Source organism: Muscardinus avellanarius (assembly GCF_963383645.1).
Source record: "Muscardinus avellanarius genome assembly, chromosome: 16".
Taxonomy (NCBI): domain Eukaryota; kingdom Metazoa; phylum Chordata; class Mammalia; order Rodentia; family Gliridae; genus Muscardinus; species Muscardinus avellanarius.
Window position 1 is genome coordinate 25,183,506 of NC_137802.1, and position 71,832 is coordinate 25,255,337.

The 71,832-nt window shown below is 43.1% G+C and overlaps 2 protein-coding genes across 3 annotated transcripts; one reads left to right on the forward strand and one right to left on the reverse strand.

Moving 5' to 3' along the window:
- Window positions 1-10,775: 10,775 nt before the first annotated feature.
- NUFIP2 (nuclear FMR1 interacting protein 2) lies at window positions 10,776-35,519 on the forward strand (the record flags this gene model as incomplete). The annotated part of the gene is made up of 4 exons (XM_080712807.1): window positions 10,776-11,106; window positions 17,666-19,390; window positions 30,872-30,904; window positions 35,467-35,519. The coding sequence occupies exons 1-4, from the start codon at window positions 10,818-10,820 to the stop codon at window positions 35,517-35,519; spliced, it is 2,100 nt and encodes a 699-aa protein (XP_080568933.1). The 5' UTR covers window positions 10,776-10,817.
- Window positions 35,520-47,067: 11,548 nt separating this feature from the next.
- Window positions 47,068-55,627, reverse strand: CRYBA1 (crystallin beta A1; the record flags this gene model as incomplete). Of its 2 annotated transcripts, XM_080712134.1 has the most annotated exons (6): window positions 47,068-47,215; window positions 47,674-47,816; window positions 48,086-48,227; window positions 50,401-50,519; window positions 52,044-52,108; window positions 55,597-55,627. In XM_080712134.1, 6 exons carry the CDS (start codon window positions 55,625-55,627, stop codon window positions 47,068-47,070), a joined length of 648 nt encoding a protein of 215 aa, XP_080568260.1. The 2 variants fall into 2 exon arrangements, with proteins under 2 accessions (XP_080568260.1, XP_080568261.1); XM_080712135.1 differs by lacking the exons at window positions 47,068-47,215; window positions 48,086-48,227 and having other exon boundaries at window positions 47,690-47,816.
- Window positions 55,628-71,832: the final 16,205 nt, after the last annotated feature.

Here is a 71,832-nt window from a genome sequence, read left to right on the forward strand (position 1 = left end):
AAGAGCCTCACTAAGTAGCTGAGGCTGCCCTTGAACCAGGATCCTCCCATCTCATTTCAGGCTCCCAAATGCTGGGATTACAAGTGTGTACCTCCATGCCTGGCTCTCAGCAACTTAGTGAGGCCCTCCACAAGTGAGCAAGACCTTGCTTCAAAATTAAAATTAAAATCGGGCTAGGCACGTAGCTCAGAGGTAGACTGCCCTGTGTTCCATCTGCAGTACCACCAAAACCAAAACCAACCAAACAAAAAATTCCAAACTACACAAAGAAATCTCTAGATTTTTTTATTTTCCTTCAGATCTGGGAATTGAACCCAGGAGCATTCTACCTCCAAGCTACACCCCCAGCCCAATTTTTTATTCTTTATTTTTGAAACAGGGTCAGACCAAGTTGTAGAGGGCCTCATTAAGTAGCTGAGGCTGGACATGAACCTGAATCCTCCTGTCTCAGCCTCCCAAGTACTGGGATCACAAGCATGCACCACCAAGCCTGGTTTTTTCTCATCTGGAAACAGGCCCAGCTAGAAATCTCCAGATTTAAGGCAATCTCTGTCAAAATTCTAATGTCCCTAGGTGGGCGTGGTGGCGCATGCTTGTAATCCCAGAGTTTGGGAGGCTGACAGGAGGATTGCACAGGTTCGAAGCCAGCCTCAGCTACTAGGTGAGGCTCTCCCAACTTAGTGAGACCTTGTTTCCAAATTAAGTATAAAATAGGTCTGGGAGTACAGCCCGGAAGTAGAAAAGCCCATGGGTTCCACCCCCAGTACCACACGCACACACACAAATTCTAATGCCCCTGAATTCAATCCAACCATAACATACAATATTTAAAATTTAGTATCATGCCCGGCGTGGTGGTGCACCCTTGTAATCCCCACGCTTTGGAGGTGAAGACAGGAGGATCACACTGGTTCGAAGCCAGTCTTGCTGGCTTAAGAGTTCCTGTTTCCAAATTAAAAAAAAAATGTATAAAATAGGTCTGGGAGTATAGCCCGGATGTAGAAGGGTTTCCAGAAAGCCCAGTACCACCAAAAAAAAAAAAAAATTAGTATTACTAGTCGGGTGTAGTGGCATGCACTTGTAATCCCAGTACTTGGGAGGCTGAGACAGGATCACAGGTTCAAAACCAGCCTCAGCAATTCAGTGAGACTGTTGACAACCGAGAGAGATCCTGTTTTAAAATATAAAAATTAGCCAGGTGTGGTGGTGCATGCTTGTAATCCCTGCGCTTGGAGGCTGAGACAGGAGGATCCCACAGGTTCAAAGCCAGCCTCAGCTACTTAGTGAGGCTCTCTGCAGCTTAGTGAGACCCTGTTTCCAAATAAAATATAAAATAGGTCTGGGAGTATAGCCCGGAGGTAGAAGCCTCTGGGTTCCACACCCAGTACAATAAAAAAAAAAATTTTTTTTTGAGCAGGACATGGTGGTGCATGCTTGTAATCCTAGTACTTGTGAGTCTGAAACAGGAGGATCACAGGTTCACAGCCAGCCTCAGTTACTTAGTGAGACCTTGTTTCAAAAAAAAAAAAAAAAAAAAGAATAAGCCGGGTATGTTGGCGCAAGCTTGTAATCCCAGCATTCAGGAGGCTGAAACCGGAGGATGGTGGTTCATGGACAGCCTCAGCTACTTAGTGAGGTTCTCTGCAACTTAGTGAGGCCCTGTTTCAAAATAAAGAATAAAAAATAGGGCCGGGGGCGTAGCTCGGAGGTCAAATGCCTCTGGGTTCCATCCCCAGACCCGCAAAAATAAATAAATAAATAAATAAATAAATAAATAACAAATAAATAAAGATATAAAATCAGACTGGGGTGTAGCTCTAAGGTAAAATGTCTCTGGGTTCAATCCCCAGGACAGCAACCTTGTTTCAAAATAAAGAATAAAAAATAGAACTGGGGGTGTACCTCAGAGGTAGAATGCCCCTGGGTTCAATCCCCAGTACTGCAAAAAATAAAAAATAAAATATCGGCCAGGTAGCCAGGCGTAGCGGTGGCACACGCTTAAAATCTCAGCATTCGGGAGGGTGAGACAGGAGGATCGCAGTTTGTGGACAGTCTTAGATATTACTGAGTGAGGCCCTCTGCAACTTAGTGAGACCCTGTTTCAAAATAAAGAATAAAGAAAAAAAATAGGGCTGGGAATGTAGCTCAAAGTTAGAAGCTCCTGGGTTCCATCTCCAGTACCGCAAAAGAAAAAAAAAAAAAAATTGGCCAGGTGTGGTGGTGCACACTTGTAATCTCAGTACCTGGGAGGCTGAGACAGGAGGATAGCAGGTTCTTGGCCAGCCTCAGCTACTTAAGTGAGGCTCTCCACAACTTAGTGAGATCCTGTTTCAAAATAAGGAATATGAGCTGGGCGTGGTGGGCACACTTGTAATCCCCGCGCTTGGGAGGCGGAGACAGGAGGATCGCGCAGGTGAAGCCAGCCGCTTGCTCTGGCTTAAGAGACCCTGTTTCCAAATAAAAATATAAAAATAGGTCTGGGAGTGTAGCCCGGAGGTAGAAGGGCTTCCAGGAACCCCAATACCACCAATAAAAATATAAATAAAAAAATAAGGAATATGGGAAATACACACAATGGAATTCTACTCAGCAATAAAGAAGACAAAATCATGTCATTCAGAAGAAGATGGAAAGACCTGGAGAACATTGTGTTAAGTGAGATCAGCCAAGCACAGAAAGAGCAGGGACATATGTTTTCTCTAATATGAACAAAGTAGGGAGTATTAGGGATACCAGAGGGACTCCAGATAATGGAGGGAAAACTCAGCAAAGCTAGAAAGGAAGGGTAGGAGAGGAAGAAGGCTGAGGTTGATTAATGGAGGAGCTACATCCGAATATGTGTGAATGTAGCATGGTCAACCTGGACACTCATGGTTGGGGGAGGAAGCGGGAGGGGCACCAAGCACTGTGTGAAGGTATGCTATTGTCAATATGATCCACATTATGATGTGAAACTATAGTGTACCAATAAAAAAAAAAATATATATATATATATATATATATATATATATATATATATATATGCCAGGCGTGGTGGCGCACGCTTGTAATCCCCACGCTTGGGAGGTGGAGACAGGAGGATCACGCAGGTTCGAAGCCGGCCTCAGCTACTTAGTGAGGCTCTCAGCAACTTAGTGAGACCCTGTTTGCAAATAAAATATAAAATAGGTCTGGGAGTATAGCCCGGAGGTAGAAAGCCTCTGGGTTCCACCTCCAGTACCACCAAGAAAATAAAACAAACAAACAAACAAACAAAAAATATATATATAATAAAAATAAGGAATAAAAAATAGGGCTGGGGGTGCAGCTTGGAGGTAGAATGCCCCTGGGTTCAATCTCTGATACCACACACACACACATACAAAAAAAAAACCTGTGTGTGTGTGTGTGTGTGTGTGTGTGTGTAGCACTGGCAATTGAACCCAGAGGCATCCTATCTCTGAGCTACATCCCTAGCTCTTTTTTAAAATTTATTTGTTTATTTTTAGTACTAAGGATTGAACCTAGAGGCATTCTAACTTCAAGCTATACCCTAGCTTGATTTTATTATTTATTTATTTATTTATTTATTTATTTGTTTTTGTGGTACTAGGGATTGAACTCAGGGGTATTATACCTCCAAATTACACCTCCAGCCCTATTTTATTTTTATCTTGAAACAGGGTCTTGCTAGGTTGATGAGAGCCTCACTACTTGCTGAGGCTGGCCTGGAACCTGGGATCCTCCTGTGTTAGCCTCCATGTACTGGGATTACAGGCGTGCACTACCACTTCTGGCTGACTTTTTTCATAAAAGTAAATGTCATTTCTTCTTTTTTGCACTATCAAGGATTGAACTTAGGGTCATTCCACCCCCAGCCTTTTTTTTTTTTTTTTTTTTTTTTTGCAGGTCTGGGGATGGAACACAGAGGCATTTGACCTCCGAGCTACACCCCCTGCCCTATTTTTTTATTCTTTATTTTGAAACCGGGTCTCACTGAGTTGGGGAGGGCCTCACTAAGTAGCCGAGGTTGTCCGCGAACAGCGATCTTCCAGGTCTCAGCCTCCCGAATGCTGGGATTACAAGCTTGCGCCAACACGCCCTGCCTGCCTTTCTTTCTTTCTTTCTTTCTTTCTTTTTTTCTTTCTTTTCTTTCTTTCTTTCTTTCTTTCTTTATTTTTGGTGGTACTGGGGTTCCTGGAAGCCCTTCTACCTCCGGGCTACACTCCCAGACATATTTTTACATTTTTATTTGGAAACAGGGTCTCCTAAGCCAGCGCGTGCGGCTGGCTTCGAACCTGCGTGATCCTCCTGTCTCTGCCTCCCAAGCGCGGGGATTACAAGCGTGCGCCACCACGCCCGGCTTATTCTTTATTTTGAAACAGGGTCTTACTAAGTTGTGGAGGGCTTCACTTAAGTAGCTGAGGCTGGCCATAAACCTGTGATCCTCCTGTCTCAGCCTCCCTAGTACTGGGATTATAAGCATGCACCACTATGCCCGGCTAGCAAATGTCATTTTTAAAAATTTTCATTTTCAGAAAAGTCGCCATATTCTAGTTATTAAAAGACTAGCCTAATTTATCCTTACCTCTGTACAATTCCTTTGAAAGTTTTTTGAAATTAGTATCTCCAGATAAAAATTTTTAAGAAAGATCTAAAAGAAATATACATGAATAAAATCTTTTCCTCTTGAAATAAAACAGTGGATGTTGCTGATGATTTGCCTCATTTTGAAATGGAACTATCATCAGAAAGCTGATTTCCATTTATATAAAACTACATAATACTGTTTCTGATTAAAATTTCTGTAAAGTTACAGTCAATTGTTATAGTTGAAAAACCCGAATTTTTCAGATAAATTTCCTGCTGTTCATAGTTTCATTATAATGGAAAAAGGGGTGATCTAAGGAGAAAGAGCAGAGAAAATGGTCATAGAATGTTAAATAAAGTAGGAAGAAATTTAGAGGCTACCAAGCTCATCATATTTTAGAGATGAGAAAACCGAGAGTTAAAGGCCAGAGAATTAAAAGGTTTCTGTGCCTTAAATTGTCGTAGTATCCAATGCTTAAAATGAAAGGTGTGTGATCTGGGCACAGTAGTGCGCGCCTGTAATCCAGTACTTGGGAGGCTGAGACAGGAAGATTGCAGGTTGGAGGCCGGCCTCCGCAATTTAACATGACAGTTTCAAAACAAAAAAGATCCAGATGTAGCCGGGTGTGGTGATGCACACTTGTAATCCCAGCACTTGGGAGGCTGAGACAGGAGGATTGCACGGGTTCAAAGCCAGCCTCAGCTACTTAGTGAGGCTCGCAGCAACTTAGTGAGACCCTGTTTCCAAATAAAATATAAAAAAAGGTCTGGGAGTATAGCCCGGAGGTAGAAAACCTCTGGGTTCCACCCCCAGTACCACCAAAAAAAAAAAACAACAACAAAAAAAAAACTTGTGATCCTCCTGTCTCAGCCTCCCAAGTTCTGGGATTACAGGCATGGATCACCATGCTTGGCTTATTTTTTATTTTTGGAACAGGGTCGTGCTAAGTTACAGAGGACCTCACTAAGTAGCTCAGGCTGGCTGTGAACCTGTGACTCTCCTGTCTCAGCCTCCCAAGTACTAGGATTACAAGTATGTGTCACCATGCCGGGCTGTGATTTTCATTTGATAATTGAGACAGTATTGCAAACATATTTAAAGTTTCCAAAACTGTAAATAAGAAAAAGAACCTAAAAAGATCTAAATTAACACAATACCTAGTACCTAAGAAGTGCTCAATAAGCCAGGCATGGCCAGGTGTGATGGCGTATATTTGTAATCCCAGCATTCAGGAGGCCAAGACAGGAGGATCGTGGTTCACGGACAGCCTTGGCTACTTAGTGAGGCCCTTTGCAACTCAGTGAGACCCTGTCTCAAAATAAAGAATAAAAAATAGGGCTGGGGATGTTGCTTGGAGGTAGAATGCCCCTGGGATCCATTCCCAGCACCAAAAAAAAAAAAAAAAAAAAAAAAAAAGGCAGACATGGTGGCGCAGGCCTGTAATTTCAGGTATTCTGAAGGCTGAGGAAGAAGGACCCCAAGTTTGATGCCAGCCTGGGCAACTTTGTGAGATCTTGTCTCAAAATTAAAAATAAAAAGGGAAGGTGACCTCGGTTAGAAGGAGAGTACACCTGGGTTCAATCCCTAATACTAAAAAAAAAAAAGTTCTCAGTAAGTGTTTGTAAATGAACAAATGAATAAAAAGATTTTATTGCCTTCACCTTTAAAGTTCCCTCATAGTTCTTTAATTCCTATTTTATCTACAGTCATACTTTATACATATAATTTGTAGCTTTGCTTTTTGCATTTGAGTTATAGTGTCAATATTTTTCTGTGTTGTTATAAAATATGATTATAACCTTTTTTTGGTGTGTGCATTGAACTGGGGGTTGAACCTAGAGGCATCTTACCTTTGAATTTCACCCCAGCCCTTTTTTAATTTTTTGTTTTGAAACAGTGTTTCCGTAGGTTGCTAAGAGTCTTTCTAAAGTTCTGAGGCTGGTTTCAAACCTGCAATCCTCTCCCATCTCAGCTTCCCAAATACTGGGATTACAGGACTGCACCACCATGCCAGGTTGATTATAACTCGTGTGTGTGTGTGTGTTTCTGGGGATTGAACCCAGAGATATTCTACCTTTATACTACAACCCCAGTCCTATTTATTTATTTATTTATTTATTTATTTATTTATTTAGCGGGTCTGGGGATGGAACTCAGGGGCATTCGACCTCCCAGCTACACCCCCTGCCCTATTTCTTTATTCTTTATTTCGAAACAGGGTCTCACTGAATTGCAGAGGGCCTAAGTAGCTGAGGCTGTTCAGGAACCGCAATCCTCTGGTGTCAGCCTCCGGAATGCTGGGATTACTAGCCCGTGCCACCACACCTGGCTCTTACCTATTTTTTTTAACCTTAAGTTAGAGTCTCACTAAGTTGCCCAGCCTGGCCTTGAACTTGTTCTCCTCTTGCCTCAGCCTCTCAGGTAGCTAGAATTACAGGAGAGTGCCAGCAGAGTTATTTTTAATGGGTACCAAGTTTCATTTTCATATGATAGAAAAGTTCTAGAGATAGAATGTGGTAATAGATTCTCCACAATGTGAACATACTTAATGGTCCTGAACTGTACACTTATTTACTTATTTCTTTTCTTCTCTTTTTTTTTTTTTTTTCCAGAACTGGGGATTGAACCTAGGAGCATTCTACCTCTCAGCTATACCCTCTGCCCTATTTTTATTCTTTATTTTGAAACACTGTCTCACTGAGTTGCAGAGGGCCTCACTAAGTAGCTGAGGCTGGCTGCGTACCTGTGACCCTCCTGTGTCAGCCTCCCAAGTATTGGGGTTATAAGCATGTGCCACCACTCCTGGCTATTTTTTATTAATGCATTGTAATCGTACATTATGATGAAGTTCAGAGTAATCGAGGCATACATGCACACAGCACGTGTGAGCTCTCCTTCAGTCCCCACCCCCTTGTACTTGCCCTCCCTACGTGTGACATTGTGACTGACATTGATAAATGTGTATGTACATTCTGCCCGCTTAAGTTTCCCTCATCTCTAAACTGTACACTAAAAATGGTTAAGATGCTGAGTGTGGTGGCGGACACCTGTAATCCCAGTACTTGAGAAGCTGAGACAGGAGAATCACAGATTTATGGCCAGCCTCAGCTACTTTAGTGAAGCCCTCCATTTTGCAACTTAATGAGACCTTGTTTCAAAATAAAAAAATAAAATAGGCCTGAGGGTGTAGCTCAGAGATAGAATGCCCCTGGATTCAATCCCCAGTACCACAAACAACAAAAATAAAATAGGGTTGGGTTACAGCTTAGAGGTAAAATGCCCCTGGGTTTAATCCCCAAACCACTAAATAATAACAATAACAATAACAATAATGCAAATGTATTTGTAATCACCATCTACCTCAAGAAATAATATTAGAAGGTACCCCTCCTCATCACTTCTTCCTGCACTAGCTCTACCAAGACATTTGCATTTACTTATTTGATTATTTTGTGGTAATGGAGATTGAACCCAAGGACATTCTACCGCTGAACTACACCCCCAGGCCTATTTTATTTATTTATTTATTTTTTGGTACTGGAGATTGAACCCAGGGGCATTCTATCTCTGAGCTACACTTCCAGCCCTATTCCCCCCCCCCCCCCCACTGGAGATGGAACTCAGGGGCATTCTACCTCCAAACTATACCCCCAGTCCTATTTTTATTTTTTATTCTTTATTTTGAAACAGGGTCTCACTGAGTTGAAGAGGTCCTCACTGAGTAGAAGCTGAGGCTGTCTGAGAACTGTGATCCTCCTGTCTCAGCCTCCCAAATGCTGGGATTACAAGCGTGGGCTACCACGCCTGGCTTTTTATTCTTTATTTTGAAATAGGAACTCACTGAATGGCAAAGGGCCTCACAAGTTGCTGAGGCTGGTCAGGAACCTGCAACCCTCCCAAGTACTGGGATTACAAGAGTATGCCTCGATGCCTGGCTTTACTTTTTTATTTTATTTATTTATTTATTTATTTATTTACTTATTTTGTGTGGGTTTGGAGATGGAACCCATGGGCATTCGACCTCCAAGCTACACCCCCTGCCCTATTTTTTATTCTTTATTTTGAAACAGGGTCTCACTAAGTTGCAGAGGGCCTCACTGAATAGCTGAGGCTGTCTCTGAACCGAGATTCTCTGGTCTCAGCCTCCTGAATGCTGGGATTACAAGCGTGCACCACCATGTTCGGCTTTTATTTTTATTTTATTTTTTGCGGGTCTGGAAATGGAACCCAGGGGCATTCAAACTCTGAGCTATACCCCCTGTCCTATTTTTTATTCTTTATTTTGAAACAGGGTTTCATTAAATTGTGAAGGGCCTCACATGTTGCTGATGCTAGCCAACAACCTGTGATCTTCCTGTCTCAGTTTCCCAAGTATGGGGATTACAAGCATGCACCATCATGCCTGGCTAAACATTTGCTCTAAAAAAAAAAAAAAAAAATCACACCGTGTAATTCCAGTACTTGTGAGCTTGGGAAAGGAGGATCACAAGTTTAAGGCTAGCCTCAGCAACTGAGTTAGGCCCTCAGCAATTTAGTGATTTATTTTCTTTTTTCTTTTTTTTTTGGTGGTACTAGGTTTCCTGGAAGCCCTTCTACCTCTGGATACACTCCCACAGGCTACACTCCCAGACCTATTTTTATACTTTTTTACTTTTTTTTTTTTTAATGTGGAAACAGGGTCTCTTAAGCCAGAGTGGCTGGCTTCGAACCTGCGCGATCCTCCTGTCTCTGCCTCCCAAGCGCGGGGATTACAAGCGTGCGCCACCACGCCAGGCATTAGTGATACCTTTTCAAAATAAGAAATAAGAGCCGGGCGTGGTAGTGCACGCTTGTAATCTCCGGGCTTGGGAGGCTGAGACAGGAGGATTGCACGGGTACGGAGCCAGCCTCAGCTACTTAGTGAGGCTTTCAGTAACTTAGTGAGACCCTGTTTCCAAATAAAATATAAAATAGGTCTGGGAGTATAGCCCGGAGGTAGAAAGCCTCTGGGTACCACCACCACCACCACCACAAAATAAATAAATAAATAAATAAATCATGGCTGGGAGTATAACCCACAGGTAGAATGCTCGCGGGTTCATTCCCCAGTACACACACTCACATACAGAAAAAATCAGACTGTAAAGCCAGGCACAGTGGTGTACACCTGCAATTCCGGTACTCAGGAGGCCGAGGAAAGAGGATCAGGTAGGTTCAAGGAAGAAAATAAAAAGGGCTGTGGGTATAATTCACTGGTTCGATCCCCAGTAAACCCCCTCCCCCACAAATATGATGTGGTAATGCAGGATAAATTAAATCAACAGTACAAAACGGAAGAGAGCAATTCCTTAAATGCTATTTTCTGTAAATGCCCCCCCCCAAAAATTAATAAAACTTTTAAAGTGCTCTTTCTCCTTACTCTTGAAACTCTTCACATTATAAGACCTATTTTGGTTCCACAGTTGACCTCACCTGCAGAGTTTAATTAAAAGAAAAAAATCAGTGTAGATTTTCATTTCTCCCTCTCTCCCCTGCCTCTAACTACAAAGAAACAATGATTTAAACCCTTTGTGCCCTTTTAGAAAATTACACAGATACCCCATTGTGGAATCCTATAATCCCTTCGTGGAAAGGAAGAGATTAGCATATGAATACAAAGCAAAATGAATCCGGAATACAAAATGATCTACTGGATTGTGAAGCTCTTGTACCCTTAAAAATGTATTTATTTCCTTTTTTTGTACTGCCCCTTTAGTGATCTCAGGGCTAAGGCAATGGAGATTCCCCTACGGTTACCCGGAAAAGGAAAAAAAAAAAAAAAAGCCAACAGATTCTAGGAGGTGCAAAACCAACAGATGGCTTCCAGCGCCCGTGGAATCTGCTGCTACACTCGACAAGAGCTTTCTTGCCGGCGAGCGTGTAGAAAGTGCTGTTCTCAAACTGCGTGGTGAAGGGGAGAAGGCGACAGCGGAGAGAGCCATAGTGCTGACGTTGAAGGCCCGGCCCTGTGAGGTTGCATAGGGTAAGTGGCGTTGGCTGGGAGGCAGCGGCCAAGGGGAAGGAAAGAAGATTTGGGCTAGGGGCGGGGCCTGCGGCGCTCCGTGCCTCCTGATTGCTGGAGCGCCGCTGCCAATCTCGCAGAATCGCTCGGTTAACCAGTGCGCTGGCGAGACGCGCTCAGATATACTCAACGAGCCCGGAGGAGCAGCCTCAGATCCCGACCGTGCAGCAGCCCGCAGCCTCTGCGAGGGAGCCCAAGGCGCTTTCAATGGAGGAGAAGCCCGGCCAGCCACAGCCTCAGCACCATCACAGCCACCACCATCCGCACCATCACCCGCAGCAGCAGCAGCCGCAGCCGCAGCCGCAGCCGCACCACCACCACCATTATTATTTCTACAACCATAGCCACAACCACCACCACCACCACCACCACCAGCAGCCTCACCAATACCTGCAGCATGGAGCCGAGGGCAGCCCCAAGGCCCAGCCAAAGCCGCTGAAACATGAGCAGAAGCACACCCTCCAGCAGCTCCAGGAAACGCCGAAGAAGAAAACAGGTCCGGGAGGGCGGCCGGGTGGGGGAAGGGGCCGGGTGGGGGCCGGCAGCCGGGGGTGGGGCCTGGTCGGCGGCGGCGGCGTGCGGCGCCCTCGGCTCCCGCGCGGGCAGAGGCCCGGCCGGCCGCGGCGGCGTGACCTTCCCGGCCCGGCCCGGCCCGGCCCGGCCGCGCCACCCCTCCCGAGGCCCGCCGGCCCGCGCGCTCCCCGCGGGGTCCGAAGGGCGAGCCGGCGCCCGGCCCCGCGGCCCACCTGTGGCCCGGCCTCGCCCCGGGCGGCGCCCTCGCGCCCGGCGCCCCGGCGCGCGCCCCGGGGCCGGCGGCTGGAATGTTCTCTCCGCCTCGCGGGGCCGCTTCCTGTCCGCCATGTTGGAAGCCGATTCCTGTCACCGCCGCCGGCCCGCGGCGCGGCGCGGCGCGGAGGGTGCGGGGCCCGGAGGGCGGCGGGCGGCCGCGGCCCCTCCCCGCGGTTGTGTAACCGGCCGCGCGCCCCGGGCGGGTCCGGCCGCGGGCGGGGGCGGTTGGGTGGGGGAGGGCCGCGGCCACGAGGGGAGCGGCCTGCGCGCCTTCCCGCTCCCGGGGGCGGCGGGGCGGCGGCGGCCGCGCGTCCCGCGGGGCGGCGGGGGCTCGTTTCGGGGGCGGCGTGCTCGGGGCCGGGCGGGGAACCCAGCGGGAACCGAGCTCCCCGGTCACGAGTTTCTCTGCCACAGGAACCTCGTCCGCTGCCAGGTTCGCTCACGACTCCGCCTCTGAGGCTTTCGCTTGGGCCTCCTCTTTCTAGCGGCTCGATTTTTTTTTTTTTTTTTTTACAAAAAGGGGGGGGGACCCCAAACCTTATTCATCCGTGTCCGCCACCTCAACACTCACCCTTCTAGCACTGGGTAGTATCCTTAAGGGGAGGGATTAAATCGGTGTTTGACTGGATGCAGAAGACGGGGAGTTTTTCTGACCCCTCTTTCTTGTTCTTAAGGGTGGACTGAAGTGGCTCATCCATGAGGTTGGATCACTACCATCTTGCCTCGAGACGAGTCTTTTCCCCATGTTAAAATGAAAGGTGTTTTCGAATTTTAAAGCCGATATTGACCCTCATCTTCCATTGTAACGCTAAATCGAGGGCAAAAGTCATATGAGGAAATAATAACATAAGCTTTAAAGTTAAACCACACGTTTAAAAGAAGGTAAATGCAAGGAATGTCTAGAAAGGGAATGTTAAATCTAGCATGTCAAATTTAATACAAGCAGTTATTGAGACTTGGAGAAAAATTAGCTGCTTTTCTATTGCAGACAATGTAACTTGAAGACTGAAACTGGAATGGCAAATTTTTCATTTTGGGGGTGGTATACGATGTGAGCATGTATACATGGTTTGTGTTTAAAGACATGAAACAGCTTTAAAACTTAGCTATACAACACCAGCTCATTTTAACATTACGTTTTTGAAAAGCTGAGAAATTGTTACCTTATTATGGTTGCTTGGAATATATAAGGCAATACTACTGTTCAGATTTTAAAATTGCGTTTTGTCAGTCAATGTTAATATATTCCTACAGCGCTTCTCTCTACAAATAGAAGCACCTCCTGTACCATTCAAGGTGTCCTAACCTGGAATAAAGAATACAGAGGAGAAGAAACTGGGGTTAGAAATTTTGAGTGAATGTAAACAACTTGGGTAGTGAGCAGTTCTAAAAGTACTGCCTGGCCAGGAAGTACTGTTGCTTCAGTGTGTACAATGCTGATAACTAAGAAAACTTTAGTCTGTTTCTGAAACTGGTCTGTAACATGTGAAGGTGGGCTCTTATGATCCATTACTCACAAACCTATAAAAAGGGACAGTTTTTCTTTATCCAGAAGAGGGCGCAAGTGAAGACCAAATACTGAGTAATTTCAGATTTCAAATCCAAAAACTCAAATTTTGCTGCCTCCATTTGAAGTAGGGTTAGTATGACAACTCTAAATTTACTCTAAATAGTAAAAACACAGGGATCTTTTAACTTCCTTAAGTAAGTCTGTAATATTTTTGTTTTTCTTAAGATTCCTAAACTTTAAAAAGAAAATGCCAGGCCCTCGCCTGTAATGTCTTCACTTGGGAGGCAGAGACAGGGGGAGTGTACAGGTTCGAAGCCAGCCTCAGAAGTGTTGTGGCTTTTGAACTTTTTTTTTATATATCTTTTTTTAAAATTTAAAAAAATTTTTGTGAGCCGGGCGTGGTGGCGTACGCTTGTAATCCCAGCATTTGGGAGGCTGAGACCTGGAGGATCGTGGTTCGGTTTCAAAATAAAGAATAAAGAATAAAAAAAATAAAGAATAAAAAATAGGGCAGGGGGTGTAGCTCGGAGGTCAAATGGGGTTCTATCCCCAGACCCCCCCCCAAAAAAAAAATTGTGATACTGGATTTGAACCCAGAGGCATTCTATCTCTGAGCTACATACATCCCCAGCCCTATTTTTTATTCTTTATTTTGAAACAGGGTCTCACTAAGTTGCAAAGGGCTTAAGTAGTAGCTGAGGCTGTCCGCCAACAATCTTCCTGTCTTAACCTCCCAAGCACTGGGATTATAAGCTTGTGCCACCACACCTGGTGTTTTACATTAATATCTAAATAGTAGTAATCCCAGGGAAAGTTATTAGTTCACTTAGAAGTCTTTGCTTTGGTTCAGTTTAGTTTGGACACTGGATTTTGTTGGTGTTTAAGATGGTGTGTGTGTGTGTGTGTGTGTGTGTGTGTGTTACTCGATATAAAACCCAGGGGAATTCTACCTCCGAGCTGCACCCCCAGCCCTAGTTTTTTTGTTTTTTGTTTCTTTTTTTTTTTTTTTTTTTTTTTTTGCGGTTTGGGGATGGAACCCAGGAGGCATTAACCTCCGAGCTACATCCCATGCCCTATTTTTTATTTATTATTCTTTATTTTGAAACAAGGTCTCACTAAGTTGCGAGGGCCTCACTAAATAACTGAGACGGTCTGCGAACTGAGATCCTCTGGTCTCAGCCTCTGGAATTCTGGGATTACAAGCGTGTGCCACTATGCTCAGCTTGTTCTTTATTTTGAAACAGGGTCTCACTAAGTAGCTGAGGCTATCCGTAAATTGTGGTCCTCCCGCCTCAGCCTCTCAAATGCTGGGATTACAAGCGTCATAGTAGGAATGAATATTATAGAAGTTAGGATTTATTATTTATTTTTGTAGTGCTGGGGATTGAACCCAGGGACATTCTATACCTCCAAGTTATACACCCAGCCACATTTTATTTTTTGTTTGTCAATGGTCTTACTAGATTTCAAACCTGCACTCCTCCTTTCTCAGTTTCCCAATGTATACTAGGATTATAGGCATGTGCTGCCATGCCTGGCAGTTGACTTTTTTTCCCTCGGTACTGAGGGTTGAACCCAGAAGCATTCTACCTCTGAGCTATACCCCTAGCCCTGTTTTTTATTTTGAAACAGGCTCTCACTAAGTTGTGGAGGTCCTCTGTAAGTAGCTGAGGCTGGCTGCAAACCTGTAATCCTCCTGTTTCATCCTCCCCAGTACTGGGATTACAAGTGTGTACTACCACACAGTTCTGTGGTTCTCAATTAAAAAAACAAAAAACAAAAAAACACCCTAGTATTCCTATTATTAATCTCTCTCTTTTTTTTTTTTTTGGGGTGGGTCTGGGGATGGAACCCAGGGGCATTTGACCTTCCAACTATACTCCCTGTCCTATTTATTATTTTGAAACAGGGTCTTACTAAGTTGCAGAGGGCCTAAGTAGCTGATGCTGTCTGCGAACTGAGATCCTCTGGTCTCAGCCTCCTGAATCTGGGATTACAAACATGCACCACCACATCCAGCTCTGTTATTAGTTTTGAGATTGAGGCCCTCAAAAGCCTTTGTGGGTTGTGTATAGCTCTGTGTTACATAAATTAAAATTGAGAAAGTTAAAAAGATATATACACTCGTGTGCCTTTTAATCTTTCATAGGTCAAATGTCTAAAAGCATAAATGGAAGTGATAAAGGCAAAAAAAATGAGTGTTTCTATTGAATTTCCACTTACCCTGAAAAGCTGCCTTAAATGAATGTGTGTGTATCTCCATGGAACCCAGTGCTTGGGAGGCTGAGACTGGAGGATTGTGGTTCACTGACAGCCTCAGCTACTTAGGCCCTCTGCAACTTAGTGAGACTCTGTTTCAAAATAAACAATAGCTGGGCATGGTGGAGCACTCTTGTAATCCCCAGGCTTGAGAGGCAGAGACAGGAGAATGGTGCAGGTTCGAAGCCAGCCTCACTGGCTTTAAGAGACCCTGTTTCCAAATTAAAAAAAAAAAAACATAAAATAGGTCTGGGAGTGTAGCCCGGAGGTAGAAGGCCCTTGGGTTCCATCCCTGGTACCACCAAAAAACAAAAACAAAAAAATAGGCCAGGGGATGGCGTGGCTCAGAGGTTTCATCCCAAGACACACCAACCACACACACACAGTTCAATCAATAAATGGACAATTAAAGCTGGATATGGTGATGCACACTTGTAATCCCAGCATTTGAGAGGCTGAGACAGAAGGATCGTGGTTCGCAGATCCTTAGCTCTACTTAGTGAGGCCCTTTGAAACTCAGTGAAACCCTGTTTCAAAATAGAGAATAAAAAATAGGGCTAGGCATGTAGCTTGTAGGTCGAATGCCCTCTGATTTCATCCCCAGTGCCACAAGAAAAAAAAAGGGGGCTAGGGGTATAGCTCAGAGGTAGAATCCCCCTGGGTTCCAACCCTCGTACTGTCAAAAAAAAATTTTTTTTTTTTTAGTATTTAGAGCTTTCTACTTTCTTTTCTGGTACTGCTTGTTGCTGGGACTGGCTGTGAACCTGTGGCCCTCCTATCTCAATGTTCCAAGTATACTAGGATTACAGCCAAATGCCTTCTTTTTATTTTTTTGTGTGTGGTACTGGGGATTGAACCCTTGGTATTTCTGCCTCTGAGCTATGCCCACAACCCTCTTTAGTTTTTATTGTGAAACAGGGTCTTACTAAATTGCTGAGGCTGCCAGGAATCTGTGATCCTCCTGTCTCAGCCTCCCAAGTACTGGGATTACAAGTGTGCCTCTGCACCTGGTTACTAAATGGCTGATCTCAAGATGTTTGAATTTTACTAGGAAAGTGAAAAAGTTGTTGATTCAATTGAATCACTTATAATAAGAGTTAACTTTATGGTGGTTGAGGTCTTTAATTATATCTGAATATCATAAAACTAAAGTTATATTCTTATTGTAGTAATTTTTATTTTTTTTTATTTTTTTTCAGGTCTGGGGATGGAACCCAGGGGCATTTGACCTCCAGGCTACATCCCCTGCCCTGTTTTTTATTCTTTATTTTGAAACAGGGTCTCACTGAGTTGCAAAGGGCCTCACTAAGTAGCTGAGGCTGTCCGCAAACCGCGATCCTCTGGTCTCAGCCTCCAGAATGCTGGGATTACAAGCATGCGCCGCCACGCCCAGCTCTGTAGTAATTGTTAGTATACATTTTCTTATTGCATCTCTTAAGTGGGCAGTGTTAAACAGTAGTAGGAAACCATGGATTCCAGACATACTGGAGTTTAGATTTTTAGTCCTGCCACTTTGTGACTTGGGTAAGTTAAGCTTTCTGACTTTGTTTACCCAAATGTAAAATGAAGAAAGCATAAGTTAAGGGTTAAAAACATTGGTACATAAGTGTTTTTGTTTCATGTATTAACAGTTTGATCAAATGTCAAAATGCAGCAGGGTGTGGTGGCGCTTGCTTGTAATCCCAGCATTTGGGAGATGGAGACCCGAGGGTTGAGGTTTGCGGACAGCCTCAGCTACTTAGCGAGGCCCTTTGCAACTCAGTGAGACCCTGTTTCAAAAATAAAAAATAGGCCTGGGCGTGTAGCTCAGGAGGTACACTGCCCTCAGTGTACCTGCCCCAGTACCACTGTCCCAGTACCGCAAAAAAAAAAAAAGTAAGAATGCGTTTTACTGTTTTGCAAACAGTTCAGTATTGGAGCTTTGTTTGATAGGTGCAGTGGGTACTGCTTATGGTGACTGGTAGCCCTTTATGGCTTCATTGAAATGAAGTCTTTATTATTTTGTTTTGTTTTCCTCTGTGTAGACTTCCAAACCCAGGGCCTCAGGCATAATAAACAGCAGGCTTTCTACAATTGAGCCCTACTTTCTAGCCCTAATTTTCTTTTACTATTACTGTATCAATAAAACTTTTTTTTTTTTTTTTTTTTTTTTTGCCCAGAGGGTAGCTTTGGTCTTAATTGTAAGGAAAACTTTTATAACAGCCTTGTGAGCATGATGGGTAGGTTGATTTTTCTTAGATAAGAGCTACTACAGCATACTGCTTAAGAATTTCCTGTTCTCTATGACCTCAGACTTTTTGGTTTGAATCATGTTTCAGTTCTGCCTCTGCTTAATGGTAGATTCTGTTTTTCTGCTCTGTGTAAAGTGGAATTTACAAGTCTCAGAGACAGAAGGACAACATGTAAACCTATAACTCAGTATAGTATCTAACATATAGTAAAATAAACAGTCCTTAAATGTTGAGATTTTTAAAAATCTTTTTTTTTCCTCCCTTAGGCTATGGTGAAATAAATGGTAATGTTGGAGAAAGAGAAATATCTTTAAAGAGCCTGGGTTCTGATGAAGCCACCAACCCTATTTCCAGGGTCCTCAATGGCAACCAGCAAGCTGTAGACACTAGCCTGAAGCAGACTGTAAAGACCAGCAACTTTGGGAAAGCAGGAATTAAAACCAAGAATTTTGTTCAGAAAAACAGTATGGACAAAAAGAATGGAAAGTCTTATGAGAATAAATCTGGAGAGAACCAGTCTTTAGATAAGACCGATACTGTAGCAATTCCAAATGGTGTTGTAACAAATAATTCAAGTTATATTACTAATGGTTATATGGGCAAAGGAGCAGATAATGATGGTAGTGGATCTGAGAGTGGATATACCACTCCTAAAAAAAGGAAAGCTAGGCGCAATAGTGCCAAGGGTTGTGAAAACCTTAATTTAGTGCAGGATAAGATAATTCAACAAGAGACTAGTGTCCCAACCTTAAAACAGGGACTTGAAACTTTCAAGCCTGACTATAGTGAACAAAAGGGAAATCGAGTAGATGGTTCAAAGCCCATTTGGAAGTATGAAACTGGACCTGGAGGAATGAGTCGAAAACCTGCTGTGGCTGATATGCTTCGTAAAAGCTCAGATACTAAGCCTGGTGTGAGCAGCAAGAAGTTTGATGATCGGCCCAAAGGAAAGCATGCCTCAGCTGTTGCCTCCAAAGAGGACTCCTGGACCTTGTTTAAACCACCTCCAGTTTTTCCAGTGGACAATAGCAGTGCTAAAATAGTTCCTAAAATAAGTTATGCAAGCAAAGTTAAGGAAAACCTCAACAAAACTATACAGAACTCTTCTGTGTCACCGTCTTCATCTTCATCCTCTTCATCATCTGTGGGAGAAACTCAGACCCAATCTTCAAGTCGGTTATCCCAGGTCCCTATGTCAGCGCTGAAATCTGTTACTTCTGCCAACTTTTCTAATGGGCCTGTTTTAGCAGGGACTGATGCAAGTGTGTATCCTTCAGGGGGTCAGCCACTGCTAACTACTGCTGCTAGTACTCTAACACCCATCTCTACTGGGACTGATTCAGTTCTCCAAGACATGAGTCTGACTTCAGCAGCTGTTGAACAAATTAAATCTAGCCTTTTTATCTACCCTTCAAATATGCAAACTGTGCTGTTGAGCACAGCGCAAGTGGATCTGCCCTCTCAGACAGATCAGCAAAACCTGGGGGATATCTTCCAGAATCAATGGGGTTTATCATTTATAAATGAACCCAATGCTGGCCCTGAGACTGTTATTGGGAAGTCATCAGATCATAAAGTGATGGAGGTGACATTTCAAGGAGAATATCCTGCCACTTTGGTTTCACAGGGTGCTGAAATAATTCCCTCAGGAACTGAGCATCCTGTGTTTCCCAAGGCTTATGAGCTGGAGAAACGGACTAGTCCTCAAGTTCTGGGTAGCATTCTAAAACCTGGGACTACTAGTGAGAGTGGAGTCTTATCCTTGGAACCCAGTCATATAGGTGACCTGCAGAAAGCAGACACCAGTAGTCAAGGTGCTTTAGTGTTTCTCTCAAAGGACTATGAGATAGAAAATCAAAATCCTCTGGCCTCTCCTACGAACACTTTGTTAGGCTCCTCCGCCAAAGAACAGAGATACCAGAGAGGCCTAGAAAGGAATGATAGCTGGGGTTCTTTTGACCTGAGGGCTGCTATTGTATATCACACTAAAGGTAAACTCATTTGTTTTTTATACAAAGATAATTACATGTGCATTTAGTTGTTTGTACTAAGAGTGAACTTTTGAGAATTCTATAAGATTCTATTAAGAATTGCAATACTTAGCTGAGAATGACTAGACAATCATATCCTTAATTCCAGGTCTTTGGAAATGATACAGCTAAAATTGAGAAGGAATATTCACTTTTCCAACTTAAAAGCATTCATTTGGGCTTGGCTTTGTGGTACATGCTTGTAATCCCAGTATTTGGGAGGCTGAAACAGGAGGGTCCCATGTTCGAGACCAGCCTCAGCTACTTGGTGAGGTCTTTCACAACTTAGTGAGACCGTGTTTCTAAATAAAGAATAAAGGGCTGGAGGTGTAGCTCGGGGATTAGAATACCCCCTGGGTTCCATCCCCATTACAGCCAAAAAAAAAAAAAAGAAGAAGAAAAGAAAAGAGAATAGCAAGCACATTTATTTTTCAATATTATAGTGACCAGGCTCTTTTTGAGTCATGTAAAAGGGAACCAGTGCTGGACTTGGTGGTGTGTACCTGTAGTCCCAGCTACTTGGAGGCAGTCAAAGCTTCATTTGAGCCTAGGAGTATAGACTAGTCTGGATAAGGAGTAAAACACTGTCTTGAATAAAAAAAGAAGAAAGGACTAGATATCCTTTTTGGGGGGGGGTCTGGGGATGGGACCCAGAGACATTTGACCTCTGAGCTACACCCCCTGCCCTATTTTTTATTTTTTATTTTGAAACAGGGTCTCACTGAGTTGCAGAGGGCCTCACTAAGTAGCTGAGGCACCCGTGAACTGCGATCCTCTGATCTCAGCTTCCCAAAGGCTGGGATTACAATTGTGCGCCACCATGCCCAGCTCTAGATATCTTTCAAGTTCTGTGTAAATAACTTAGAATATGACTTATTTGTTTCTTAAAGAAAATGGGAGCTGGTTGTGGTGGAACATGCCTGTAATCCCAGTACTTGGGAGGCTAAGACAGGAGGATGGCAGGTTCAAGGCCTTTTTCAACAACTTAGACCCTGTTCCAAAATTAAAAAAAGAAAAAGAGCTGGAGGTGTACCTTGGAGGTAGAACGCTCCTGAATTCAATCCTCAGTACTCTCCCCACCCCTACACATGCCGAATGAATGACCTAACTAAATCCTTAAGAGCATCCTGGTGCAGTGTTACACTTCTGTAATGCCTGTTCTTGGGAGAGTTGAAGCCATCCTTAGCAAGACTCTCCAATAAAAGCCGGGTGTGGTCAGACACACCTAGTCATAGTACTTGGGAGACAGGATTACAGGTTCATGGCCAGCCTCAGTAGCTTAGCAAGCTAAGGACTGGAGGCATAGCTCAGAGGGAGAACAACCCAGGGTTCAGTCCCCAGTACCATACACACAAACAAAGAGATTAAAAAATAAAACAGGGCTAGGGGCCGTAGCTCTGAGGTAGATTGCTCCAGGGTTCAATCCCTAATACCACCACTACCACCACCACCAAAATTCCCTCCAAGCAAGTAATGAGAAATGATGTATATGTCACTTTTGTGTTTGTGTGTGTAGGGGGTACTGGGAATATATACCTGCATATATGTGCCAACTCCACATGAAAACAATTTTAGATCAGTTAAATGTCCTGTAATGGTTGCAGTTAGTTTTACTTGTGTTATTGAAAAGATTTGCTTTAGCTGGGTGTGGTGGCACATGCACATGTGTAATCCCAGTACTGGGAGGCTGAGAGGGGAAGATCACAGGTTAGAGGACAGCCTCAGCAAGTAGTGAGACTACTAGGGCTGGAGGTGTAGCTTGGAAGTAGGATGTTCCTGGACTCAATCCCCAATACCACTAAGAAAATAAAAAGAGAAAAAGAAAAGAATTAATATTTAGATTTGCTTTAGTAAAGTATATCAACTTTAAGTTTTTTAGTATCTACTGTCTATAACCCACCCAAGCCAATAGATAATATTCTATTCAAGTAGATTCCAGGTTGCGAATTCTTTGAGTTTTGCCAAATACTGATTGGTCCATTAGTAGTTCATCAGTCCACTGATTATTCTCTGCATGTACGAGTACGTGCGTGTTTGTTAGTTACTGGGGATTGAACCCAGGGTGTTTTACCTCTAAGCTACACCCCCCAGCCCTGTTTTCTTTGTTTTGCAGCACTGGGGTTTAAACCTTAGGGGCATTCTAGCTCAAAGCCACACCCCCAGCTCTTTTTTTTTTTTTTTTTTTTTTTTTTTTGTGGTACTGGGGGTAGAACCCAGAGGCTTTCTACCTCCGGGCTATATTTTATATTTTATTTGGAAACAGGGTCTCACTGAGTTGCTGAGAGCCTCACTAAGTAGCTGAGGCTGGGTTCGAACCTGTGCGATCCTCCTGTCTCAGCCTCCCAAGCGCGGGGATTACAAGCGTGCGCCACCATACCTGGCTACTTAATCGTTTTTTGATGGTATTGGAGGTTGAACCCAGAGCATTCTACCTCGGAGCTAATCATCCCTTAGCACTATTTTATTTTATTTTATTTTTGGAACTGGGAATTGAACCCAGGGGCATTCTACCTCTGAGCTACACCCCCAACCCGATTTTTTATTCATTATTTGGAAACATGTTATCACTTAAGTACTTGAGGCTGAGGCTGGCTGCAAATCTGTGATCCTCCTGCCTCAGTCTCCTAATAGCTGGGATAACAAGCGTGCGCTACCATACCCAAGCCCTTTTTTATTTTGAAATAGATTTCACTAAATTGCTGAGGTTGGCCTTGAACTTGCAGTCCCTCAATCTTGGCTTCCGGCTTCCTAGTATTGGGATTACTAGTATGTACCTCCACACCTGACTCCCAGCCTTTTTAAGATCTTACTTGGGGGCATGGTCTTGCAAAGTTGGCTTGGTCTCAAACTTATCCTTTTGCCTCAGCCTTCTGTGAGTATCTGGGATTACAAGTGTATGCCACTGTGTGGCTAGGCATGGTGCATTTTTAGGTTTAGAATTATTTGCCACCTTAGAAAAAATTTTAAAGTCTTAGTTCAGAATAATTGAAGAGCCAGGTGTGGTGGAGCATTCTTGTAATCCCAGTATTTGGGAGGCTAAGACAGGATGATCCCAGGTTTGCAGTAAGCCTTAGCTACTTTGTGAGGTACTCTGCAACTTAGTTAGACCCTGTTTCAAAATAAAGAATTAGAAAAAGGGGGCTGGGGGTGTAGCTTGAGGTAGAATGCTCCAGGGTAATTTTTTCTTTACCTTTTTATTAAATAAAAAGATGAAAGCCAGGCGTGGTGACGCATGCTTGTAATCCCAGCATTTGGGAGGCTGAGAAATGAGGGTCATGGTTCATGACCAACCTCAGCTACTTAGTGAGGCCCTTTGCAACTCAGTGAGACCCGGTTTCATGATAAAGAATAAAAAAAATAGGAGAGGGGGTGTGTGTACAGCTGCTGCTGTGAACTTGAATGTACAAATACCTCTTAAAGATCCTGCTTTCAGTTCTTTTGGGGGTGTTTATCCAGAAGTGGAATTACCAGGTCATATGGCAGTTCTAATTTTGAGGACTCGCCATATTATTTTCCATAGCAGCTGTTTTTCATTAAGCAGGAGCAATGCAGTCGGGTTCCAGTTACTTTGCCCTTGCCAATACACATTGTATTTGATAGTCACAGAGCCATGGGTATGACAGGTGGTGTCTCCTAGTTCTGATTTGCATTTCCCTAGTAATGTTTAACATCTTTTATGTACTATTAGCCATTTGTATATCTTTAGAGAAATCTCTTTTTAAGTACTTTGCACTTTGGGACCTGATTATTCTTCATTGTTGAGATTTAGGGGTTTTCTGTATGTCCTGGACATCCTGTCTTCAGATACATGACTTGCAAATATTGTCTTCAGTTCTGTACATAATTTTTTTTCCCCCAGTACTGGGGATGGAACCCAGAGGCATTCTACCTTCGGGGTACATTCCCAGCCCTATTTTATAATTTATTTGGACACGGGGTCTCACTAAGTTGCTGAGAGCCTCACTTAAGTAGCTGAGGCTGGCTTTGAACCTGTGCAATCCTCCTGTCTCCGCCTTCCAAAGGCTGGGATAACAAGCGTGTGCCACCACACCCAGCCGTACATAATTTCTTTTGGTGTATAGCATTTTAAAATTTTCTTGAAGCCAGGTGTGGTGGCACACGCTTGTAATCCCAGCATTTGGGAGGCTGAGACGGGAGGATCATTGTTTGCAAACAGGCTCAGCTACCTAGGCCCTTTACAACTCAGTGAGACTCTGTTTCAGAAATAAAAGAATAAAAAATAGGGCTGGGAGCTGGGAGTGTAGCTTGGAGGTAGAATGTCCCTAGGTTCTATCCCCCAGTACTGCCAAAAGAAAAAAAAAATCATCATCATGAAGTCCAATTTCCCTATGCCTTTGGTGTCTTCCTGATTCCAGGATCATAATATTTTACCAGATAGCCGGGTGTGGTAGCGCATGCTTGTAATCCCAGCATTCAGGAGGCTGAGACCGTAGGATCACAGTTTGCAGCCAGCCTCAGCTACCTAGTGAGGCCCTCTGCAACTCCAAGACCTGGTTTCAAAATAAAGAATAAAAAATAGGGCAGAGGTTGTAGCTCGGAGGTTGAATACCCCTGGGTTCCATCCCCAGACCCGCCCCCCCCCAAAAAAAAATTTTTTTTACCAGATAAACTTTGTTTGGTGCTGGATATTATGTTATGTAATGATTGCATTCTTTAACGTAGTTACTTAGAATGCTTTTTTTTTTTTTTTTTGAGGGTTTGAGGATGGAACCCAGGGGTATCCATCCTCCGAGCTATGCCTGCCCTATTTTTTATTCTTTATTTTGGAACAGGGTCTCACTGATTTGCAAAGGGCCTCGATAAGTAGCTGAGGCTGTCCACAAACCACGATCCTCCTGTCTCAGCCTCTCATTCTGGGATCAGTGCGTCACCACACCCAGCCCAGCTATGCTCCAAACCTTTTTTTTTTTTTTTTTTTTTATTCGGATCTGGGGCTGGAACCCAGGGGCATTCAACTCCAAGCTATACCCCCTGCCCTATTTTTTATTCTTTATTTTGAAACAGGGTCTCACTGAGTTGCAAAGGGCCTCACTTAGCTGAGGCTGTCTGCGAACCATAATCCTCCAGTCTTGACCTCCCTAATGCTAGGATTACAAGCATGCGCCACCATGCCCGGTTTCAAACTTTTTAAAGATGAATTTTTCGTTTTGATGTGGTCTAATCACTTGAAGCTCAGTCTATGGAAATAAAAGATAGATTGGTAAGCGTTCTATATTTAGAACTAGGTGTGGTAGCGCACTCCTGTAATCCCAGTTCTTGGAAGGTTGCAATTCTCCTGTCTCAGCCTCCCAGGTACTGGGATTACAGGTTCATACCACTGTGCCCTGCTAAAAAGTTTAATGTGTGTAAAATGTAATACAAATACACTAAGGTGATAGCACTACAGGTTGGGTATAAGATCCTTCCACATCAGCTACTTTGGGAACTCTTTTTAAACTCCTGATGTCCTTTGTCTTTAAAATCAGCTGGGTATCTTTTGTAGAAGCAGAAGCTGCTAGTATGAAACATGCCTTAGGTTGGGCATGGTGGCGCACGCTTGTAATCCCAGCATTTGGGAGGCTGAGACAGGAGGATCGCAGGTTTGCAGATAGTCTTAGCTACTTAGGCTCTCTGCAACTTAGACCCTGTTTCACAATAAAGAAAAAATAGGGTTGGGGGTACATCTCGGGGGTAGAATGCCCCTGGGTTCCATCTCCACTACCGCAAAAAAAATGCCTTAGGCAGGGTGAGTGGCACATGTCTGTAATACCAGTATGTGAGACAGGAGGATGCAGATTCATGGCCAGGCTCAGCAGCTTAGCTAGACCCAGTTTCTTGTGCGCATGCATGCTGCATACTTTATTTTTTATATTAGTGTGTCATGAGTTTGAAACCAGCCTTAGGAATTTAGCAAGACTCTGTTTCAAAATAAAAAATAAAATAGGATTGGAGATGTAGCTCAGGTAGAATGCCACTGGGGTTCAGTCTCCAGTCCCACATACACAAAAATAAATGAATGTATAAATAAATTTAAAAAGGGCTCTAGTAACTGAGCATGGTGACATACACTTGTAATCTCAGTACTCAGGAGACTGAGACAGGTGGATCACAGGTTCAGGGACAGACTCAGCAAGTAGTGAGACTCTTAAATCCCCATTACCACAAAAAAATAAAAATAAAAAAGAGGTAAGCAATATTTAGGAGTGGATTTTAGCTGGGTGTGGTGGCACATGCTTGTAATCCCAGTACTATTTTATTATAAGTCTAGATTTCCTAGTTTTATAAAAATAAGGATAACATTGTTGTGTTCATTGGCACATGCCTATAATCCCAGTGACTTGTGAGACTGAGGTAGTAGGATCCCAAGTTAAAGGCCAGCCTGAAGCTGAGTGTGGTGGTGCACGCTTGTAATCGCAGCATTTGAGAGACTGAGACAGGAGGATCGTGGCTCCAGGACAACCTCAGCTACTTAGTGAGGCCCTTTGCAACTCAGTGAGATCCTGTTTCAAAATAAAGAATAAAGAATAGGGCTGGGGGTGTAGCTTGGAGGTAGAATGCCCCTGAGTTTCATCCCTAGTACTACAAAAAATGTGTGTATGTGTATGTATATATATAAAGTAAAGGCCAGCCTGGGCAATTTAGCAATACCCTGTCTCAAAGTAAATAATACAAAGGGCTGGAGGGGTAGCTCAGACATAACTATAGTGCATACTGTAGTACTGTAGTTTTTTTTTTCTTTTTCTTTTTTTTTTTTTTTTTTTTTTTTGGTGCTACTGGGGATGGAACCCAGGGGCCTTCTACCTCTGGGCTACACTCCCAGACCTATTTTATATTTTTATTTGGAAACAGGGTCTCTTAAGCCAGTGAGGCTGGCTTCAAACCTGCGCAATCCTCCTGCCTCTGCCTCCCAAGCACGGGGATTACAAGCGTGCACCACCACACCCGGCCTGGAGTATTGTAATCTATAGCCACCTTCTTTGCTAGTGGGAGTCTAAAGTTATACAGGGGCTGGGTGGGGGTATATCTCTGGTAGAGCACAGAGAAGCTTTGAGTTCAATCCTAGCACTAAAAAAAAGTACTATGTGATGAAAAAGTAATATCTCAGGGGTAGAATGCCCCTGGGTTCTGGTTATGGTGGAGTCCACTGTTTCTAACCTCAGTGTTCAAGGGCCAACTGTATACAGTTTGGAAACTTGTTCACAGAGTGCCCTAAATATTAAATTTAACAGAATGTAGCTGGGTGTGGTGGCGCATGCTTGTAATCCCGGCATTCAGGAGGCTGAGACCGGAGGATCGCAGTTCGCGGACAGCCTCAGCTACTTAGTGAGGCCCTCTGCAACTTAGTGAGGCCCTGTTTCAAAGTAAAGAATAAAAAATTGGGCAGGGAGTGCAGCTTGGAGGTCAAATGCCTCTGGGTTCCATCCCCAGACCTGCACAAAAAAAAAAAAAAAAAAAAAATTAACAGAATGCATAATAAACACTTATCATGGGCTATATTTTATTGCAGTTGTTCCCTGAATGCCTTTGGCATCATCACATGTATCTAATAATGATATTGACGTGTGCCTACTTTTTGTGTTACTGAGGAATGAACCCAAGGATGCTCTACCTCCAGCCCTATTTTATTTAGAAACAGGGTCTTGCTAAGTTGATGTGCACAGGCCTCAAACCTGGAATTGTCCGTCTCATCCTCTTAGTACTGGGGTTACTGGTTTGTGCCCCTTCACTCAACTGTACCTGAAAATTTGGTAGTTTTTTCCTTGTGTGTGGGTGTGCTGGGGATTGAACCCAGGGGTATTCTATCTCTGCTATATCCCCAACCCTATTTTTTGTTCTATTTTGAAACAGTCTAGTTGCTGAGTCTGGCCTTCAATCTGTGATCTTATTGTCTCAGCCTCTGAAATACTGGGATTACCACCATATTTGGCTAAAATTTGACAGTTTCTAAGAAAATGCTGCACGTTGGTTTTAGCCCTGGTTGAATTTCGTAGATTTGGGAAATGCCCTTGTTTTTTTCTATGATAAAGAACATACAGAAATGGATGTAACAAATGATTTCCTAATGTGGTGTAACAACTCCAATGACTTGCCAGTGTAACATCCATATTGGCTGCTTCATTTCTCATATCTGCTTTACTAGTACAGCAATAATAAATTTACTTTGGTATTACTCTACAAGGTTACTTAGTTTACTTGTAAGAATTTTATGGAAATGAATTTCAGTAGCTTTTGCATCTTGTAGGTAAGCACCCATGCTATAAATGTAGAAAATGTCTTTTAGTATTAGTAACTTTTTCCTTTTTTGGTGGTACTGGGGCTTGAACCCAGGGGTATTCTATCTCTGAGCTACACCCCAGCCCTATTTTTTTTTTTTTTTTAATTCTTTATTTTGAAACGGTCTCACCAAGTTGCAGGGGCCTCGCTAAGTAAGTGTCTGAGGCTGGCCACAAACCTGTAATCCTTCTGTCTCAGTCTCCCCAAGTATTGGGTTTATAATTGTGCACCACCATGCTGGCTTATGTGTGTGTGTGTGTGTGTGTGTGTGTGTGTGTGTGTGTGTGTATGTGTGTGTGTGGTTTGGTTGTGTGTGGTACTGTGGATTGAACCTTCAGGAGCATTCTACCTCCAAGCTATATCGCCAGCACTATTTTATTTTCATTTTTAAATAGCCAGGCATGGAGGCTCATACCTGTATTTCTGAAGGTTTGAGGTCAGCCTCAGCAATTTAGTGAGACCTTGTTTCAAAATAAAAAACAATAGGGCTATGAGTTGTAGCTCAGGTAGAATCTTCTGGGTTCAGTCTCCAGTTCCACCAAAAAAAAAAAAAAAAAAAGATGCACAGTAATAGACTAGTTGGGAAGGGAAATCAGAATTGTAAAGCATGATGTGTTTGGATAACCTATAAAATTATTATTGACTATTCTGCGCCTTTTTTTTTTTTTAACAGTACTGGGGATGGAACCCAGGGGCATTCTACCTCCAAGCTTCACCCCCAGCCCTATTTTTTATTCTTTGTTTTGAAACAGGGTCTCATTGAATTGCAAAGGGCCTCACTAAGCTGAGGCTGTCTGCAAACCACTATCCTCCTGTCTCAGCCTCCCAAATGTTGGGATTACAAGCATTGTAATTAATGTGCCACCATGCCCAGCAACTTTTCTGCTTTTGAAGTTACCATTGTTTGTCTAATCCTGATTTTTTTTGTTTGCTTTTTGTTTTTGTGGTTTTGGTACTGAGGATTGAACCCAGGATCATTCTATCACTGAGCTGTATACCCCAGCCCTTTTTATTTTGAAACTGATTCTAAGTTACCACACATTGGCCTGAAACCTATGATCCTCCTGTCTTCCCCTCTAAGTACTGGGATTACAGATCATGGAGGCCTTTTTGGTCTGTTCCTTGAGTAACTTTTCATCCTCTAAATCTTAAATTCTTAGTTGACTTTGACTTATAAAGTATTTATGATCCCTTAAGTATGGGTCAGTTAATATATAAGGGACTAGAGAGTAAATATTCTAGTCTTTGTGAATTTTAAGATCTCTGTTGCAACTATCAGTACTTCATTCTCCCTTGTATTTCAAAACAGCCACAGAGGAACTTAATTTGAAAAAACAGACAATGGGTACAGACCTGGTTTGCTGGTTCCTCTTGGCACACCATCAACTTTTGTTATAGTTTTTGCTTCTAACTAGAGCCTACCTTCCCAACAAAGCTGCCTGCTAGGCTTAGCTCACAGAAGGTAGGTTGTTTCTTTTATTATGAAACAGGGTCTCACTAAATTGCTGAGGGCTTTGCTAATGGCTGAGACTGACCTCTAACCATTGGTCCTCCTGTCTCAGACTCCCAAGTATTGGGATTACAAGCACGCGTCAGAATGTCCAGTGGCTTGGGGTGGGGTGTGTGTGTGTCGTAATGGGGATTGAACCCAGGAGCATTCTACCTTCAGATTAGTAGCCTTAAACCTACAATCCTCCCATCTTGGCCTCCCAAGTACTGGGACAAGCATGTGTCACCATGCCCAGATTGTCATGTTTCTTAATGATGAACTGAGCCGGGCGTGGTGGCGCACGCTTGTAATCCCAGCTTTCGGGAGGCTGAGACTGGAAGGTCACGGTTCACGGACAGCCTCAGCTACTTAGGCCCTCTGCAACTTAGTGAAGACCCTGTTTCAAAATAAAGAGTAAGAAAAAATAAAGAATAAGAAAAAGCAGGGGGTGTAACTCAGGATATAGAATGTACCTGAGTTCCGTCCCAAGACTTGCAAAAAAAAAAATTATGATGAACTGTTTTGAGAAATATATATATATATATTTTGGTGGTACTGGGGTTCCTGGAAACCCTTCTACCTCCAGGCTACACTCCCAGGCACCTATTTTTTATATTTTTATTTGGAAATAGGGTCTCTTAAGTCAGTGAGGCTGGCTTCGAACCTGAACGATCCTCCTGTTTCCGCCTCCCAAACACGGGGATTACAAGTGTACGCCACCACGCCTGGCGAAAATACTTTTTTAAATTTTATTTTATTTGTAGTACTGGGGATGGAACCCAGGGGGCATTCTACCTCTGAGCTACACCCCCAGCCCTGTTTTTAATTCTTTATTTTGAAACAGGGTCTCACTGAGTTGCAGAGAGCCTCACTGTAAGTAGCTGAGGCTGGCTGCGAATCATGGTCCTCCTGTCTTGAGAAATACTGTTTTTATCTGTAGTGCTTATGCTCTTGACTATTTTTGAAGACAAGCTTGTTCTGCCAGTTTTAGGAGATAATCATTGACTTTTTGTGATCAACACTTAAGGCAATCTGGATGGTATATACAAATTATTGGAAGCTGGGTGTGGTAGGGTACACTTGTAATGTCAGTACTTGAAGGCTGAGACAAGAAGATTGCAGGTTCCAGGACAGCCACAGCAACCTAGAAGGACCCTGTTTCAAAACAAACAAAAAAAGGCTGGGTGTGTAGCTTGGAGGTAGAATAGGTAGAATGCCTCTGGGTTCAATCTCTAGTACATAAGTATGTACATACAGTGGAAAACATCAGTGCTTTTTCTGAATTTCATATAATTTTGTTATTTTCTTCTTCTTCTTTTTTTTTTTTTCTTTTTTTGTGGTACTGGGCTTGAAACCCAGAGGCTTTCTACCTCTGGGCTATATTCCCAGGCCTATTTTATATTTTATTTGGAGACAGGGTCTCACTAAGTTGATGAGAGCCTCACTATGTAACTGAGGCTGGCTTCGAACATGTGCGAGCCTCCAATCTCAGCCTCCCAAGCGCAGGGATTGCAAGCGTGCACCACCACGCCTGGTGAATTTTGTTATTTTCAACCCTACCTCTAGCCCGGCAGTAATCAAAAATTTTTTCTTTTTTAGGTTTAAAGTGAAAAACATACATTAAAGTTTTGTTCATTTAAAGTTGGTGTATAAAATAATCTTCTTGTTTTTCTTTTCAGAAATGGAATCTATTTGGAATTTGCAGAAGCAAGGTAAGAATGGTTGGAGTACTTATACTTTTAATACTAATCACCAATCATTGGGCATTATTTTAGGGTGGGGAGAATAACTGATGAATAGTGACCTACCAAATAAATCGATTGTTTTGTAGTAATAACTGCAGTCAAAAGGCACCAGCCGTACCAGGGCTGTTATGGATTGGGTAGTATTGTAAGTAAAAAGAATGTATGAAGCTGGATGTGGTGGCCCACGCTTGTAGTCCCAGCATTTGAGAGGCTAAGACAGGAGGATGGCAGTTCACGGACAGCCTCGGCTACTTAGGCCCTTTTCAACTCAGTGAGACGCTGTTTCAAAATAAAGAATAAAAATAGGGTTAGGGGTGTAGCGTAGAGGTACAGTGCCCCTGGGTTCCGTCCCCAGGGCTGCAAAAAAAAAAAAAAAAGTGTGTGTGTGTATACATATATATATATATATATATATATATATATATATATATATGTGAATGTGAGCTGGGTGTAACACACACACACAGAATATATGAGAATACCTTCTAGATGAAGAGCATGAATAGTTTTTCTCTTCTGATTATGGAAGACCAGGGAAACTGAGCGTGTAGCTCAGTGGTAGAAGGTGTTTAACATGGGAGAAGCCATGCATTCAATCCCTTGTACTGTTTTATTTGTTGTTGTTGTTCGTTTGTTTGCTCTTTTTTGTAGTGGATTACAACCAAAAGTGCTATACTTCTAAGCTGCACTTCCAGCCTTAATTATTTTGTGGCACTGGGGATTGAAACCAGAGCATTCTATTTTCAAACTACACCTCTTGCCCCATTTTATTTTATGTGCCATCCACATCTGGCTTCCTACTACTGTTTTTATGAAAAAGTGTAAATCAAACAAGGTGCAACTAAAAGACAACAGGATAATCCACATGTAGGTTATTGAAATTTTCAAAAGGAAGCCAGGCAGCTGGGCGTGGTGGCGCACACTTGTCATCCCCGCGCTTGGGAGACTGAGACAGGAGGATCACACGGGTTCGAAGCCAGCCTCAGCTACTTAGTGAGGCTTTCAGCAACTTAATGAGACCCTGTTTACAAATAAAGAATAAAAAAAGGTCTGGGAGTGCCTGGAGGTAGAAAGCCTCTGGGTTCCACCCCAGTACCACCAAAAAAAAAAAAAAAAAAAAAAAAAAAGGAAGCCAGACATGGTGGTGCACGTTTGTAACCCCAGCATTTGGGAGGCTGAGATCAGAGGATTGCCGTTCGCGGACAGCCTCAGCTACTTAGTAAGACCCTCTGTAACTCAATGAGACCCAGGTTCAAAATAAAGAATAAAAAATAGGGCAGGGGGTATAGCTCGGAGGTAGAATGCCCCTGGGTTCCATCCCCAGACCCACCAAAAAAAAAAATCTAAAGGTTAAAATTGGTTATCCTAATTATTGTATGCCTTCTACAATATATTAAAATATGATGGATATGGAATACTTGAATAAAGTTAAAATTTTTGATAAGAGAACTATTCATTAATAGATTTGGGTTTATCTTTTACATATTAGGAAATAACCCTATAGAAACTACTATATAAGCTACAGAGTGTAGCAGAACTAGAATGTAGATTTCTTCCTCTTGTTCCCTAACATAGCTTCTTCTTTGGCCTCATCCTTGTTCTTTAAGGTCAAGTCTTAGGGATTGAATCCAGTCACTTTCTACCTTTGAGCTATACTCTTAAGTCCTGTATAAAACAGTCTTGCTGAGTTATTACACATTGTCCTCAAACTTGCTTTCCTCCTGTCTTAGCCTCCTAAATACTGAGATTATAGGTATATGCTGCTGTGAAATGCTCTTATTTTGAATTGCTTTCTATAATACTTTATTTACTCACTTATTTTTTTGTGTGTGTTGGGGGATGAAATCCAGGGGCCTTCTACATTTGTATTGTATTGTATTTTTTTTTTTTTTTTTTTTTTTTTTTTTGCTTTTGTTGGTACTGGGGTTCCTGGAAACCCTTCTACCTCCGGGCTACACTCCCAGACCTATTTTTTATATTTTTTTTTATTTGGAAACGGGGTCTCCTAAGTCAGCAAGGCTGGCTTCGAACCTGTGCGATCCTCCTGTCTCAGCCTCCCAAGTACTGGGATTACAAGTGTTTGCCATCATACCAGGCTCCTATAATACTTTCTTTCTTTAACATAGAAAAGGCACAACTAGCAAGTATGTTACAGTAGTAAACCTGCCTATTTTGTACTGTAAAGTAGCTGTTAACATTTTATGTATTTATATAATTTTATATAATTCCCAAACAAAACTAGATTTTTTGGTGGTACTGGGGTTCCTGGAAGCCCTTCTACCTCCGGGCTACACTCCCAGACCTATTTTATATTTTTGAAACAGGGCCTCTTACGCCAGTGCGGCTGGCTTCGAACCTGCGTGATCCTCCTGTCTCCACCTCGCCCGCAGGAGATTACAAGCTTGTAATCCCCGTGTTTGTAATCCCAAATGGGGATTACAAGCGTGCGCCACCACGCCTGGCCCTAGATTTTTTTTTTTAATGTGGTACTAGATCTTTTTAATTTTATGTGGTACTGGGGGTGGAACCCAGGGGATTTTCTACCTCCTGGCTATACTCCCAGACGTATTTTATATTTTATTTGGAAGCGGGGTCTTACTAAGTTGAGAGGCTGGCTTTGAACCTGTGTGAGCCTCCAATCTCAGCCTTACAAGTGTAAGCCACCACACCCCGCTCTAGATTGATTTTTAAACTCAAGTGAGCCTGAGTTCTTCAATATTTTTTTCAGGCCTTTTTTTTTTTTTTTTTTTTTTTTTTTTTGTGGTACTGGGGTTCCTGGAAGCCCATCTACCTCCGGGCTACACTCCCAGACCTATTTTTTATATTTTTTAAATTTGGAAACGGGGTCTCGTAAGCCAGCGTGGCTGGCTTCGAACCGGCGCGATCCTCCTGTCTCCGCCTCCCAAGCGCGGGGATTACAAGCGTGCTATACCCCTGCCCTATTTTTTCTTTATTTTGAAACCAGGTCTTACTGAGTTGCAAAGGGCCTCACTAAGTAGCTAAGGCTGTCCGCGAACCGCAATCCTCTGGTCTCAGCCTTCCGAATGCTAGGATTACAAGCGTGCGCCACCATACCCGGCTATTTTTATTTTTGTATTAGTTTTTTTGTGTGTGTATGCGGGTCTGGAGATGGAACCCAGGGGCATTCGACCTCCGAGCTACACCCCCTGCCCTATTTTTTATTCTTTATTTTGAAACAGGGTCTCACTGAGTTGCAGAGGGCCTCACTAAGTAGCTGAGGCTGTCAGTGAACTGTGATCCTTTAGTGTCAGCCTCCCGAATGCTGGGATTACAAGCGTGTGCCACCACGCCCGGCTCCCTGTTTTTTATTTTGAAACAGGGTCTCACTAAGTTGCTGAGAGCTCCACTAAGTAGCTGAGGCTGGCCACAAACCTGTGATCCTCCTATCTTGGCCTCCCAAGTACTGGTATTATGAGCCTGTGCCACCAGGTCTGGCTTGCCTTTTTTTTTTTTTTTTAAGCATGTATACTTTAAAAGTTCTTAGGATAGGTAGAAGTTGTATGTAATGAAAATAAGAACCAGGCATGGTGATACAAGTTTATAATCCCAGTACATGGGAAGCTGAGACAGGAGGATTATAGGTTCACTGCCAGCCTCAGCTACTTAGTGAGGTCCTCCACAACTTAGTGAGACCCTGTTTCAAAATAAAGAATAAAAAAAAAGTAGGGCTGGGGGTATAGCTCATTGATAAAGTGCCCCTTGGGTTCAATCCTCAGTACTGCAAAATAAATAAAGTACAAAAAAAATCAATTGAGAATAGTCCTGTGTAGACTTTGTCATCACACACTGACAGTTTTCTGTTTGAATGTAGAAGATGCATTGGTTTTTTAGTTTGGCTTGCACTGTTGAGCCATGCACGTGCCAGTTATGCATATGCTCTGCCACTGAGCTACACTTTCAGCTCCTGATTTTACTGGAACCATTCTTTGCTGAACTGTCCACACTGGTTAAAATGAGTTTTGGCTTCACTTGCTGAGAAGAACAAAAGAAAATAAAATCAAAGTTTTTTTTTTTATGTATTGGGTTATTCTTAAGCCTTTTTCTTCACTTTTCCCAAATTAACTACTTTTTTAATCAGGAGAAACATACAACCCTTTTTAAATGAACAGAACCATTGCTAATCTGTCAGGGTTGACGCCCTTCCTTGCTGACCAGGAAACCTTGTTACTGGCAGTCTGTTGGAGTCCAGAACTACCTTTTTTGTTTGTTTTGTTCTGAAATGGGTTCTTGCTAGGTTGATAAGAACCTCATTAAGTTGCTGAGAATGGTCTTAAACCTGTAATCCTCTTGTCTTATGCCTCCCCAAGTACTGGGATTGCAGGTGTGTGCTCGGCTCCAGAACTACATTTGAATTGAGAAACTCAATCACACATGTATTTAATACAAAGAACAAATGGCATTAAATTATGTTTTAATGGTGGAGCAATTTAAATGGGATTTATTTTGGAATCATGGTTATTTGGGGATTCCATACCTCATTTTTATTATATTTTAAATCTTCCTTCTAGATCCCAAAAGGATAATCACTTACAATGAAGCCATGGATAGTCCAGATCAATGAAGGACCAGACTGCCTACTCATAACCTTTCTGCAGCATTAGAGCCACCGTTCATGGGGGACACAAGGCTTTTATGCTCCTAGATCTTCAACGCAGCAGAGGAACCATAAGTAGAATCACAGGATAATATATACAAATATATATATATACATATATATATATATAGTTATTTAAAAAAGGCAACTGAAAGTAATTAGACTTCTTAAGGAATCAAATTTATTTCAAGAGACTACACATGGTTATTTAATCTCCGGTACTGAATATTTTTTTGTTTTTGTTTTTGTTTTCCTTTTTCATTTGTTAGTTTTTGTTTTTAAGTGTGGATGCAAATGATTAATGAATACAGACTTAATAAGCGTGGTTCTTAAGTTCCTGCTGTCATCAACTTGGGCAACAAATGACCCACTGGAAAGGCAAATCCACTTAAAGATCTCTGTATCTTGTTCTGTGACTAAAGTGATACACTAATCACGGGGAACCCAGAATGATTCAACATTTTCCCCTACTTCTCCCTCGATACTTGGTTTTATTTTAAAGCCCTGCGAGAATGCTGGATAATGCCTTGAAGTTTGCAGGGATGCCCCCCCCCCTTTTTTTTTTAGCAAATATGATTTGCATGTCTTGCCAGGAGTTAAGCAGCCTCTGTGGGGTGTTGGGGAAATATTTTCTTTCCTTTTACTTTTGTGGGGTGGGAATAGGGGTGGGCATTGAAGTTCTACAATTCTGGAATAGTTGGTGGGTACATAGTTAACTTTGGTTACATGTTGAACTTTGAACAACTGAAGAATCCATGAGTGTCATTTTAAAAAGTTGCAGAACAAGCAATTGGCTTTGATATAGGGGGGGAAAAAAAAACAGTTCCTGTGCCCATAATTTAATGTAATTGTATAACTGGGAGCAAAAATATATACTGCTTTTCAAATGTAGGTGCTCCAGATTTGCTCTCTGTCACTAACACTAAATGTGCAGTTTTTCTTGTTTTTCATCAAACATCTAAGAGAAATTTAATGTACCCTTCTGTAAATTCCTTTTTGATTTCTCAGCAGAACCTAAAAGGGAAAGAAAAATAACCCATGAAAACTAAAACTTTTCATGTTTTTAGCCAGTGAGGAGATAATAAACCCTGCTTATAGAAGGTGTGTTTTCATGCAAATTATACTTCTGAGCTTATTAGCTTCTAATTATATCTTAATAAATATATTTTTATTACTAGAGCAAAATGGGTTTTTAAGGAAAATAATGTGAAATTCTGGAAATTTTCTTTCGGGCAGAGAAGAGCATTAGCAGCATTAGCCCTGTCTTATCATCACATTGCCATCCTGTTGCACTGCAGCTTGTGTATAGCATGCTAAAATAAAATTTTGTGTGTGTGCAGAAACTAGGGGTCCAATTAAGATTGGGTGATGTTAGCAGCATAACAAGTTCTCTGGCCTGATGTAGCATAACATCACACACACACACACGCACGCACGCACATAGAAATGAGTATATCCATGTATGTCAAGTACCGGTTAAAAATAGCAGGGCATTTATATGGAGTTGTAGTCTTCTAATAAAAGTAGGCTGAATCCCCTGGGAATATTTGGGGAGAAAGTAACTACTTTTTTTTGCTCTACCCCTTGCTTAAGAATTGTCCAGTTTTGAGTGACTGTAGTATGGATGGGTTTTCTTGTTTTGTTGATTATTTGAGGCTTTTAACAAGTAGTTCATGAAAGAAGCTGTTGGACTCAATGTAGAGTAGAGAAAATATCTTTTTAGTCTGGATTTCTGCCCTGCTTAGATTTAAAAAAAAAGTATAAGCATGGATTGCCAATTCCACTTGATGTAAACAAAACTTTTTATACATTATATATATAATAACTTATTGTATCAGTCCAGGTTCAGAAACTTGTGGTAGGCCAGTTCCAGATAGTTTCATTTCACCTGTAAACTGTATCACTTTTACTGATATTGTAATTTTCAAATGTATAATATGTTTACAGATGTGCCCTGCATTTTAGTCTGCCTTGTTCCTATTTTGATTTTTGTTGAGTCTCCTGCCTGCTTGCCAAAAGCTAGGATGCTTCAGGCCCATGTACAACTGAAAGACGCATCCTTGAGCTTTAAAGCATTGAACAAACTGGAAAATGCAACATACCACATACTGAAGTGAAAAAGTCTGTGTTTTTTGTGTTTTTTTTAAATAAAAATTTTCATAAAGTTAAAAAATATATAAGGTTGATTAAAGGAGAAAAAGGCTCCAGTTTGTTTTACAGGTTTTAAAGTTCTGCTGTGTGTTCAATTGCCTTGTGTAACCACTTGTCGCCTTAGGGCCAGATCCCCACTCCCCCACACACTTTTTTTTTTTTTTTTTTTTAATGTCCGTTTTGCTTGCCTGGAATTTTCAAGTTCTTCTGTCTCACAGCTCATAAGAAACTTTCTGGGTTTGTGACATACAGAGGTTGAATGAACGTATATTAAAAAACAAAACAACAAAAAAAAAAAACAAGCCTCAATCCTAATTGGGCTTTACCTTAGAAGCAACACTTAATTAAATACCTATAGAAAGCCTTTGCTTTCTTAATTCCCTTTCATGTCCCTCAGGCCTCTGTGATCAGAGAAGCTAAAAAAAGAATGTATCCCTTCTGTTTGTCCAAAGGTCTTTTTGAGTCTCACTTCTAAATGAAACAATGCAACATTTCACTTTGATTCCTCCACTGAAATTTTCTTAATTGTGTGGTTAGAGGTATGTAGAAGTTAGGTCTCTTAACTTTCTGGAAATTCTAGTGCCCCATCACATTAACTGTCAGTATTTTGGGGCATTGTAGGGTAATGGGCTTAATTGTCTAGGTACAAGCAGGACTTTGGGACAAATCTCCTTTGTGCTGTTTGGTTACACTTAACTCTACTTGTCGCAATCTTTCTCCTTAGGTCCTCACACAATTCTTTACAGAGCACTTATTAAAAAAAATCTTAAGAGTTGATCTGTTTTCTGATTATTTTGTGTAAGCTTCTAAACAAACTTCAGCTGTGATTAATTTAGCATATTTAAATAGCAATGTATTATTGTTCATTATAACGAATTTTCCTTCAACTCAGAGTATTAGTACTGTAGCATAAACCAAATACAGTCTAGAGGGGATTTTTAACATCCCTCCATTAAAAAGACTGAAAAAGGTGTGTGTGTGTGTGTGTGTGTGTGTGTGTGTGTGTGTGTGTGTGTGTGTTGGGTGCTTGTGTGTGAAGGAAAGATGGAGATAAAAATTAGTAAATGAATGTGTGTAAGACATTAGTATTCAGAGAATGAAACTTGTATTTATTTTGTGCCATTTGTTTTCATTACACAAAATAGGTGGTTTAAATCCTTAAAAGAGTAGTATTTGAAAAATGGCACTAAGAGTTGAAATCATGAACTATTTTTTTAATAGCTATGGAGATACTAATTATGAGTGAGTTCTTTTTAAATTTGTCTTGATTGTAGGCTTCTGTGTCACATACCACTCAAGTAGATGTCTTGAATAATCCCTCTTCCCCATAAAAGACAGGGTGTATTTATCTTTCTCTTTATTCACCCCCACTTTGCCGAACTGAAGATAATTGCATAGCCTTTCTTTCACTCTTACCTCCTTAGCAATGAACCTTCAACCTGAAGTGTATTTACAGCATCTAGCAGCCCTTCTCCTCTCCTCTTTAAGAGGGGATGGATCATCAATCACTAGGAATTTAATAACAGCCTTTTTTTTTTCTTCGTTGAAATAAATGGCTAAGAGTTTCTGGTTTAGAATTTCACTGTCCTTAATGATCTGCTTACCTAGTCATCACTCAGAATCTGTAAAAACTTTCTAAAGGAAACAAAGTGCTGCATTGTTTTTTCAAGTAACAGTGTTTAGGGAAAGAATGGCAAACCTCAACTATGGGAGTTATCCACAATATAGAATGTGTTTCTTCACAAAATACGACAGCAGAGGTAGATTCATTGTTGGTTGTGTTAAGGCTTGTTAATCTACATCAGAGGCATCTATTGATTTTTTTTGTAACTGCTATAAACTTAAACACAAACCATTTAGTGTGAAATTGTGTATCATGTACCAAATGGCCACAGGTAAGGAAAAGAGGACTTTACTCAAGGGATTCATTCTTGTAAGGATTTTCTTCTTGAGAGAGAGGGGCTAAAAGTGCAGTTTCTGAGGAATGACTATAGTTATGCCATTGGGCCATGTCTGTAAGTGACATATAATCTTTACTGTATGTGCTTAACTGCAGAACTGATACACTGTAATGGGGCAAATCTAATGGACAATAATTTTTTATAAGACCTGTCCGTTATGCACCAGTCAGGGTGGATTTTGTTAGGGCACGGTCTTCTAAATTCCTACCCATAATCTAACTATTAGTAGGATTTGTTATCTATGTCCCCCTTCCCCTGCACCCTCTCTCCAAGAATATTAATAGTTGAATAGTTGTCTAAAAACAAAGGGCAGAAGACAAGAGTAGAGGCATAAATAGCTGCTCTAAGTTTGCCAGAGGCACATAGGTTAGCTTTAGATCTTAAAAATCATTTTTATTGACACAGGATCAGGATTCTTTAATGGTGAAAAAGATGGGCTTCTGCTTTGGGTATCTTTAAAAAATATATTTCTTCGTAAAACATATGTGAGAACCAGGACCACCTTTAGCTGATTTAAAGAATGACTCATTGGCTCAGAAGCACTGATTTACCGAGTTTTAAATCTCACCATGTTGCTGCTCAAGAAAGGTCTTAAAGGGTGCCAGCAATAGTGTGAATAGTTTTAAGTTGCCTCAACACCCAGTGAAGCACAAATGATACATTGCGTTTTGCATTGCTGGGATTGTCAGCAGTTATGGGATGGAAACAATGGGGCAGCCATCCTCACATATGGGATTGTTGATTCAGACTACCCTGGTTATGAGATTTTGTTATATCGTGAGTTTTTAAGCCATTTTATATAATATTGCAGTATCCCTTTTCTACAGCTTTATTAAAAATAGCTACAAATATTTATTTTCCAGTTCAGTTTCGCTTTCACTGTATCTTAAAATTGTACCCTACAGACCAACAAACCAACTTGAGGTAAATTATATAATTTTTCATATACCCATTTTTCATCAGGTGCTAAACAAAAGCTACAAAAATGGATACTGCTTTAGTAACATCTGCTTTATTCCTAAAATGCATTATTTCTTTTCTAAGTGTAAAGATTTGGTGTTAACAAAAGGTTTAATATGTAAATATGAATGATTGCTTTTAGTTTGCTTTTTGTCTATTAGTATTCCTCATTTTCTTTTTGTAGAGGATCCTTTCATGATCTTGAATACATTTCATTTGGTATTATGTTTTTTAAAAAAGAAAATACAACTGTTTTCTGTCTTAGATTAATCCTGCTGCTGCTATGAGAAACTGAAAATCAAGGATGTGATGCACTTTTTTCATTACAATATGTCATACATACACATAGGTTGCTTTGATAGATTTTTTTTTCCCCAAGCACAGCCACTAGCAAAAATGAATGAATCTTATAATTCTTTTGGGGAGGGAATCAGTACAAGCTACTAACCTATAGTTGGTATTGGCTTATGAATGACATTAACTTAGGAAAGTAAAAACTTTAATATTACACTTTTTGGCCTTAATGTCTTCTACTACTGAAAATATTTTAAATCTTAGCTTTGTTTCACTTAACTCCTCTCTGCCTCAAAAAGAGGAATTGAGAAGAATGATTTAAAGGAAGTAGTGGCATTGGTTTATTGCCAATCTTTTAGAAAACAGTTGTCTGCTATATAAGCTGAGGGGTTTTTTGTTTTTTGTTTTTGTATACAGATGAGAAACAGTGCTGTCCTGAACCAGTCAGATTTATTAATCAAAACTCCCAATTATTCTGCTTCGCTAGTATGTTTTTACTTAGCCAAGTTCAAATTAATAGTAGGAGTGCTACTTGACAAAAGGAAAAGTCATTTCCCAAGCACATACCCAGACTTGAAGGAAATGGAACCCTAAACAATGGTAGGAGGTGGGGATACCAAATGAGGTGGAGGAATATGAGAAAGATGTGTGGTCCAAAGCTATCTGGTTATATTTTGATGTTGCCAATATTGCAGAGCCAAATTTTTAATTTGCTTATTTAATATATTTGTTGGCCAGAGATCTATTTTTATATCAATGTGCCTTGCATGTATATTAAAACATTTTCGGGAAGGCCATGTAGTAATGCCTGAGATAGTTGATGGTTCTTACCACCTCACTAATTTTTATGCAGTATGAAATGCTCATTCTATATTGCCCAACTGGTGCTCTCTGTTTAAAGTTACTGATCTTGTCGAACTGGAACTATTTTATAAACTGGGAAAGTGACTTACTTTTTTGGTTGTTTCTTTTTTTTTGTTTGTTTTATTTTTAGTCTGTTAGTGGCTGTTCTGTAGTGGGAAATAGCAAAAAGATTATTCACTTCCTTCTCCCCTCGGCACCTTCTTCAAGTAATGTGATGACACCATTTCTCATGTGCTTTGAAAAAAGTTTCAGCTTGCTGTCTCTTTTAGTGTTATAAAAAGTGTTATTAAAAGCATTGTTCGCAAAACAGGGAGATAATGGAGTTCACGTTAATTTGGGATTTTGTGTGAGCTTTGATCCAAGTTATTGGCGCTTTCAAACTTTAAATTTTTTCTTGTTAAAGCACCTTGCTTAGAAAATTTTTAATATTTATGTCTGCAACAATTGTCTCAAAATAATAAACTGTGCAATTCTTGTCATTAAAAAAAAATCTGAACTCTCCCTAATGTGACTTGTTAGTTTCTCTGTATTTCCTGCCAGTGTAAATGTGAAAAGCTTTGCTTGCATTACGTTTTAGAAATGCATTTTGCACATAAGAATTTTGCTGAAACTCCGTGAAAAGGTTAGATCTAAGTAGATGAATAAAGCTATGCACATGTTTTGAAAGTTTAACTTGTGTGTCATTATCAAAAGTGACCTATCTGTCCTTACTACATTGCTGTTCTTAGTTTTACTGTCTTTCGGAACATGGCTTAAAGTTGTACTTCTGGGCTAGCACATGAGTGGAACTAGAAGAGAGGAAAACTGGCACCTATTTTTAATAAAGTTCCGTTTCAACAAGGTCTTGATTTGTATCTGTTAAAGGGCTTTTCTTGAAACAGGGCAGCTTTATCCCCTTTACAGATTCCTCAGTGAAATTTTATTTGATGGGAAAGAAATGGGAAGTAATTCGAACTAAAATGATGAAGGACGACTTTGCCACATGGAGCTCTGGACAATTCATGTCCTGAAGCTGGCTTAAAGGTAGGATGGCCTTTCTTAGCCTTATTGCTTTACCATAGATTTGGTTTCTAAATGGTTTGAAATTAGAAAATTTCATTTGCTTGTTTAAAGATCAAAGCACAGATTCTTTTAAAGATAATGCGTATCTTTTATAAACCTTGCCCATGCTGATTAGAATGAACTTAGAAATCTGGCGCACTTAATTACTGCAACTTGCATGGACTAAAGAGCTTTCTTTCACATATATGTGTATTTATAAAGGTTGTATAGATGTACTGGCCAGGTCTTGTCATCTTTTAGATTTTTTTTCCTGTAATTTCAGGACCTTTAATAAATTTTAAAAAGAAGGTATTACTAATGGTATTTCCCCCATGCTCCTAGATTTAAAAGAAGTCAGTCTACTAGTCAAGACTTGAAAGGTGGCCCATAATGAATGACCTTAAGTGGTAGAAATGTAGGAGTGTAGCAAGCATCATAGATGGCTTTGGCTACTCTTCAGCATCTGTCAGTAGTTGGCATAGGTAGTTCAGTCTTAGAATATATTGGAGGAGCAAAGTACTTTTTGTGTTCATAGGTACTTAGGAGCTGAATGACCTCTTAGTTTGAGGGAGGGGACTAGTGGATTATAGTTATGTTGGATGTTTCCCCTCACCCCAATTTTTTTCTGTTTTACCCAGTTTTTTTTTTTTAAGTCTTTTTTCAGAAGTTTATCCTTTGCTAATTGCTTAGGTATTTGCTGTAGCTGTTTCTGATGTCATGGATTCTTAGGAAGTGTCAGTTACTTTATTGATGTCTTACTTAACATGTTCAGTATTTTAAAAATATAAATTACAAACACTTTACAACCATACTCAGATTTACTTATTTTATCAGAAAAAGATCTTGAGATTTGTAGATCAAATTAAGAGACAATAAGTGTACATTGTTAAAATAAAAAATTTTAAAGTTGCTGAGGTGTTTGTGTTATCATCTTTTGCTTTTTTTTTTTTTTTTTTTTGGTGCTGGGATTGAATCCAGAGGCATTCTTCTGCCAAGCTACATGGCAGCCCAATTTTTTATCTTATTTGGAAACAGGGTCTCACTAGGTTGCTGAGAGTCTTAGTAAATTTTGGAGGCTGGCTTTGAACCTGTAATCCTTTTGTCCTCGGCCTCCCAAGTACTGGGATTACAAGCATGCGTTGCCATGCCCGGCTTTTGTGCTTAATTTTTTAAAGACTTCTGTAAACTTATGTAAACTTAGTGTCCTGATATTTATCAAAAAGTTATTTTGCTGGGCATGGTGATGCACACACACTTGTAATCCCTGCACTTGGGAGGCTGAGACAGGAGGATCCCACAGGATTGAAGCCAGCCTCAGCTACTTAGTGAGGCTCTCAGCAACTTCGTGAGACCCTGTTTCCAAATAAAATATAAAATAGGTCTGGGAGTATAGCCTGGAGGTAGAAAGCCTCTGGGTCCCACCCCCAGTACCACCAGAAAAAAAAAAGTTATCATTTAGCTGGGTGTGGTGGTGCACACGTAATCCCAGTACTAGAGAGGCAGAGATAGGAACACAGGTTTGTGGCCAGCCTCAGCTACTTAGTCAACTCAGTGAGACCCTGTTTAAAAATGAATAAAAAATAGGGATGGGGCTGAAGCTTAGAGGTAGAATGCCCCTGGGTTTCATTCCCAGTACCACAAAATAAAATAATTAAAAATAGGGCCTGAGGTGAAGCTTTGAGGTAGAGTGGCCCTGGGTTCAGTCCTCAGTACCACATACTCACGTTATCATTTTCCCCCCCAAAGAGTTAAAAGTACAAAGAATTTAAGTACAATTAATTTAAGAATTAAGATGTCTTTCATGTATGTTTTTATCATATAGATTATTGCCCACTTAGAATTAGCATGTTTGTCTAAGCCCTGGTAGTGCACGCCTATAATTGAGGCCGAGACAGGAAAGTGGGTTCAGGGACAGCCTTGGCAACTCAGGACTTCGTTAACAGGGAAATCCTGTGTTTTTGGTTTTGGTTTTGTTTGGTGTGTGTGATACTAAGGATTGAACCCAGAGACATTCTACCTTTGAGCTATACTCCCAGCCTGCTTTTTTTTCTTCTTTGTGGTGCTGGGGATTGAACCCCCAACCCCTGGGGCATTCTACCTCCAAGCTACACCCCTAGCCCTATTTTTTTTTATTTTATTTATTTATTTATTTTGTGTGTTTGTGTGGTGCTGGGGATGGAACCTGGGGGCATTCTACCTCCGAGGTACACCTCCAGCCCTATTTATTTTGAAAGTCTCACTGAGTTGCAGACAGCCTTACTAAGTAGCCAAGGCTGTCCTTGAACCCTAATCTTACTGTCTCAGCCTCCCAAATGCTGGGATTACAAGCGTGTGTCACCACACCTGGCTTTTATTTATTTTGAAACAGGGTCTCACTAAGTACTTGAGGCTGACCACAAACTTGTCCTCCTGTCTCAGTTTTCCAAGTATTGAGATTACAAGTGTGCACTGTCATGCTTGGCCTGATTTTATTTATTTGGAAACAGTCTCGCTAGGTTGAGTCTCATTACTTGCTGAGGCTCAAACCTGCTATCCTCCTGTCTCAGCCCCCAAATACTGGGAATATAGGTGTTTGCCACCATGTCGGGCTAGGGAGACCCTGTTTCAAAACAAAAGGACTGGGAGGTGTAACACAGAGGTAGAGTGCCCCTAGGTTCAAATCCTCAGTACTACCAAAAAAAGTTTATTGAAAAATCAGCTGTGTGAGGAGCTGTCACCCCCCCCTTTGAGGACATTAAGTCTTAAGCTCTTCCAATTAAAATGGGAAACCAGAATTGAGTTAAGCAACTACAATCTTAAGCTGCCAAGATTCTGGGTTTATTTATAACTTTGTAGAAATAAATGGTTATACACATTTGGTAAACTTTCTGTTTTAGCACCTATTTGTCAAAAAGATGAGAAAAATCAATGTTAAAAGTCAAGTTTTGAGCCGAGTGTGGTGGCTCAAGCTTGTAATCCTAGCACTTGGGAGGCTGAGACAGGAGGATCGCACAGGTTCGAAGCCAGCCTCAGCTACTTAGCGAGGCTCTTGGCAACTTAGACCCTGTTTCCAAATAAAGTATAAAATAGGTCTGGGAGTATAGCCCGGAGGTAGGAAAGCCCCTGGGTTCCACCCCCAGTACAACAACAACATAAAAAGTCAAGTCTTGGGAGTCCGAGACAGGAGGATCTGGGTTCACGGCCAGCCTCAGCTACTTGGGCCCTCTGCGATTTTAGTGAGACCCTGTTTCAAAATGAAGAATTTAAAAAAGTAGGGAAGCTGGGTGTGGTGGTACACACTTGTAATCCTAGCATTTGGGAGGCTGAGACAGGAGAATCGAGGTTCGAGGATAGCCTCAGCTACTTAGGCCCTTTGCAACTTAGACCCTGTTTCAAATTAAAGAATTTAAAAATAGGGCAGGGGGTGTAGCTCGGAGGTCGAATGCCCCTGGGTTCCATCCTCAGACCCCAAATTGGGCTGGGGGTGTAGCTTGGAGTTAGAATGCACCTAGGTTCGATCAAAAAAAGGAAAGCAGGGTTGGGGATTTGGCTTAGTGGCAGAGCGCTTACCTAGCACGTGCAAAGTTCTGGGTTCAGTCCTCGGCCCCATAAAAAACAATTGAAAAAGTATACAAAAAAGTCAACTATTAGAAAAAAGGATAGAGAAAAGATGCATAAACAGTCACTATAGAGACTGATAACATTTGAGTCAAATGCTTTATTCTTTGAGAGGGAATAATTGTCCTTGGCTTGTTAGTGACTTTGCAAGGACACAAGGGAAGTTGGGGTTTTAGTGATGATTGTGTTTAAAAATTCTCAGCCAAAGCCTGGTGGCGCACACTTGTAATCCCAGCATTCGGGAGGGAGGCTGAGACCGGAGGATCGCGGTTCGTGGACGGCCTCAGCTACTTAGGCCCTCTGCAACTAAGTGAGACCCGGTTTCAAAATAAAGAATAAAATATAGGGCAGGAGGTGTAGCTTGGAGGTCGAATGCCCCTGGGTTCCACCCCCAGACCCACAAAAATAAAAAATAAAAATAAATAATAAAAATAAATTAAAATTCTCAGCCACATGAAGTGTGATTTGTGTGCTGCATGGTAGTTGATTCAATCTACAAGATTTGGGTTTTTTTAAATGACATTTATTGTATATTTCAGAAGCTAACATTTGGAAGCAGTATTTTGAGCAGGACATAAAACTCATTCTAGAGTGCTTAGCAAGGTCTCATGCTTGAGGAATTTTCTTACTTGGAGGTTTTAAGTCCACTACTGTTGGATACGGCGAATTGATTGGATCTGGGAAGTTTGGGCATGAGAACCCCACTCTCTCCAGTGTTTATAATCTCCTCCATGATGGTCACATTCCAAGATATACTGATAACCGCGATATCCAGGATACTGGTAACAAACCCAGCTAGAAAACCCAAAATATACTGTTATTCAAACTAGTTAAGAATCTGACAAACACCCCAACACCTGAACCTCTTTTCAACACAATGGTACTACAGAATGCAAGTAATCAACATAAATGCCTTCATAGAGGAATGCCCCGGGGCGAAAAATCTAACCATAAGTGGCAATATGCATACCACCAATATGACGCTAAGTATGAAGTTAACAAGACTTGACCATTAATGTGTTAATATTTACAAGGCTTTCACCTCAGGATTTACTTTGAAATGTGCTCCACAGCCTCAGCTACTTAGTGAGGCTCTCAGCAACTTAGTGAGACCCTGTCTCCAAATAAAATATATAAGATAGGTCTGGGAGTATAGCCTGGAGGTAGAAAAGCCCCTGGGTTCCATCCCCAGTACCACAAAAAAAAAAAAAGAAAGAAAAAAAGAAATGTGTTCCAACCCTGTTTGCACTTACGCTCCACATTGTATCTTCATGGAACCAACTTCGTTGTTGAACCAACCCATGGCTTGCAAGGAGGGGTAGTCATCACATATTTCCCACTGGCGTCCAATAAAGTTCTCTTTCTCAAAGATGGTAATCTTGGACTCCTTATGATTCTGTAACCCAGAAATTTAAAACTTTCAGTACTAGTGTTACAGCGATCATCTGATTCTTTGCCATATTTTTCAAAATTAAAACATTCTGGTTTACAAAAATGTACACGATCATTGACTAAAAATTCAGGTAAGCCTGGTATGGTGGCTTGTAATCCCAGTACTTGGGAAGCTGAGACAGGAGGATTGCAGGTTTGTGGCCAGCCTTTGCCTGTCTCAATCCTCTTGTTCCCCACCCCCATGCACAGACGTGAAAACGTTAAGAGACTTACAGCGGAACAGATGGGGCGGAAGGACATGAGACGCTCAATGTGGTAGGCATTGCTCCCGCTCCATGCATCCCAGCGAGGGTATTCTCCTCTCTCCAGGATAAACTGTTGGCCGCAGAAGCTGGTATGCTCATAACCAATCCAGCTGCCAATAACAGGTAGCAGTGTTTGCTCATAGTGTTAAAATCTCAGAGGGAAGGCATCTTTCATTTTAGGATAAGATATCAAGCCAATCTAAATGAGCCTTAGAAAGTAATTTGTCATAGAGGTGGGAAATGAGCTGGCAACTACACTAAACAGGTTTTTAAATATATTGTTTATATGTATATATGTGTATATATATATATTTTTTTTGTGTGTGTGTGTGAGAGAGAGAGAGAGAGAGAGACAGAGACACTGGGGATGGAACCCAGGGGCATTCTACCTCCAAGGTACATTTTTTTAATTATTATTTATTGTGAAACAGAGTCTCACTGAGTTGCGAAGGGCTTCACTAAGTAGCTGAGGCTGTCTGTGAACCACAATCCTCCTGTCTCAGCTTTCCAAGTACTGGGATTACAAGTGTACGCCACCACATCCAGCTATAATATTGTTATCTAAGGAGGTAAAAGGATGAATGGGCCACCAGTGGATGACTGAGCCTGTTTCCTCATCGCTTTGTGGGTTCTTTTGTTTTTTCTTTGCGGTACTGGGGATGGAACCCAGGGGCATTCTACCTCTGAGCTGCACCCCCAGCCCTATATTTTATTCTTTATTTTGAAACGGGGTCTCACTGAATTGCAAAGGGCCTCACTAGCTGAGGCTGTCTGCTAACTGTGATCCTCTGGTCTCAGCCTCCTGAATGTTTGAATTACATGCCTCACTACTTTGTGGGTTCTTTACCCTGTCTCCTCATAATTACCCCTTTTTATTACAATACCCTAGCACAGTTTTTCACAACTGGATCTTGGTTATCAGTGGACTTGGTTACCAGTGATCTTGGTTACCATTTTAAAAGGCTTAAGAATTCCATTTTGGAATTCCACAGCAACTTGTGAAAGCCTGGCCACATACAAAGCCAGTTCTTAGGCCAAAGGAGAATCTTGTGTGTTTTCAGACTGATGCTAAACACCTGGACCAGCCAGGCATAGCGGTGCACAGCTGTAATCCCAGTACTTAGGAGTCTGAGGCAAGGGGATGGTAAATATGAAGCTGGGCGTGGTGGCGCACGTTTGTAATCCCAGCATTCTGGAGGCTGAGACAGGAGGATCATGGTTCAAGGACAGCCTCAGCTACTTAGTGAGGCCCTTTGCAACACAGTGAGACCCTGTTTCAAAATAAGGAATAAAAAAAATAGGGCTGGGAGTGTAGTTTGGAGGTAGAATGCCCCGGGTTCCATACTCAGTACCGAAAAAAAAAAAAAAATTGATGCCAGCCTTAGCAACTTAGTGAGACCCAGTTTCAAGATGAAATAAAATAGGGCTGGAGGTGTAGCTCAGATATAGAACACCCCTGGGTTCAATACCCAGTATCACCAAAAAAAAAAAAAAAAAAAAAGACCTGGACCAGCCTGCAAGACAAGACAAAAGTCAGAGGATCTCTCCCTCACCAAGACTGACCTCGCCAAGATCAACAACAAAAAGCACGTGGAAGACAAGGGATTGATGTGTCTCTGCAGTCTTGGGATTGAATTCCTATTATTTATTTATGTGTTTATTTAATGGCACTGGGGTTTGAACGTGGGCATTCTACCTCTGAGCTAAAACCCTAGCCCTGTTTTATTTTCATTTTGAAACCTGGTCTCAGCTGCAGAGGGCATCGCTAAGGTGCTGAGGCTGGCTGCAAACCTGTACTAGGATCACAGGCGTGTGCCACCACGCCCAGCTTGAATTCCTTTTTATATGGCGAAATTAGCTAAGAATGCCTGCTCTAGGATGTGCAGGAGGACAGCTAGTCATAATGAGGCTGCCACTTGATAGTTTTTCCTATCCCTGTTTTCTGTAGACAAGAAAATTTACATGAAGGGCCTGTGACCATCCTGCAGGAATCCAGCATTCTCTGGGCTCCAAAAACACAGGTGTGATGAATGGAACCGGCCCATCCTGTTGTATATATTTCTTTTATGCTTCCACTCAAATCTGTTATTAAGCCACTAAGAACCTTATGTTCTTCCAGTTTTGAGTTATTAAATTACTCATGTAGTGATTTCTTTTGAGATTACTCCAAGCCCCTCTTCAAGAAATAATTGGGGTCTGGAGAGTCTTTCTTCTCTCATCTGTATCTATGTCAAAGGAGACCTGAAATAAGGGGCATGCGATTCAGCTGAGGTCCATACTCACGCTCCACATTCCACCTTGAGGGACCTGACATTATCAAAACTACGCTCAGAGACGTTTGGGCAGGAGCTGGTGAACTCCATCCGCTTGCCCTGGAAGTTCTCCTGGTCATAGATGGTTATCTGAAGTAAGATTAAACAGAGAAGAAAGAAAAAAAAAAAACTAGAACCTGGTACAGCAGAAAAGACAGATCCACAGCTTGAGTTGTGTCTACCCTGTGTTTTCCATCACCAGATGTAGCTTGAGTTGTGTGATGAAGTCTCTTCCAGTAGACAGAACAGCAAGGGCTTTGAATGAACACTTCTGGTTGGCAGTATTTACATACTCAGGCTAGGGGTAAAACCTGAGCGGTCTGGTTTATGATAGGAATGGTCTTTCAGGGATGATGTAGGCTAGCCAGTGGACAGACCAAGAGCTTATGAACTCTTGTTCCACCAAGCTTCCTGCATTAGAATTCTGGGACTCCTCGCAACTCCTTTTTGGGTTATTCCTTCTATACACTCACTATAGAAACCTAAAGTATAAAGGAGTGGGATTTTGATAAACCCCTTTCACCCCTTCAACTAGAACTTGGCTCCTAGACCTAGCCAGAGAACAACTCCCAAAGCCATGGACTGGCCTCTAAGAGCTGGCCAGTAAGGGAGGCTAAAGAGTATTGGGGACCAGGTGAAGGCCTGAGGGTCAGCCACTTCAGCCCATGATTAAACTCAGTCTCCATATGAGAGTCAGGAGACTCGGGTCCCATGTCTTATTTAGGATCTGGCAGCAAATATCTATCTATGGACTCTCATTTTTCTCTGTGGGCATAATCCCCTTGGGCCACTCCATTTGAAGATGATTCTGGCAACATCTTCCACCTGCCATGGGCTTCCAGGGTCATCCTTTCTCTGTCCAAATAAAGGTGTCCTGAGAGATCCTTTCTTCCACAATGTCTTTTTTTCTCTCTCTTTTTTTCTCTTTTCTTTTTGTGGTGCTGGGGATTGAATCCAGGGGCACTCTACCTCTGAGCTACACTCCCAGCTCAATTATATCTTCATTTTAAAATTCATTTTATTCTATTTTATTTTTATTTATTTACTTATTGGTACTGGAATTGGAACCCAGAGGCATTCTACCTCCAACTACACCCCCAGCCCTATTTTGTTTGTTTGTTTGTTTATTTATTTATTTATTTATTTATTTATTATTTTTGCAGTACTGGGGATGTTCCAGGGGCATTCTACCTCCGAGCTACACCCCTAGCCCTATTTTTTATTCTTTATTTTGAAACAGGGTATTACTGAGTTGCAAAGGCCCTCACTAAGTAGTAGCTGAGGTTGTCTGTAAACCGCAATCCTCCTGTGTCAACCTCCCAAATGCTGGGATTACAAGTGTGTGCCACCTTGCCCGGCTTATTTTTATTTTGAAACAGGGTCTCACTAGGTTGATGAAAGTCTCACTATTTGTTGAGGTTGTCCTCGAACCTGTGATCCTCCTGTCTCAGCCTCCAAAGTACTAGGATTACAGGTGTGCACCACCACACCCATCTCCAGACTGGGTTTTTATTGGCTGCTCATTGTCTGGTGGACAAGTCCAGCCCTGGTGGCAGCACATCCTCCCTACCCTGTTGGATCCCTCAGTTTTCCATGTGGTAGGGGCAGGCTTACCTTCCATGGCCCCAAGGCCCCTGGCATAGGGTTGGTCTGCGCCATCTTCGTGGTTGGAAGGGTTTCTGGAAGACAGAACACACACTGGTGACGTGGCTCCTGGGATGGGGAGGAGGTGGGGGAGGGAAGGGGGCTGGGAGTCCAGCTCGCACTCTTTGGCTGGGATCCTGGCTCTGCCTCTCACTACTGGGCCTCTTGTTTTCCACTGGTAAAGCGTCTGCATGCAGAGCTACTATAACCCTTAGCAGCCATCACACAGGCACGGCCTTGCATGAGCCTTGCACGAGCATCAAGCATCCTGACCTCTTGATGAATGTGGCTTCTTTTTTTTTTTTTTTGGGGGGGGGGCTTTTCTACTTCCAGGCTATACTCCCAGACCTATTTTATATTTTTTATTTGGAAACAGAGTCTCACTAAGTTGCTGAGAGCCTCACTAAGTGGTTGGAGCTGGCTTCAAATCCACGCGATCCTCCTGTCTCAGACTCGCAAGCGCAGGGATTGCAAGTGTGCGCCACCACACCCAGCTTTGAATGTGGCTTCTGTCCTTGTTTGCCTTCAGGTGACAGCATTGCCTCAGTCAGTCTCGCGTACCCCGATAGAAACTTGAACAACAAACCCCTCCTGCAACTGGCCACTCAGCAGTGCCAGGATCCTCCCATCCCACACACACCCAGTTTGAGGGCAGCCTGGGCTCTGACCTTCATGGCTCCCCTCCCTGGCTCCTCACAGCACTTGGGCTGACCCCCTGCAGTGCATGGCCATGCCACCATTTCCTCCCTGATTCTCTATCTTCTAGACCAACCTGGTCTTCATTTGCTGCCCCAGAGACTTTCCTACCTTTCCCAGCATGCACCCTCTTGCTTTTTCCCCTGATTTCTAGCACTCTAGTACTTATCTGTGTTTCCAATTGAATATGTCTTAGCTGGGTGTGGTGGCGCATGCCTGTAATCCTAGTACGTGGGAGGCTGAGACAGGAGGATTGCAGGTTCGAGGACAGTCTCAGCAAGTAATGAGCCTCTCATCAACCTATGGAGACCTCATTTCAAAATAAAAATAAAGCCGGGCATGGTGGTGCACACTTGTAATCCCAGCATTCGGGATGCTGGGACCCAAAGGATCGCGGCTCACAGACAGCCTGAGCTACTTAGTGAGGCCCTCCGCAACTTAGTGAGACCCTGTTTCAAAATAAAGAATAAAAAATAGGGCAGGGAGTGTAGTTTGGAGGTTGAATGCCCCTGGGTTCCATTCCCAGAACTGCAAAAATAAATAAATAAAAATAAAATACGGCTGGGGTGTAGTTTGGAGGCAGAATGCCCTTGTGTTCAATCCCCAGTGACACACACACACACACACACACACACACACACACACACACACACGTCTTGGCTGAGCATCTCAATGGTAGGGCCTGGTGAAGCACCATGCCAGTGTTGGGATGGGGCGCGGGGACACTGGGCTGAGTGCAGTTGGCATATGCCTATAATCCCAGTGACTCAGGAGGTAGAGGAGGAGAACTGCAGGATGGAACCTGGGCAACTCAGGGAGACACTGCCTCAAAATTTAAAAAGTGAAAAGGTCCAGCATGATAATCCCAATACCTGGAAGGCTGAGATAGGAGGATTGTAGGATCAAGGCCAGAGTCAGCAATTATTGAGCCATTCAGCAACTTAGTAAGACCATGTTTCAAACCAAAGAATAAAATAGGGCTGAGGATCCAGGCGTGGTGTTGCACGCTTGTAATCCAGCGCTTGGGAGGCTGAGACAGGAGGATCGTGCAGGTTTGAAGCCAGCCTCAGCTACTTAGTGAGGCTCTCAGCAACTTAGTGACACCATGTTTCAAACCAAAGAATGAAATAGGGCTGGGAGGTGTAGCTCAGAGGTAGAATGCCCCTGGGTATCAACAAAGGGGGCTAAGGATGGTAAAGCACCCCTAGGTCCAATCCCCAGTACTAACAAACAAACAAACAAACAAACAACTTATTGGGTAATAATGGTAGTTAAGAACATCAAAACTTGCTGGGCGTGGTGGCGCACGCTTGTAATCCCCGCGCTTGGGAGGCAGAGACAGGAGGATCGCGCAGGTTCGAAGCCAGCTGCGCGCGCTGGCTTAGGAGACCCTGTTTCCAAATAAAAATGTAAAAATAGGGCTGGGAGTGTAGCCCGGAGATAGAAGGGCTTCCAGGAACCCCAGTACCACCAAAAAAAAAAAAAAAAAAAACCAAAAAACAAAAAAAAACATCAAAACTGCTTTTAGTACTCTAGTGAGAGGATAAATAATCAGGAGAGCTGGACTTGGTACACACCTAAAATTTTAGTACTAAGCCAGGGTGGTGGCACACGCTTGTAATCCCTGTGCATGGGAGGCTTGAGACAGGAGGATCGCACAGGTTCGAAGCCAGCCTCAGCTACTGAGTGAGGCTCTCAGCAACTTAGTGAGACCCTGTTTCCAAATAAAATATATTAAAAAACCAGGTCTGGGAGTATAGCCCGGAGGTAGAAAGCCTCTGGGTTCCAACCCCAGTACCACCCAACAAAATTAAATAAAAAAATAAAATTCCAGTACTTGGGAGGCTGAGATAGGAGGAGTGCAGGTTCAAAGCCAGCCTCAGCAATTAGTGAGACCTAGTTTCAAAATCAAAATCAAAAGCTGAGCGAGGTGACACACCCTTATGATCCCAGCATTTGGGAGGCTGAGACAGGAGGATCACAGTTCTTGGACAGCCTCAGCTACTTAGTGAGGCCCTTTGCAACTCAGTGAGACCCTGGTTCAAAATAAAGAATAAAACATAGGGCTATGGGTGTGGCTTGGAGGTAGAATGCCCTTGGGTTCCACTGCCAGTAACACACACACACACACACACACACACACACACACACACACACACACAATAAATAATAAGTAAAAAGGGCTGGTGTAGCTGAGAGGTTGAATGCCCTAGGTTCAATCTCTAGTATAAAAAAAAAAAAACCAAAACTCTGGCCTGCTTTATGTCAGGCCCATTCTAAATGGTTTACGTGAATTAGTGCATTTAATCTTTACACGCAGCCTAGGAGAGTAGTTCTATTACCCAAACTTTAGAGATGAGGAGACTCAGTTGCAGAGGTTAGGGAGACGGTGAAGATGACTTACCATGAGTACAGGAGGGAGGGAAAAGAAGGAAAGAGGAACAGAGGGAAGAGAGAGGACAGGCAGGTGTGCAGCAGACTCCTGACTCGGGACAGACATTCATGGCCCTTCCCTCTGGCAGACATGGGACCTGAGAACTAACGCGTGCAGTCCTGACGGTCCTTTTCATCTGAACCTCATTCGAGCCCCTGCTGGCTCTCCCTTCTCTCCGTGCCTGCTCATGTCTTGCTGTCCCCAGACCCGGTTCATCACAGAGGGGACTCCTTTCAGTAGGCAAGAGAAGGATGATTCTCTGAATCCCCTACTCTTCTCCATCTACCCTCAAAGGCTGACCTCTGGGCAGGAAAACTGGGCCCTCTCCTGCGTGTGTCTTCAGGGGATGGAGGGGAAGGGCAAAGGCCAAGCCTCCCCCAGGGCCCTACTCACCCAGCTCCCGCTGCACAGTCTGGGTCTCCATCTGGTGCCACTTCCTCGGCAGCCCCCCGTTTTATAGCCCCGTGGCCGGTGGCTGATGGCCCCGTCAGCACTCTCCTTTCCCTCTTTCTTTGTTTCCTCTGATCCCAGTGCTTTGGCGGCTCAGCCTACTGGGCAGGCGTCCCTCAGGCCTTTGTTTAAACTAGGGTCACAGAAGTCCAGAGGGGCCCCAGTGCTTGGGTGAGGCTGTCCCCCGTAGGCCTTGGCTGCTGTGGCCTTAACCTCATGGTAGCTGGGAGCCGAGCAAAGAATGTTTCTGTAGTGAATCTATGTCCCCCACCCTTACCCAGTTCCTCACGCCACCTCAGTACCTTCTTCCTAAGATCTTGGGAGGTCCTGTCAAACACATCAAATGCACCTTCCATACAGATATGCATTTCTTGCCTTAAAAAAATATGAAGCCAGGCACAGTGTCACACAACTGTAATCCCAGTGACTTCAAGAGGCTGAGTCAAAAAGAGAACAAGTTTGAGGACAGCCAGCCTCAGCAATTTAGCAAGACTCTGCCTCAAAATAAAAATAGCCATTAATCCTAGCGCTTCGGAGGCTGAGACAGGGGGATCGTGGGTTCAAAGCCAGCCTCAGAAACTTAGGATCTCAGTGACTTAGTGAGACCCTGTTTCCAAATAAAAATAAAATAAGGCTGGGGTGTAGCTCAGAGGCAGAATGCTCCTGGGTTCAAACCCTAGCACCAAATAACCTTTTTTTTTTTTTTTTTTTTTGCAGGGGTAGAACACAAGGGCATTCTCTATTCAACCACACTACATTCCCAGTCCTTTTTTTTTTTTTTTTTCGGTACTGGGGATGGAACTCAGGGGCATTCTATATTCTTTTCTTTTTTTTTTCTTTTTTTTTGATGGTACTGGGGATTTAACCCAGGAGCATTCTACCTCTGAGCTACACCCCCAGTCCTATGTTTTATTTATTATTATTATTATTATTATTATTATTATTATATATTCTTTTGGTGGTACTGGGGTTCCTGGAAACCCTTTTACCTCCGGGCTACACTCCCACAGGCTACACTCCCAGACCTATTTTTTACTTTTTTATGTGGAAACAGGGTCTCTTAAACCAGCAAGGCTGGCTCTGAACCAGCCGCGATCCTCCTGTCTCTGCCTCCCAAGTGCAGGGATTGCAAGCCTGCACCACCACGCCCAGCCTATTTTTTATTTTGAAATTGGATCTCACTAAGTTGTGTGTGTGGGGGGGTCTCACTAAATAGCAGAGGCTCTCCTTGAACCTGCGATCCTCCTGTCTCAGCCTTTCAAGTACTGGGATTAAAAGCTTGCACCACTATTATTTATTTATTTATTTATTTATTTATTTATTTATTCATTCATTCGGTGCTAGGGATGAAACCCAGGGGTATTCTACCTCCGAGCTAAACCCTCAGCCCTATTTTTTATTCTTTATTTTGAAACAGGGTCTCACTGAATTGCAAAGGGCCTAAGTAGCTGAAGCTGTCTTCACACCATGATCCTTCTGTCTCAGTCTCCCAAATGCTGGGATTACAAGCTTGCACCACCATGCCCAGCTCCTATTTTATTTATTTATTTATTTATTTATTTATTTATTTATTTATTTATTTTGCGGGTCTGGGGATGGAACCCAGAGGCATTCGACCTCCGAGCTATACCCCTGCCCTAATTTTTATTCTTTATTTTGAAACTGGGTCTCACTGAGTTGCAGAGGGCCTCACTAAGTAGCTGAGGCTGTCCGCGAACCGCGATCCTCCGGTCTCAGCCTCCCGAATGCTGGGATTATAAGTGTGCGCCACCACGCCCGGCTATTTTATTTTTAATTTTGAAATAAGGTCTTGCTAAGTTGCTGGGGTTCTCCATGAGTTCCTTAAGATGGCCTTGAACTTACAATCCTTGTATTTCAGCTTTTCAAGTACTGGGATTATAGATGTGTGCCACCATACCCGGCCTGAGGGTTTCAATATATTGTTTTTCCCCCTTGGGAATCTACAGGCACAAAGAACTATGTCCGTAGTACCTTACGGGTCAAAGTGACTTCTCCCTGGGAGTTCAGGGCACTGGTAAAAGTCAGAATCATGGGCTTGCCGGGGCCCTGAAAAAGATGTGGGTTTAAACCCCAGCTCCCTGGGCTGGGTGACTTTGAGCAAATCATTCAGTCACTCTCAGCCTTGCAAAGGCATATCTGACCTACACATTGCAGGTCTAGGATCCCTTGCTACCCTACTCTTTTCCTTGTGGCAGACACTGTAGAAAATCTTACAGCAGCATGGAGAGAGGAATGTTCTCCCAGGTCCCCTGCATTCCTTCCAGCCCCTGACTCAAGTTTTGTGAGAGTTCCTTTTTTCTCAGAACCAAAAATCAGAGCCAGGTGTGGTAGTGTGCACACCTGCAATCCCAGTACTTGGGAGCTGAGACAGGAGAATTGCATGGTGGCGCACGCTTGTAATCCCCGCACTTGGGAGGCGGAGACAGGAGGATCGCGCTGGTTCGGAGCCAGCCTCGCTGGCTTAAGAGACCCTGTTTCAAAAAAAAAAAAAATTATGTCGGGCGTGGTGGCGCACGCTTGTAATCCCCGCGCTTGGGAGGCAGAAACAGGAGGATCGCGCAGGTTCGAAGCCAGCCCCGCGCGCTGGCTTAGGAGACCCTGTTTCCAAATAAAATGTAAAAATAGGTCTGGGAGTGTAGCCCGGAGGTAGAAGGGCTTCCAGGAACCCCAGTACCACCACCAACAAAACAAAACAAAATAGGACTGGGGCTGTAACTCAGACATGAACACCTCTACATTTATTTATTTATTTATTTATTTATTTATTTATTTATGGTACTGGGGATGGAACCCAGGGACCCTCTACCTCTGGGCTACACTCCCAGACCTATTTTATATTTTATTTGGAGACGGTCTCTTAAGCCAGCTGAGGCTGGCTTCGAACTTGCATGATCCTCCTGTCTCAGCCTCCCAAGCGCAGGGATTACAAGTGTGCGCCACCACGCCCGGCTTCACACCTCTACATTTAATCTCCAGCACTACAAAAACAATAACAAAAAAGGAATAGAAAACCAGGGAGCTAGGTCTGTTATAGATGCAAGAATTTGCAGATTCGGGTAACATTCAAAGCATCTAAGTCTAAGCACAGCGCACCACCTCAAGGCTGTTTCGCTGCCTTGACTGGACTAACCACAGGTCAGAGACTGAGCCCCTGGGGTGCAGCCGGCTCAGCTCCCTGGTGGCTGTGTAAGGGCACAAGGCCCTGTCTGTCCAAAGCTAGTGGTTATCTCGGCTTCCTCCTTCTCTTCCTCCATTCTTTCTTCCAGAAGTAGGATCTTTGGGGAACTTTTCTTTGGTCATCTGTTCATCCATTCCCCAACTCCAGGACTGGCGTAGGGGCCCCGCAATGTGCCCTCTTGCCACCCTAGACTTCTCCAGTTGTCACTCTGACAATAACACACTGTAGAAATTTCATTAGAAACTAGAAATAGAAATACTGGGGTCCAAAGAGGAGAACCAAGGCACTTGTAGCTCAAATGTAGAATATATACACTTTCACAGTGTAATTTTCTATAATCTTCGAACTTTGAACATCGAGAACTTGTGTGTGTGTGTGTGTGTGTGTGTGTGTGTGTGTGTGTGTGTGTCTTATTGGGGACTGAACCCAGGGGTGTTCTACTTCTGGGGTATAGATATACCCCAGGCCTTTTAAGTTAATTGATTAATTAATTAATTTATTTATTTATTTTTGTGGTTCGGGGGATTGTACCCAGAGGTAGTCTTCCTCTGAACTACACCCTCAGCCATATATATATATATATATATATATATATAATTTTTTTTTTTAAACAGGGTCTCTTAAGTTGGCATGGCTGGCTTTGAACCTGCGCGATCCTCCTGTCTCCGCCTCCCAAGCACGGGGATTACAAGCGTGCACCACCACGCCCGGCAATATATATATATAATTATATATAATTTTTTTTTTTGGGTGGTGCTGGGGATGGAACCCAGAGGATTTCTACCTTCAGGCTATACTCCCAGACCTATTTTCTATTTTATTTGGAAACAGGGTCTCACTAAGTTGCTGAGAGCCTCAATAACTAGGTGAGGCTGGCTTTGAACCTATGCGATCCTCCTGTCTCAGCCTCCCAAGTACTGGGATTACAAGCATGTGCCACCATGCCCATCAGCCCTATTTTATTTTATTTTATTTTTGCATGCTGAGGATGGAACTCAGGAGCATTCTACCTCCGAGCTATACCCCCAGCCTTATTTTTTATTCTTTGTATTTTGAAACAGGGTCTCACTGATTTGCAAAGGGCCAAATGCTGGGATTACAAAAGTGCGTCACCACGCCCAGCCCTTTTGTGTGTGTGTGTGTGTGGTACTGGTGATGGAACCCAGAGGCATTGTACTTCTGAGCCTTATTCTACACCCCCAGCCTTATTTTTTATTTTATTAATTTAATTTTATTTATTTATTTTTACGGTACTGCGGATGGAACCCAGGAGCATTCTACCTCCAAGCTTCACCCCCAGCCCTATTTTTAATTCTTTTTTTTTTTTTTTTGAAATGGGGTCTCACTCTGTTGCAAATGGCTCCCCTAAGTAGCTGGGGCCGGCCATGAACTGAGATCCTCCTGTCTCAGCCTCCCGATGCTGGGATACAAGTGTGCACCACCACGCCTGGCAGCCCTCTTTTATTTTATATTTTGAAACAGGGTCTCACTAAGTTGCTGAGGCTGGCCTCAAATTTGAGATCCTCCTGTCTTAACCTTCCTAGTACTGGGATTATGGGCATGCAATGCCAGTCCTCACTTTATTTATTTCTTTTATTTTGAAATAAGGACTTGCAAAGTTATTGCACACTGGCCCCTAACCTGAGATTCTCTTTTTTTTTTGTAATACTGGGGATGGAACCCAGGGGCATTCTACCTCCAAGCGACACCTTCAACCCTATTTTTTTATTCTTTTTTTGTGTGTGTGGTACTGGGGGTAGAACCCAGGGGCTTTCTACCTCTGGGCTACACTCCTTGACCTATTTTATACTTTATTTGGAAACAGGGTCTCACTAAGTTGCTGAGAGCCTCACTAAGTAGCTGAGGCTGGCCTCGAACCTGCACGATCCTCCTGTCTCAGCCTCCTGAATGCTGGGATTAAAAGCCTGCACCACCACGCCCGGCTTTGAGATTCTTTCTTAGCTGCTGTAGTACTAGGATTACAGGCACCTAGACCATGTTTTCTATTAAAATAAAGTTATTTTCAAAAGTAAAGAAACCACTGGGCGTGGTGGCGCTCCCTTGTAATCCCAGCATTCGGGAGGCTGAGACTGGAGGATCACAGTTCACGGACAGTCTCTGCTACTTAGTGGGGCCCTCTGCAACTAAGTGAGACCCTGTCTCAAAATAAAGAATAAAAAATAGGGCACGGGTGTAGCTCGGAGGTCAAATGCCCCTGGGTTCCATCCCCAGACCCGCAAAAAAAAAAAAAAAAAGTAAAGAAACCGAGCTTGGCGATGTGGCACATACTTGTAATCCCAGTACCTGGGAGGCTGAAACAGGAGGATCTGGGTTTGCAGCCAGCCTCAGCTACTTAGTGAGGCCCTCTGCAACTTAGTGGGATCCTGTTTCAAAATAATAATAATAAAAAAATCAGGGTGGGGTGTGGCACAGAGGTAGAATGCACCTGGGTTCAATCCCCAGTACTGTAACAAATAAATATATAAATAGAGCTGGGTGTGGTGGCTCACACTTGTAATCCAGCATTAGGGAGGCTGAGACAGGAGGATTATGGTTAGAGGACAGCCTCAGCTACTTAGCGAGGCCCTTTGCAACTCAAGTGAGACTCTATTAAAAAAAAAAAAAGATACCATTTGATCCGGCAATACCACTTTTGGGTATCTACCCAAAAGAAGGAAACCAAACTACCAAACTGACGCACGTGTATCTATGTTCATAGCTGCACAATTCACCATAGCCAACTATGGAACCAGCCAAGATGTCCATCAACAGATGAATGGATTACAAAACTGTGGGATATGTACACAATGGAATTTTACTCAGCTGTTAAAAAAAAACCTCAATTACATCATTTTCAGGGAAATGGATGGAACTGGAGGACATTATGCTAAGTGAGATTAGTCACAAAAATAAGAAATCAGATGCTTTCCCTAATATGTGAAAGCTAAGGGGAAATGGGTCATAGGAGGAACTCTAGATGAAAAAGGAAATCCTATAGAGGAGCAAACAAGACAACCTAAAGGAGGAGAAAGGAGGGGGGAAGAGGAAAATCTCTAAAACACACAATGTACTTAAACATATCGAAGTCAACCACTAAGCCAAGCAAGGGAAGGAGGGATGGGGAGGGAATGGGGTGGGAATTGGGTAGGGGTTAAATCAGTGATGTGTACATGTATGTACACACAAGTTTTTACCCCAATATGATGTATGAATATAATGTACCAATAAAAAATTAAAAAATAAAACAAATAATTTTTATGAATATAAAAAAATAAAAAATAGGGCTGGGGGTGTAGCTCAGAGGTAGAATGCCTTGGGTTCCATCCCTAGTACCGCAAAAATAAAATTAAAAAAAATATATACAAACCAGGCGTGGTGGCGCACGCTTGTAATCCCAGCATTTGGGAGGCTGAGACCAGGGATCGCGGTTTGCGGACAGCCTCAGCTACTTAGTGAGGCCCTCCGCAACTCAGTGAGACCCTGTTTCAAAATAAAGAATAAAAAATAGGGCAGGGGTGTAGCTCTGAGGTCAAATGCCTCTGGGTTCCATCCCCAGACACACATACACAAAATAATATATATAAAAATATATATAAATATATATAAAAATAAAATAAAATAGGGCTGGGGAGGTATAACTCAGAGGTAGACTGCTTCTGGGTTCAACCTCCAGTACAATAATAACTAACAAGAGAAAGGAAAGAAAGAAAGAAAGAAAGAAAGAAAGAAAGAAAGAAAGAAAGAAAGGAAGGAAGGAAACTTATTACGTATCTACTTCTTCCCTTAGACCCGGTGGCTATGAGGGCAGGGCCTCATCAGTTTTGTTAATTGATATCATCAGCTCTGGGCATAACTCGTAGCTTGACCCATTTAGTGTAGAAGGATGGATGGGTGGATGGTTTTGACTCGGGTACGGAGCCCACTGTGAAGGGTCCTTACTCTGAAGCCCACCCTGCTGGGCTTGGCCCACTCGCCCAGCCACAACTGTCCTGCGGTGCTGTGTTGGTTTTCACACACTCTCAGCATCTTATCTGAAAGCTTTACATCCCACTGTGTTATTGGTCCAGTGAAGACTGATTTGGATTTTTTTTTTTTTTTTTTTTTTTGCGGAAAAGAAGGACTTTTATAATTGTTTGAAAAGCCCAAACACACTGGCAAACACCATGGGGGGGCAGTGGTCAGTTACGTGCAAAAAATTTACAAATGGCCAGCAGGCATTCCTGGAGTCATAGCAGCCCTAACTTGTCGTCCCTCTGCTTTTCTCAATCGCCTTGTGTCCCAGGAATTTGAAGAGGATTCTCACATTTCCTGTACACCACCAAGTTTTTCAAACTCCGACTCAAGATGATTTTTTTTTTGTAGTGCTAAGGATTAAAAGCAAGGCCCTATGCATGCCAGACAAGCGCTCTACCACTGAGCCATATCACAACCCCTGAATGAGGTACTATTACTATTTGCTACTGGGATTTGAACCCAGGGGTATTGTTTTGGAGCTGTACCTCCAGCCCTCCCTTTTTTCTTTTTTTTTTTTTTGTTGTTGTTTTTGTTGTTGTTTTGGTGATACTGGGGTTCCTGGAAGCCCTTCTACCTCTGGGCTACACTCCTAAACCTATTTGTTATAACTTTTTTATTTGGAAACAGGGTCTGCTAAGCCAGCGAGGCTGGCTTTGAACCTGTGCGATCCTCCTGTCTCCGCCTCCCAAGTGCAGGGATTACAAGCATGTGCCACCATGCCCGGCATCCAGCCCTTCTTATTAAAAATTTTTTTTTTTCAGTCAGGCATGGTGGTGCACACTTGTAATCCCAGCATTCGGGAGGCTGAGACCGGAGGATCGCAGTTCGCGGACAGCCTCAGTTACTTAGTAAGGCAGGCTCTCTGCAACTCAGTGAGACCCTGTTTTTAAATAAAGAATAAAAAAAATAGGGCAGGGGGTGTAGCTTGGAGGTCGAATGCCCCTGGGTTCCATCCCCAGACCCGAAAAAAACAAAAAAAATTTTTTTTCCATTTTGAAGCAAAGTCTCACTAAGTTGCTGAGGCTGGTCTTGAACCTTCAATCTTCCTATCTCGGCCTCCCAAATACTGGGATTACAAGCATGGGCCACTCTTCCCAGCTTTAATAATGTTTGTGGGTGGGAATAGGTACTAGAGACTGAAACTAGGGGCGTTTTACCTCTGAGCTCATCCTCAGCCCTATTATTTTTTTTTTTTTAAACAAGTTCTCACAAAGTTGCAGAGGGCCTCACAACCTGTGATCCTCTTGTCTCAGCCTCCCAAGTACTGGGATTATAAGTGTGTGCCACCATGCATGGGTTCAATAAACCTGTGTGTGTGTGTGTGTGTGTGTGTGTGGTACTGGGACTGAACCCAGAGGCATTCTACCTTCAAGCTACACTCGCAGCCCTATTTTTTATTTTTTATTTTTATTTTTATTTTTATTTTATGTGTGTGTGTGTGTGTGTGGTACTGCGGGTGGAACCCAGAGGCTTTCTACCTCCGAGCTATACTCCCAGACCTATTTTATACTTTATTTGGAAACAGGGTCTCACTAAGTTGCTGAGTGCCTCACTAAGTAGCTGAGGCTGGCTTCGAACCCGTGAGATCCTCCTGTCTCAGCCTCCCCAGGGCTGGGATTACACGTGAGCATCACCACGCCCAGATTTATTCTTTATTTTGAAACAGGGTCTCACTAGCTTGTGGAGGGCTTCACTAAGTAGCTGAAGCTGGCTGCGAACCTGTGATCCTCCTGTCTCAGCCTCCCAAGTACTGGGATTACAAGTGTGAGCCACCATACCCAGCTTCAATAAGTTTTTTTTTCTTGTGTGTGTGGTACTGGGGGTGGAACCCAGGGACATTCTACTTCTGAGCTACACCCACAGCCTTATTTTTTATTCTTTATTTTGAAACAGGGTCTCACTGAGCTGCAAAGGGCTTCATTAAGTAGCTGAGGCTGTCCTTGAACCGAGATCCTCCTGTCTCAGCCTCCCAAATGCTGGGATTACAAGCATATGCCGCCACACCCGGCTTCAATTAGGTTTTAACCAAGTCCTCAAACACTTCCTCTCTCACGTGGTCTAGAACTGCTGCTTCCCCTGCCGCTTACTGGTCACGGCCTTGGGGCTCCAGCCCCAGCCTTAGCTCTTTCCATGAAAGTTGGGGCCAGGGCCACCAAAGGAGTGGGAATGCAGGGAGAAACCGGTTTGTGATCTCTTTTCCCTTACTGAATTTGGATCGCTCCTGCCCATCCTTAATCCCAGTAGCTACAGTTTACTGGGCACTGAATGGGAACCGACAGTGCCTTCCTCATCCTGACTGCAACCCCCGGACGTGCATCCTGCGTGGCCCGTCACACGTGCAAGTGGTTCTGAGAGGTAAGATCCAGGCCAGGCAACCTCACAGGGACTTCAGCGCACGCTCATCTGACCCCAAAGCCTGTACTGTTGTGAAATGGAAGAGGAAAAGGCCTTTTTCCTTACCCACTACTGTCAGATGAGGGAAGATAAAGATGTTTAGAGCAGCTTTGAGAACTCACAGCTCAGTGAGTGGCAACTGCCCGAGTGCGCCAGGTCAGAGAGCAGCCTGCATTGGGTTCTAATAGAAACAAGAGGAGCAAGCAGTGAAGGTTCTAGAAAGATTCATCACATTAAAAAGGTTTGTGGGCTGGGGATGTAGCTCAGAAGTAAGAGCATTTGCTTAAGGCCTGGGTCCAATCCCTTGTGCCACCAAGAGGCGGAAGGAAGGAAAGGAGAAATGAAGAAAGGGAGGAAGGAAGGAAGGGAGAAAAGAAAAAATTTGATTTGGAAAAGGCCACACTCATTCATTTTTCCTGTTTGCCAGTAATTTTTATTCAGTTTTAGCACTGTATTCCATCAGTATAGTTTCCTCCCTCCTGTCTCCCTTTCTCTCTCTTTTTTCTTTCTTTGTTCTGGGGATGGAACCCAGGGCCTCGTGCATGCTAGGCAAGCGTCTACCACTAAGCCACCTCCCAGCCCCATCAGTCTAGTTTTCTGGTCAGCTGGGGACTTGGGTGTGAGCCCGGTTCTCAGTTTCCAAACTCATCGCACACTCAGGTGGGGCAATTGCGTGCCCAGTGGGATGGGCCTTTAGGTTTTGGGGTGATGCTGACATTGTAGGAAATGTGACAACCCTCCTGGATGAGCCTTGGGCTTCTTGGCACTAGGGCTCCATGCCAAGGATGGTGCGCTGGGACCCCTGGCCTCACCTCTGGGCCGGGACAGGAGGCGGGGGAGTGAGGTCATGGGGCTGCGGAGGCCCTCAGACTCAGCACTTTGCCGTGAGAGCACAATGCCGCCTGCCCGGCGGCTGAGCTGCACTTTTGTTGTTTGGTAATAAGCAGGATGGGTACAAAGCAAAGGGCCCAGTCAGCATCAGCGAGTACCTACCCCTGGGGTAGCTTTTTTGCCCTGTCCCTTTCCACCTCTTTAAACAGGCAGAAGAGCCACGGCCTGGCTGGGCCTGAAGAGACAGCAGGACAAGTGCTCAGAGAGAACTTGGGAGGCACCTGCAGCTTCCAGTGCTCTTCAGCCCTTTCTGAGATCATCCAGGTCTCTGCTTCCTGGCATAAGCACAAGCCAGTCTGCACAGGGTGCCACTGTTCTAAGGCCGGCCTCAGCTGGCCGTGGTGGCACACGCTTATAATCCCAGAACTTGAGAGGCCGACACAGGAGAATCATAGGTTCGCGGCCAGCCTCAGCTACTTACTGAGGCCCTCCACAACTCAGTGAGACCCTGTTTCAAAATAAAGAATAAAAAATAGGGAGGGAGCCGGGCATGGTGGCGCACACTTGTAATCCCAGCATTTGGCAGGCTGAGACCTGAGGATCATGGTTTGCGGACAACCTCAGCTACTTAGTGAGGCCCTCTGCAACTTAGTGAGATCCTGTTTCAAAATAAAGAATAAAAAATAGGACAGGGGTGTAGCTCGGAGGTCGAATGCCCTGTGTTCCATCCCCCGACCCGCAAAAAACAAAAACACTATCCAGCACATTAGCTCTCTAGAGTTTTAACTAGAGCTGGGCATGGTGGTGCACTCCTGTAATCCCAGTACTTGAGAGGTAGCAGAGGTAAGAGGGTCACAGGTTCCAGGCCATCCTCAGCAAAATTGTGAGACCCTGTTTCAAACTATAAAATAAAAAGGGGTGGGAGTATAGTTTGGAGGTTGAATTTTCCTGGGTTCAATCCTTAGGACCAGAAAAAAAAAATCTAAAAAAAAAAAAAAGAAAAAGAAAAGAAAATAGCCAGGGGTGATAATGCATGCCTATAATCCTAGTACTTGGAGGCTGAGAGAGGAGGATTATAGTTTTAAGGACAGCCTCAGCAGCATAGTGATACTCTCAGCAACCTAGTGAGACCCTGTTTCCAAACAAAAAATAAAAAGGCTGAAGATACAGCTCCAAGGTGGAATGTCCCTGGGTTCCATTCCCAGCATCAAGAAAAAAAGTTTCATTATTAATATCTGCCTAGATTACTCTGGGGGTTTGAGAAGCAAAGAATAATTTCCAGGTAACTGAAGTCTACATTTTTTTTTTTTTTTCAGTACTGGGGATGGAACCCAGGGGCATTCTACCTCTGAGCTACACCTCCAACCTATTTTTCTTTCTTTCTTTCCTTTTTTTTTTTTTTTTTTTTTTTTTTTTTTGCGGGTCTGGGGATGAAATCCAGGGGCATTTGACCTCCAAGCTATACCTCCTGCCCTGTTTTTTATTCTTTATTTTGAAACAGGGTCTCACTAAGTTATGGAGTGCCTCAGTAAGTAGGTGAGGCTGTCTGTGAACTGCACTGCGATCCTCTGGTCTCAGCCTCCCAAATGCTGGGATTGCAAGCATGTGCAACCACGCTCAGCTTTTTTTCTTTATTTTGAAACAGGGTCTCATTGAGTTGCAAAGGGACTTGCTCAGTAGCTGAGGCTGTTCACGAACTGAGATCCTCCTGTCTCAGCCTTCCAAATGTTGGAATTATAAGTATGTGCCACCACATCTAGCTAAGTCTATACCTTTTAATAAAATATTTTCTATTTTAAGTAGCTTTCTAAATTCTATCACTAGCCAGACGTGGTGGCACATGCTTGTAATCTCAGCATTTGGGAGGCTGAGACAGAAGGATTGCAGTTGGAGGATGAATGGTTGAAAACAGAATTAGGGAGTTCAGGAGGGAGGCAAAAATACCAACCGGGTTATCAGAGACCGCTGCTTTATTTGGACCCGGCCCCTCCAGAGAGTCAGCCGACCATGGGGGAAAGAACCGAGGGGCCACGCATCTGGAGAGTTGCCCATAGTCCTGATCGGCCGGCTGAGTCATGTGGAGGATCGGAGGCACCGATGTTTTATAGTCATGCTGATTCTCTCGCGATATCTGTAATCTCACGATGTTTGGAGTCTCGAGGCACCTGTAGTCTCGTGATATCTCCGCTTCTGGCTTCCGGGGTTCTGCCTCCTGTTCCACTGCGAGATCACGTGGGGGAGGGACCCAACTTATCAGAGGAAAGCCTCAGTGACTTAGTAAGGCTCTCTACAACTCAGTGATACCCTGTTTCAAAAAAAAAAAAAAAGAATAAAAAATAGGAGCAGGGGTGTAGCTCAGAGGAAGAATGCCCCTGTGTTCCATCTCCAGTACCACACACAAAAAAATTCTATCACTAATCATAAAAACGCTAAAATGTGTGTGTGCGCGCCTGTGTGCTATTTTTTTTTTTTAACTTTTAAACAGCGTCTTACTAAGTTACTAAGGCTGGCCATGAACCTGCAGTCCTCCTGTCTCAGCCTCCAAGTACTGGGATTATTGGTGGATATCCCCACGCCTGGCTATGGTATACCCTCTTGTTTGGTAAAGTATGTTCTCTAATAGTATCCTGAGAAATTGCACAAGAAGATAATGATTTTGAGGACAAAATGTCTAAAAATGCCAAGCCAGGTGTAGTGGCACACGCTTGTAATCTCAGTACTTGGGAGGCTGAGAAAATAGGATCTCAGGTTTGAGGTCAGCTTCAGCAACTTAGTGAAGCCCTCTGCAACTCAGTGAGAACCTGTTTCAAAATAAAAGAATAGGAAGTGGTGGTGACAGCAGTGGCCGAATAGGACATGCATTCCTCTGAGAAACCCTGGACAACACATTTTGGTTTTATATCTAATTGGGACAATATACAGAGACATTTCCAGGCATGACTTCCTATCTAATAGATAGGAGAGAGAGTGGAAAATGGCAGAATTAGAGGCAAGATGGTAGCGTGGCACCTGCCACCGCAAGAAAAGTGATTTTTAGAAGAACATCCCAGAAGAGATCAGAATGCTCCTGCCACATATGCTCAGGAATTCTTTTTTTTTTTTTTTTTTCAGGTCTGGGGATGGAACCCAGGGGCATTCAACCTCTGAGCTTCACCCCTGCCCTATTATTTATTGTTTATTTTGAGACAGGGAGGGTTTCACTAAGTTGCAGAGGTCCTCACTAAGTAGCTGGGGCTGTCCATGAACTTTGATCCTCCAGTCTCAGCCTCCCAAATGCTAGGATTACAAACCACACCCAGCTCAGGAATCCGTAACAACATACTCTGCAAGAAAAATTTTCGGGGGCACGTTGAAGGGAGCCCAGCATGGCCCGGCCAGGATACCCAGCCGCGTCCCGGGAGCCTCGGTGTTCCTGGCCATCACGGTCCTCTACACTGCTCTGGGGGCCGTGGTGTACTCAGAGCAGCAGAGCCCGCTCTCTGTGGTGAAGCTGTGGACTTCTGCTCTTGGTGGGGAGATAAAATCCATTGCTGCTAAGTACTTGGGCTCCCAGCTTCTGCAAAAGACATGTACTGTTTTCTTTTATTAAAAAATATCGAAGAGGAGAGACCAAGATAGCAGTGGTGGTGGCGGCCAGTATTCGGGAGAGGCAGACAGATCCAATCCAACTCACCTTGAACTTTGAAGAAATCTCCCCAAAAGCAGATTGCTTCTGTCCCACTGCTAAGGAACTCTGGACAACAAACTGTGTAAGAAAAATGTTCAGGGCATGTCAGAGGGAGCCCTGCATAGCCCGGTTGGCCAGCGCGCCGTGTGTCCCGGGAGACAATGGTGCCCATGGCTGCCACTCTCCTCTGCGCAGCACTGGGGGCCCGGGTGCACTCGGAGCAGCAGAACCCATTTTCCGTGGTGAAGTGTGGACCTCCGCCTTTGGAGGGGAGACAAAATTCATTGGTACTAGGTGTTCAGGCTCCTAGCTTTTGCAAAAGACACGTACTCTTTACTCCTACTTAAAAAAAAATGGAAGAGAAACGGGAACCTCTGTAGACGACCTGCCCACAGTGATGGAGACAGGAGCATGCCGCACAGTGAGGCTGGTCCCGGGGCCAGCGAGGCCGGGACTGGGGCCTGCTGCACAGCAAAGGGCCAGTGGGTCCCTGCAATCGTGGGGTCAGGAAGCACTTGAAGCTGCCACTGCCTCACCCCATCTTCAGATCCAAGTGACCTCTATTAAAAAATTAGGTGTGAGTGGATCATCTCGTCAAAGTCACTCACCTTCTGGCTGTCATAATTTCATCAAATGGGAAATAGTGTGGAAAATAAAAGGACTTCCAAGTAAGAGATAAACTATAATTGATCGGGTGTGGAGAAGTAGAAATTCTAATACATTATTGGTGGGTTTGCAAATTAATTTAACCACTTTGAAAAACAGCATGGAGGATCCTCAGAAGAATTAAAACAAATTTACCATATGACCCAGAAATACCACCTATGGGTATCTACCCCCCAAAATGAAAATCAAACTACTAAACCAACGCACGAGTATCTATGTTCATAGCTGCACAATTCATCATTCTCAAACTATGGAACCAGCCAAGATGTCCATCAACAGATGAGTGGATTACAAAACTATGGGATATGTACACAATGGAATTTTACCCAGCCATAAAGGAGAACAAAATTATGGCATTTATGGTGAAATTTTACAAAAAAATAAGAAATCAGATGCTTTCCCTAATATGTGAAAACTAGAGAGAAATGGGTAATAGGAGGAACTCTAGTTGAAGAAGGGGCCCTTCTAATTGGTTTAGAAATTAAGGTGCCCTATCTGAGGGGATGGGAGAGGAAAAGATGGAAACTCTTTAAAGCACATGATGTACTTAAACATCAAATTCAATCACTAAATCAAGCATGGGAAGGAGAGGGAATAGGATGGGGATTGGATAAAGGCTAATTGGGTGATGTGTGCATGTATATCTCCACAAGTTTTTTTTTTGTGTGTGTGGGTCTGGGGATGGAACCCAGGGACATTCGACCTCTGAGCTACAACTCCTGCCCTATTTTTTATTCTTTATTTTGAAACAGGATTTCACTAAGTTGCGGAGGGCCTCACTAAGTAGCTGAGGCTGTCCATGAACCATGATCCTCCAGTCTCAGCCTCCTGAATGCTGGGATTACAAGCATGCGCCACCATGCCCGGCTTCCACAAGTTTTTTATTCCATTAAGATGTTTGACTACAATGCACCAATAAAAAGAAAAATAAAAAAATAAAAAAATAAAAAAAATAGGGCTGGCCAACCCCTGACCAGCAATAAGGGTCCAAGCCAGGGCCTCCTGCCCACACTCCTACCTCCATCCCATGCCACCCTAGGGAACGCCTGGGTTCCCCACTCTCTCCACATACTGTAGCATTCATTCTCCATCTCTCACCTCACCTGTGGTGGTTTATGGGTATGATGGGGTTTTTAAGATTATTATAAACCAGTAAAAACAAAAAACTTAAAAAAAAATAGGGCTGGGAGTGTAGCTTGGAGGTAGAATGCTCTTGTACTGCAAAAAAAAAGTCAAAAAATGTATTTTTGTACAGTCACAATTGATTAAAGGTTTGATTGGATGTTAGCATACTGTAACTATAAACTGAACATATTTCATTTTTGTTTGTTTTTGTTTTGTTTTACAGTATTGGGGATGGAACCCAGGGGCATTCTACCCCTGAGCTACACTCCTAGCCCTATTTTTT